Here is a 72089-nt window from a genome sequence, read left to right on the forward strand (position 1 = left end):
ACCCGCTTCCCTCCACGCATCAGACGTACCCTGCACACACTCCAAGCACTTATTCTCTGCCTCCAACAGCCGCCGGAGGAGGCAGAGGTTCAGAGGAGCCCCGAGCCTTCCACCCCCCCACATTACCGTCACAGCTGTTGCACCATGCTGCCCACCACCATGCCCATCATCATCAGCAACAACATCACGCAACACAACAGCATCAAGGCGCCATGGTCTTGGACTTGCATGATCGGGTTAGTTTGCATCAGTCAGTGTTTGATATTTTTGTTTTTCCGCTTGTGTGCTTTTTTATACAACTTTTTTTTCTTCTTCCCTCAGCTGCAGCAAGGCAACGTACCAGTCTCCTACACAGTGACCCCTGTGCCTCCCCATGGCCTGGCAGCACCATTGTGTAGCAGTCAGCACATCCCCCCTTCCTGCTCCTCTCAGCAGCAGGTCCCAGCCTGCAGTGTGGTCTTCAGCACTGGACAACACTACCATCCGGTGAGAGAGAAACCTCAGTCTGCAGCTTAGCTAGGAGCATGGGGCCATTGCTATAAAGTTACAGTTTCCAGTAGACAGGGGGAAGTTGATTTGCAAAGTCACAGCTGCCATCTTGTGGCAAATTTTCTCATTGCAATTTATCTAAAAAAATTACATTTCAACTTTGCCTGATTTCTTTTTTTCTCTTTGCATTATTTTTCCCCCCAGATGTTACAGGCATGTTCAATGCATCACTTGCCGGTTTCCTATGCTTTCCCCTCACTGCTGTCTAGTGACCATCAGTTCCTGATCTCTCCTCCACCTCATCTCCCCCATCACCCGCCCCACCTGCCCACACAGTTCTTGCCTTTCCAGACTCAACAGCCGCGGTCGGTATGTGAACACTTTTTGGTGCTGATGCCTACTCCTTACATTTAATTACTGTCGTTTTAGAGCTGTGCTAAAAAGCTTTTCAAAGATCTTGGCATTCATGAGGGGGAGGTAAATGAAACGGAGATGTTGTAACATGAATTAGATAAGGTAGGATTTAGAATGAAAATGAAGTAGATGTAGGGTTTATAAAACTGAAATAAAGACACTTAACTCTGCCAGGCTATTTCACATGGTAGAGGTTGAAGCAATTGTTTTTGTCATGTATTGTACTTAATTCCTTGCCGTATCTCCTGAATCATTAAGATTATAGTTCTAGTAAAGATAATACAGCATGAGATATGTCTGATATAAATCCAGAAGAATTATATATGTGGTTTGTGCCAAAAAAAATAGAAGTTATTTAGTTATAGTTGTATGGTCTCAAAAAACGACTTTGAAAATAGCTGTTTTCTTTACCTTTATGCCTTTTTTTCTTTTCTTTTTTCCTTATCAGCCCTTACAGAGAATCGAAAACGAGGTTGACATTGTGGGAGATCAGCTTCCCGTAGGAGGAAACTTCAGCTATGCCCACAATCACCACCACCAGCCTCCTTCCACTCTGCCTCCTTCTACGCCACTCCAGTTCCTTTCCCACCATGACCCCCTGTCACAAGAGCTTTTCACAGTGGTAGGACCTTCTTTTGTTTTAAATGCACATTTGTTTGAAACGGAGCAGGTGGTATAAACATTTTTTTCCTGTCTTTACAGCCATATCCCCATTTTATGCCTCGGCGATTTGCAAGTCGTCGTTACCGCTCACAGCAGGCTGTGCCGCCGTCTCCCTACCACCCAAGTTTCCTACCTTATTTCCTGTAAGTGCCTCCTCCAGTTTGTGAACGCTTCTTTGCAAAGAAGGAAGAAGGTAATTTTAATTTTAAATCTTGTTTTAACTTTCAGGTCAATGCTTCCTGTTCCGCCAAATGTGACTCCTGCCATCAGCCTAGAGTTGGATGTGGATGATGGAGAGGTGGAAAATTATGAGGTAGCACAACCTTCTGCAAAGGAGTTCAGCTCCTATTATTCTTAATGTAGATTACACTTTAGATAGGCATAGTCACATTATTACAAAAAAAATGATCAGGTAAAATGCACCAAATGTCCACCCTAATAATGATTGGATAGTCCTTTTGAGCCTAAATAAAGCTCTGACATAAAGCTCCAGAACCAGGGTCTGCCATCTGCTGGCCGTACAGCAGATTCACTCTTATCCCTCTTTAAATAAAAAATATTTTTGGATTTTTTCCCCGCACTAAATCTTGGAGTTTCTGTGATTATTTTACCAAGTCCACTGGGAGGTGCTAGCATACTTAGCATATTATTCACTTTTAACCCTCTCTGCACATGTGCATTTATTGTACCTCTATTGTTATTGTAAAAATCACAAAAGCATTTATTTACTAACAAATTAAGCAAAAACGGTAGCCTGACGTAGTCCGACTCAATTCTAGTCAGAATATGAGTCTGATACTGCTCCATAAAGCTGTGATTATGGGGCGTGTTTTGAACGAACCAGGAAAAAAAATGCCTCTGCACTCAATTGGATAGACCTACAACCAATAAGAGCAACGGAGTGCGTGACGTATGATAAGCGAGGCATAGTTGTTGTCCACAAAAATCAAAGCGTGCAGTTTCACGCCTAGAATAAGAAGATGAGACTTGATTGCGTTTCTCTGTTCCTCTTTTAAAATTAATTTGCTGTCGATATCTTCTAGAACAGACCTAATAGCAGAATCTACTCACCTCAACTCTCCGGCGGCAGCCATTATTGTTGTCACCCAAGCGCGCATTGGTCACGTGGTTGATAACGTTACTCTTGATCATCTGTCCATCATCGTATAAAGTCCGCCCTGACAATTTGATTGGATCGCCTGACAGTGGGCTTTAATACTCGCGCTACTATGGAGCAGAGCCAGACCGAACTTCCCCGAACTCAAACCTTGTGGGCGGGACTAAGTTCTGACTGGCACCCAGGCTACAAAAACGGTGCATAAAACAGAAAACTGGTATAACAGCCAGATGAGGAAATTATTAAGAAAAAGGTTGAATGTAACTGGGGTGAGCTACTGATACTGCAAATAAATAAACTACGAAAACTGTAAACGTTCTGAAACCCTCAGTTGATTTAAATGGAGATTAAAAATCTATGTTTACAGTGGTATCTCAATGTTAGGTTTGCAGTCCAACTCTACTTTCATTGTTCTATTAATCCTTTTATTGTATATCTTTATATTCATCTAATGATTTTAATTCATTTGTATTGTCTTTAATAGTTTTAATAACCTTTATGCCCGTACAACATAATCTTGGTATTTTTGTTTTTTGTTTTTTTCGGTGTTCAGCATTTTGAATTGCCTTGCTAGTGAAATATGGTATAAAAATACAATTGCCTTACAAGACAAATTCCCAATTTCTAAAAAACTTTCAGGCCCTGTTGAACCTGGCCGAGCGTCTGGGGGAGGCTAAACCCAGGGGTCTAACCAAAGCAGATATCGAGCAGCTTCCTTCATACAGGTTTAACCCCAACAACCATCAGTCTGAGCAAACACTGTGAGTAGCTTCACACTTTGTCTGAGAAAAGTGCGGCTATTAGAGAACATCCATTTATACTGTTTTTTTCTTCAAGGTTACATGTTGAAGGTTAATCTTTTCTGTTGTTGCTGTAGATGCGTCGTATGCATGTGTGACTTTGAGTCCCGTCAGCTCCTCCGAGTCCTCCCCTGTAATCATGAGTTCCACGCCAAGTGTGTTGACAAGTGGCTTAAGGTGAGTCCGATTGAACTTTGCATTATTGATAAGATGGCACATTGGCTTTTAATGAAACTTTCCTGATGCTATTGATTGAATGATCAGTGTAATTCCTCATTCTTTGAATATCCTTGTTTTGTTCCAGGCGAACCGTACCTGTCCTATCTGTCGAGCCGATGCTTCAGAGGTCCAGCGGGACTCAGAGTGACCGCTAGTCAACAATTCCCCATTCCGTTCAATATGTGAACTCATTCATTTTGGCACATGACTGGGATCACTGCACAGAAATAAATACCTATTTAAATTTCATCATGAATATTTCTTAATTGAAGTGACCATAAGAACAGAAGACCGGTGTGATTGTTTTAAGAGGTTTTGCTGAAAGTTGACTTTCTAAAGATTACGACATTTCTACCATCATAGTCCAGCAGTTGTAACTTGTTGTTTAGAAGCCATTTTTTCTGCTCTTTTTAATTGGTCTGAGTTAAAATCTAATTTTATTTCTCCCTATTCTTGATTTCTTGAGTCAAATCCACCTGTTTGGTGGTTAACATAGTTATTAGTTTTCCACCAGAACGAGTCAATGTGATTCTGTTGGTCAAAGTTTCTCATTGGATAATACTTAACCTACAGATTTTGAAATGGTTTCATCAGATTGATTTTTGACTCAGGGCATCAAGAATATCTACACAGCTTTTAGGACATTTCTAAAGTGATTATCTAACCTCAGAAAATTCAGATTCCCTTCATCTAAAATCACATCTTCAAGCTAGGGCTGGGGGATAAGCTGGATTTTAAACGTAACCGTCATTCACTACGATAACCGGTGACAATTTTCCGATTTTGGTAAAAGAAATAACCTAATTCTGCCGTTTTTTCCTGTGTGTGCTGGTGGCTGGTATTTCCTTCCCCTTTAAGACACTGCAGTATGTTTGTGGTCGCGTGACTCCGCCGATCCAGTCAGAAGCATAGACAAAGAGAATAGTGGATGAGACCAGTGAAGAAGCGTCTTAACACAGCTGTAAACAAAACCACATCAGTTAATCCTGTGTAGCCAAAGAGAGCATAGATTAAGCTGAGTGCAGAGAAAAGGTCGAGAGCGCGTTGTCAGAGTTGAGCGTGCAACAGACCGGTTTTGAGCGAGGGTATGCAAGTTTAAACGATGCACATTGTTCTCACTGCACGCTCAGTTCCGTGGCATCAAAATTACGCCATAGATGTTGAGCAAAAGAACACAAAATGCAAAGTTTGTCTGAAAGCTGTCTGGACTACACAGAGTAACACATCCAAACTCCACCACCTACAGCGCAGCCACGCTGTTCAGTTTAAAGGTGTGCAAAATGCTACATTACTTTTGCGCAAAAATAAATAAATAATAAGTAGATCAGTTGCATTTCCTGCACATGCCTTTATTTCTGATAGAGGAGCCTAGAGGATTATCGTGCATTTATCTTTATCGAGGTAAAACTGCCCAATTTGAGGTCATATCTCCCAGCCCTACTTGAAGCACACATCGACATGGCCGCCTTTCTCATTTGATGCTAAGCTATTGCTTCACTTTCCTCAATATTAGGAAGTTTTTGCACTTGGAGCAAGCCTGTGGAATACAACAGAATTTTAAATCAGGCGGAATCATCTATCTCTTCTAAATTCTTAATTTCTCAATGATCTTTATGATTGGAACAAATTTAAATACGTTATTGTCTGTCGATTGCCTTTTGTGTAGTTGGCAACCCAGTTAATTTTTGCACCTCTTACCAGCAACAACTTTCACACTTTTTACGTCTTAACTATCTACTGTATTTCAGCTTATGGGTTGCAGCCCTTTACAGAAATTTAAGGCTTTTATTACTTTCTTCACATTCTGGGAAAAAAGTTTTGTCTAGTCACCTATTCCAACACAGACTGATATTGCAAGATCAGTTTTTGTATTTCTTCTAATACACATCTTTCCGGTCAATGTTGTGTTTAAACATGGTCTGTCAGAGATGCACGAAATGGAACTTGAAGTTCCTAAATGAGGGACAGAGAGATCCTGCTCCACCCCTCGTTATCACTAACATCTTTATTAAGGCTTTCTTTGCTCATCGGCTTAACTGCTGATTTAAAATCATTTGGCTTGATTTAATTTTTAGGGTGAATATCCTTGTTTCCTGTTAGCCTTATGTTGGCTCATGATAATGACCCAAACAGACATCTCATTAAAGCTAACACTGTTTGGTTCTACCTAATGCTTGTTTTGTTTGCAAAACATTACAACAAAGTGGATGGAGTGCTCTGAAAAGTCCATTGAGACACTTTTTAGTGGCTTACATCAGAAATGCCTTTTACACATCAGCATCTTGTCCAGGTCCGACTCTTATAACAGGATGGTTATTTTTCCAACCAGATTTTTGCTTTGCACCAACAGCAGACTGTATTCATGTTTGAGAGGAGGTTGCCTAAATACTTTCTATGCATCTCTAGCATAGAAAGGTATGAAATTTTTTATGTCCTATTAGTTATTGGATGCATCTGTTTTCTGATGTATGGTTGCATCGTTTTGTTTTCTGGTACACTAGCAATTACCTCAATCTAACTATTTATATCTTCTGAGAATATTTTGCAAAACGGTATGAACAATTCTCTCTTCCTGTCTTTTTTTTTATTTTTTATGCAGATTTCTGTTTTTCAACATGTTTCCCTTCAAACTTTTATCAAACTGTATTATTCAAGTGGTGTCATAGTAGTTTCATTATGTATTATATTGTAACCAAAATCATTTGAAGGCTTGTGAAATTTTTAACAAACATTTGTACATTTTGTATGAGAGTTACTTATGGTAATACGTTGAGTAGTGCAATGATTTTTTTTTTATCCCCTACCCCATCTTTTGGGTCTCAAAAGCTGGTTCAATAATAAATGTATAACATTCTCTTATCAGTTTTGTCTTCAGATCCTGACACATTTTGGATTCAGCATCAGTAAAAGTTGTTAGATGTTTGATTTCAACACAGCTCTTCATGGCAACATATTTCAGTCTTAATTAAAGGTTACATCTAGGTATCTCTCAAAGGTAAAACATTGTGTAAAATCTAATTTATTTAGTAAATAATTTCAGTTAAAAAAAAAGACTTTTAAGCTTGAAGATATGGTGGAGGTTGTTGTTTTTCCAGGTGGATCATCAAAATAAGTGGCCCTCCTAATTGTCAATCATTCTGGTGATATGTTTACGTAAGGCCGTCCTACGTGCTCGTCGCCATTTTCACTTACCGGTGGCGAGTCTGACATACCGGAAAAATTGCAAATCTTCAGCTCCTGGCACCTGCAAAAGGATACTTTTACAAGAGTCTAAAGACAATAGAATAACCAAGATTGATACAGGATAAGATGAATTAGAATAGCTCCAACAGTAAGCTTGTATGAGCAATGCAAACAACTTTTAAACAGCGTGCACGAGGAGGAAAGGGCTTGTGCATGCTCTCACACGCGTTTAATAGGTGTTCCCTCTCAGGAGCTTGTACATGGTTGTTCATGTGCGTTTCTTTAAAAGTGGAGAGGGTGGGTCTTTTCAAAAATGCGCATAAATCCTCTACTATACCTTTAAAGTAGAACAGATATGCACAAAAGTAAAAATGCAGGAGTGTTATTTATGTTTAAGAAAAATGAATTGATGTAGCAGGAGCTCCTTTAATTCATTGACAAAAAACAAATGAACATGAAAACAATCTAGAATAATAAAACAAAACTGTTGTGCAGCAGTGATAATGTGAAATAGAGAGAGCATTAGTAAAAGTTGGCTATAAATATCCAGCAGCCTAAACTTGCATCAACAAGAGTGTTTAAGATAAATTGCACTTGCAATTGAACTTAGAACTTTATCAAAAAGCTTTGTCTTAAAAGTTGTTAGTCAGCCTCAGGCAGCTTGGAGCAGACTCTATAGATGGCTATCATCCTGGAGTGTAACTTGATTAAAAAAGCAGATTGCTCAGGATAACCTACCTTAGTCAAACTAAGCTTTGCCAAAAAGGAGAGCAGTCAGCCTATTACATAAGGTAAAGCAGATGAGGTGTTTGTCTCATAGGATAAACTGACAGCTGGCTAGAAGCCCCAAAAAGTTTCCCCCTACACACACCACTGTAATGTTGTGTGTTACAACAGTTGTATACAATATTGCTATTTTCATAATGTATTATAAGTGTGTTAATATTTTACAGGTTTACAGTGTTAAGTAGAAGATGAATTTAACTATGCTGAAAGCAGAAAATCAAAGAGCTTATCCGAGTAATTTTGATATGACCAATGCAAAAGGTATTGAATGTGTGTTAATATTGAATCAGATCCACTAGAGACATTAAACCAGTAGGTCTGAGCATAAAATGATGCTAAATGGCGCCATCTAGGGAACGGTTTGGGATACTGCTCGCACATGAAAGTTGAACATAAAGCATATTGCCAAACTTGACCTGTAACAGTATGTTTGTAGATGTAAATAATTCAAGTTATTTCTATGACCATGTTGTAAATTATCTTAAGATAAGTTTTTCAGTTTTTTTTCTCTCTAGGTAGAATTCAATGAACTTTAAAGCTTTACTGATACCATTAACATTTAAAAACTCTTAAAAACTTCTGTAGCAGAGAAGATCTGTCTCTCATTTGTATTTGTTTTCAAATATGGACACTAAGGGCCTGATCTCTGGAGATTTCAAATAAGGGGTGCAAAAGTGTATATCAATCTTTATATTTATTTATTTATTTTATAATAAAGTGAAAGTGTTACGGATTATCTGCAAGGATTGCTGTGCGAATGTTAAGACTTTCATACAAGTCTGGTTCTGCTCCATTAAAATGAGTGGATTATGTGAGATACTGGCAGTTTGAGATGATAATGAAATTCATTATTAATGAATGCCGCTCTTTGACGTGTCTGCAATTGCTTGATCAACTGGGTTGCAGCAACAACACTTTTAGTCTTTCTGAAAAGGTTTTGACACTTATCCAGGAGTTTTAGTCATTTCTGGTGGCTTACGCCCAGATCTCCTGCTTGGGTGACCACTTGGAATAGTGTTTATAATATTATGTCTGTGTTCATACTTGGTATAGTAATCGGGAATTAGTCTTTGACATAAAAGACCCAAGAGTGGCTCTGGTTTATCTAAAGTGAAACTAGATCTATGCAATTTCTTTTTCTGGCCTCAGTTTGAACCCAAGTGAAGCACACAAATTCACTGAAATTATTGTAAATATAGGCTAAGAAATCAGACAGGAGTGGAAATGAGATTATAGTGAAGTGTTTGGTTTATGTGCAAAAGCTATCCTGCAATAAGAAAACCTTGTTTCAAGAAGTATGTCTTGTGTCTAAAGCTGTTGGACATAAACATGTTACCAATGATGCTCCTCTGTCTTTGAAGACAGCGTTACTCTGGTTTGGGCAAACACTCGGGCTTTTATTAGCTTAAGTCTATATTGTCCAAAAATGATCTACCAAAATCCATCTAAAACAAAATGAGATAGCTTGCACATTCTAAAGATGTTTGTGTGTTTATTTTTAAAACATCTCCTGTTGCATTACATAAATGTCCTGTAAGACTGAGTTATTTTTATTAGCATTTAATATTTCAACTAATATTACATATAATTAAAATAGGGTCAAATTAACAATGAGGTGCGTTTAGTTTCTTCATTAAAATCAATCACCCATCATGGAAATATCAGAAAAATAAAACTCTGAGGCTTTATTTTAAATACCCTGTTTTCTTGGAATTGTTCAGTGTGAAGTCATTTTAAATAAATGAACTTAATTTAATTCTGTTGTTCATTAGATATATATATATAAAACATAGACATGCCCCGCCCAACGCTCTGCTAAATCCAAATTACGTAATAGTTGTCAAAATTATTTGAATAAAAAAAATATACATATTTGGCTACATGGGTTTATTTTTTACAACAACCTATTGCATACAGCGAATTTAATCATTCACATTTTCAACTGTTATATTGAACATTTTACAGGTGTCCCTTATGTTGCTGTGCACTATGTCATAACAAGGTCACTGACTCGATGTTTTTCTTACAGAGAGGAAGGCAGTTTTGCATTTCCTGCAAAAAGGGTGAAACAGTGGTGAAATAAAAAGTATTGAACAATTTTTTTTTAAATACTTGCAATTTAAAACTATATGTCATCAAAACTGAAACTAATATTTAACATTCCACCCTCAATAAGAATAGAAGTGTGCGTTGGGTACTTCACAGGGAAATGTTTTCTTTCTGTGTTCTATAATTTGTTGATTCTTTCCTCTAAAGATTCAGCAATAGATAAGTTAGACGCTTGGAGAGGAGATACTTTCGAAGATATTGATGAAGAAGACCGCAATGAGGAATGTTTAAAAGCACAACACAAACTATTTAAGCTTGTGCAATGATAATGGCTTATGAGAAGCTATATAACACCAGATAGGCTTCATCGAATGTCCAGTGATATTCCAGATATTTGTTTATTTGAAAAATAAACTCTTCTTTATCGTTTGTGGAAATGTCTTAAAGTCCAGAAGTTTTGGAAAGATGTTATTAGGTGTCTATCTGAATTATTTAAGGTAGAAGTCCCATTAGAGGTTAAAACCTGTGTTCTCAGAATATACCCAATAGAATTTAAACAATCACAGATGAAAACGAGATTGAACGACTACGGATTTCTTCAAGCCGGAGGATCTATTGCATTTTGCTCGAGGAGCTTGAAAGAAAGAAATAGCAAATTCACTCAAACTGGAAAAACTAACACACATTAACAAGGGTAAACAATGGAACTTTGAGAATCTAGGGGAGCCATATATGAGGATCATAGGGACTGAAGGTGGAGCTCATTAATGGATGTCTTGACTACAGTTTCTATTCATATATGTTGTTATTTTTCCCTGCCTTAATCTAAAGAGTTTTGTTCATTTTTGGGACTAAGCAAATGCAGGTTTGAATGGTGAGTGCATGAGTATATGTGTGTATAAGTACATGTTACAAGGTTAAGTTTGTTGTCTGTAAGTTTGTGTCAAAAAATTGAAAATTCAATAATATGCATTAAAAAAAGTATTTAGACTTATATCTCACAATATTCATAGTATCAAGTGTGTAGCATGATGTCAATTCAACTCAATTCAAGCTTAGCATGTTGGTCATAGTGAATCATCAATTTAAATAGATGTAATAGTTAAGTTTCAGTTTAGTTTATTTATATAGCGCCAATTCACAACACATGTAATCTCAAGGAAGGCACATTACAGTTCTCCAGATCATACAGTCTAATTGATTCAAAGTTTTCTATCTTATGAAAACCAGTGAAGCCAATAGGCATATATCTGTTAAAAAGCCCAGCGTCAGCTCAATAACTAAAGATCCACCATATTGTGCTAATATTAGCTGCAAATGTCCACCCTGTCATTAACCCCACTGTGACAGAGTGGATGTGACTCAAGATATCTACATAACTTAGTCTAGTTGCAGATAATGTTATCCATAATCTTAATGCATTTTAAATGCACATGCTACATGTAACAAAAGGACAATATGGAATAATTTATGTTACGGTTCACATCAAATGCGATTTTAGCAGCAAAGAAGCATCTGCTGCTTCTTTTTTTAATGTTTGTACACAAAGAAGCCATCTGCAACCTGCATCCAGAAAAACTAAACTTAGACACTGTGGGGAGGACTCTCTCCTAACCAAATGGACTCTGTTCTCTTTTTTATTTCATTGTATCCCCTTCCTGTTAGTTAACCATGTTTTTCTCTTCACTGCTTTTAAAACAGAATAGTTTGGTAGAGCAACAGTGGTTTTTAAGCCGGGCATACACGGTACGATTTTTTCCCCTTTCCGGGCCAAATTTCAAGTCATGCGAGAATTTTTCGATTGGGACAACTTTCAGCCTGATCGTGCGTTGTACATTGTGTAGTGTACAGGGGGTAACACAGGGCGATCAGCCTCCCTCTCACGACCACCTCCAGATCAGGAATCCTGAGGTCGGAACGCAATCAAACACTTTTGAAATTCAGTCGGCTGTTGTGGGAAAATCGCTCAGTAGGCATGCACGAGCAAGGATACTTCTTCCTCCTCTCAGACGAAAACACAAACGCATGGCAGGGGTGCGAGTGAAATGGACTGACCGTAGTTGCCACATTTGCTCAGCCATATCTTTGACCAAATACGTAGTCGCCTTTTCTTTTTAGCGCTTTCAGCACACAAAATTGTACAAATCGGCAAGCCATCGCGTTTCTCTATAGGGAGCTTCATATTACTCTTCCACTTTTTTTTAGACATACAGTGTGAGCAGTTAGATTGCATCAGAGTGGTGGGGCTGCAGAGTGTGAGAACATACATCTTGAGCTGTGAACTTTTAAACCCTGTGGTTTCGTCGTACAGTGTGAGCTGTAGCTGCGTGCAACGATTCAAAATATCGCACAGTGTATGCCTTACGAGGCAGGGGTTCATCCTATAAGCTTTATACAGTCCCCTGCTCCAACTGTCTCTCTTGTTTCCTTTGGCAGGACATTCATCCTCCTTTCTTGCTGTGTGTCAAAGAGCCTAGTAGCACCAATAAGGTGGGGGCCATGAATCTGTAAGTCTGCCCCAGGGCAGCTATGGCTACAATGCAGTGCACCAGCATCAGCATAGGAATTTGGGCATGAATAGATGAATAACTAAATGTAGAGTAAAGCACTTTGGAATTCACTGACTGACTGAATATAAGAACTGGCCATTAAAGTGTTTTTGGAAAAAAACAATTTATAAAAAATGTTTTTTTATTCCCTAATCCTCAAAGACTTATCTTTGAGTTTCAATTTCCTGACTAAGAATAAAAAAAAAATCAGAAGGACATTTAACGTAGATGTAAAACATAGTAAATATTCCCTTAGCTTTTAATTCAGTTTGTTGTGTGAGTTTTGTATTTTATTTTATTAGTTTTTTGTTGATGATTTTAAGGGAATTTATTTATCTTGTTGATGCATCGGTTTGCATTTCAAATTTTTGACTGTTTATTGGCATTACTTTAAAATAGATAAATAAATAAATAAATAGTCTCAGCTAATGTCTGCTTGGAACTATTGCACTATATTTGCCCTTTTAGCTATAGAAATAAATTCCTACTCAACCTGACACATGTCAAATGTTCTATTTTTCAAAGTTTTTTCCAACACCATAAATGTTTGCTATGTGAAACTCTGCAAGCTCACAGCAGAAATTGGCGAAGCTGCAGCCCCCCACGCAAATAATATATGTTGACAAACAACATAAAAGCAAGAATCTAATTTACTGATGATGGATGGCGCATATTTACCCGTACACTTATCAGGTAGGTGGGGAATTGCTTAATTCTTCTCAGTGATTAAATTTATCCGCTTCTCCGTTTCAGTTTATCACAACATCCCACATCTGTCAGCCTGTATGTGAAACTCAAATCCACATTCCTCCTTCAGCCTCCAGCCCACAAGCTATTTTTTATGTCTAAACAATCAGCAGGTTGACCAGAACCCAAACTTTGCATCATCGCATTTGAACTAACAGTCACCTTCCCCTGTTATGATAGACTGATTAGAAAGACACAGAAGAAGGAAATAAATGATGGGAAAAAAAGAAGCTTAATGTTAAGGAAACCCATGTTGCTTTAACTGCAGTCTTTAGCCAATCTGCTATATTAGTTCTAGCATTTCTAATCATTCTCCTGAGAATAATCCATCAATTCTCTGTAGGGTTTAGATCAGGTAGATATGCTGACCGATCAGCATTGGTATGAATTGCTCTCTGACTTCTTGTTTTACAGCTGCACTGACTTTGCAATTGATAAAACATTGAGGGACACCAGCAGTAGTTCTACACATATCACATTTCTCTCAAGCTCGCCATTTATCCTGCTTATTGAGCATGTCTGCTTCACCACACAGATTTTTTTTCACAAAATTTTCCTTTTGACCATGCTGTGGATTACCCTCCCTTTAGTTTCACCTATGATGGTTGTGAAATATAGTAACAGCCATGCTTTCCTATGTTAGTCTGATGTAATTATGCAATTTTCTGAGAAACTTGCATTTTATTATCTGTGAGCCATAATCATTAAAATGAAAATAAATGTGTACTTGAAAATGCTAAATTTTCAATGTTACTAAATCACATACATTCATATGAATTTAATACAATATAATATAATCATATAATATTCTAAGATTAGAAATGAAAAAAAAGGAAGACTTGGGAGAAGGCCCTTATAGTAAAGGTTCAGCAGCACCACCTAGTGGCAAAAGTATTAATGCCACCTAGACTTGCAAGGATGTGTTTAGACTAAAGTCTGGTTTATACATGGAAACCAAGTCGCAGTGAACGAAAATACAGGTGCTGGTCATAAAATTAGAATATCATGAAAAAGTAGATTGATTTCAGTAATTCCATTTAAAAAGTGAAACGTGTATATTATATTCATACATTACATACAAACTCATATATTTCAGGTGTTTATTTTGTTTAATTTTGATGATTACAAATGACAACAAATGAAAATCTCAAATTCATCATATCAGAAAATTAGAATATTACTGAAGACCAATAAAAACAAAGGATTTATAGAAATGTTGGCCAACTGAAAAGTATGAACATGAAAAGTATGAGCATGTACAGCACTCAGTATTTAGTTGGGCCTCCTTTGGCCTGTATTACTGCAGCAATGCGGCGTGGCATGGAGTCGATCAGTCTGTGGCACTGCTCAGGTGTTATGATAGCCCAGGTTGCTCTAATAGTGGCTTTTAGCTCTTCTGAATTGTTGGGTCTGGTGTATTGCATCTTCTTCTTCACAATACCCCATAGATTTTCTATGGGGTTAAGGTCAGGAGAGTTTGCTGGCCAATTAAGAACAGGGATACCATGGTCCTTCAACCAGGTACTGGTAGCTTTGGCACTGAGTGCAGGTGCCAAGTCCTGTTGGAAAATGAAATCTGCATCTCCAAAAAGTTGGTCAGCTGCAGGAAGCATGAAGTGCTCTAAAACTTCCTGGTATGTGGCTGCGTTGACCCTGGACCTCAGAAAACACAATGGACCAACACCAGCAGATGACATGGCACCCCAAACCATCACTGACTGTGGAAACTTTACACTGGACTTCAAGCAACGTGGATGAAGTGCCTCTCTTCTTTTCCTCCAGACTCTGGGACCTTGATTTCCAAAGGAAATGCAAAATTTACTTTCATCAGAGAACATGACTTTGGACCACTCACCAGCAGTCCAGTCCTGTTTCTCTTTAGCCCAGGCAAGACGCTTCTGACGCTGTCTGTGGTTCAAGAGTGGCTTGACACAAGGAATGCGGCAGCAGAAACCCATGTCTTTCATACGTCTGTGTGTGGTGGTTCTTGAAGCACTCACTCCAGCTGCAGTCCACTCTTTGTGAATCTCCCCCACATTTTTGAATGGGTTTTGTTTCACAATCCTCTCCAGGGTGCGGTTATCTCTCTTGCTTGTACACTTTTTTCGACCACATCTTTTCCTTCCCTTCGCCTCTCTATTAATGTGCTTGGACACTGAGCTCTGTGAACAGCCAGCCTCTTTAGCGATGACCTTTTGTGTCTTGCCCTCCTTGTGCAAGGTGTCGATGGTCGTCTTTTGGACAACTGTCAAGTCAGCAGTCTTCCCCATGATTGTGTAGCCTATAGAACTAGACTGAAAGACCATTTAAAGGCTTTTGCAGGTGGTTTGAGTTAATTAGCTGATTAGAGTGTGGCACCAGGGGCCATCAATTTTGAACCTTTTCACAATATTCTAATTTTCTGATATGATGAATTTGAGATTTTCATTTGTTGTCATTTGTAATCATCAAAATTAAACAAAATAAACATCTGAAATATATGAGTTTGTATGTAATGTATGAATATAATATACACGTTTCACTTTTTAAATGGAATTACTGAAATCAATCTACTTTTTCATGATATTCTAATTTTATGACCAGCACCTGTATGACCCCGCTCCCTCTGCAGACACTCTGGTGCACCTCTCCGAAATTGTAGGTGACTGCAGACAGTGCCGCGGACAGGAGGCATCTGATTGGTCAAATCTACATCTCCTCTACACTATGCGTCCGTGTCTAGATCCACAGTTAGTTAGTGATTGTCCCTCTTGCATTGTGGCGTGGAATAACATAGCGCAGACCATGCTTCAATATTGTGCATGAATCAAAAATATCTGCGACAAGCTCATAGCAACACACCACTGCAGGAGTATAGCAAGCCCTTTAGACTTTATATATTGAAAACTTTTATTGTCATTTTGTATACACAGTCTAAGTAAGTCACAGAGTGTATACAAAGTGTACAAGAATCTCGTTTTGTACAGCTTTTCTGGCAGTAAATGAAGCAGTGATCACTGATCACTACAGCAGTGATCAAATCTTCAGAGCAATAATATATATGGTGCAACTATGCAGTATTTTTGGTTTGGTGTTATCACTGTGATGCAGAGTCTGTGACATGATTTAGAGATTTTTTTTTCAACAGTTTTGCAGACTGATGGTAGTGGGGAAGAAACTGTTGCAGAATCCGCTGGAACCAGCATTGAATGCTGCTAAGCCTCTTCCTAGAGGGCAGCAGGAAGAACAGTCCATGATGGAGGGGTGAGGGGTCATTGATAATGTTACGGGCTCAGGACACACAGCGCTGGGATGAAACGTCTTTTATGGAGGGAAGAGGAGCCCCAATGATCCTCTCTGCTGTTCTCACCACCCTTCTAACCTTATCCCAGTCGCTGCAGCCTCCACACCACACAGTGAGACAGCTGGTCAGAACGCTCTCTATGGTGCTTCTGTAGGAAGTCATGAGGAAGGGTGGGGGCAGGTGGGCTCTCTTTAACCTCAGCAGGAACCGCATGTGCTTTTGTGGCCTTTTGAATAGGGATGCTATGTTTAGATTCCAGGTGAGGTTGTTTGTGAGTTGAACACCCAGGAATTTGGTGCTTCTGACCACCTCTACTGCTGAGCTGTTGATGAGCAGTGGAGACGATGATCTCCTTCTGCTCAGGATCAGGAACAATGGAAAGCAGCAGGTCAGAGAGCAAGCAGTTTTGGTGCTGCTGCACAGACTTTTTCATGGTTCCCTACCTATGTGTGCATTCTTGAGGAAATACCACCCACAGAGACTTCTGCATGCACATGTACCCACACACCTTGAACTGTAATGTAAAGCCCAGCTATTTCCATTTGTTCGTTCTCTGACCGGAATCACAGTCTATGATCTGCCGTCTCAACCTGCAATCGAATTTTTAAGAGAATTGCCTCTCTGACAGACAAAATATATTTCCCGATAATGTCTGAACAAATACCCACCTAGCGCAAACATTCTAGAAAACTAAATATAAATAGATGGTTATTATTCTAATCAATTACCTGTGTTGTGTATTGATTCTGAACAAATCCATAGCCTCCTAAATTACAAACATGGCTTGCCCTGCTCCTTTATTTCTCTCCCTGAAAATGTGCACAGATGAGTGAAAGGTGATGATGGAGAGGAAGAGTTGATGCGTGAGTGTTGTGAACTGCAGTGAAATGTAGTAACCTTGTGCCAGTTAACTTGACTGAAGCATACACGATATTCCATTAAAGCAGATTGAAATCTCCACTGGGTCGTGTAAACCCTGGTTATATGGCCTCAGCTGTGATGGATATATGCACAGGCAAACTATGTACATCAATAAAATCACTTAGGTAAATCATCTGTTTCCCAATCTCTGAATGTGAAAATTGTGTGTTTCCTTTAGAATAAGGAAAAAGGAAGAAATTTATCAAAAGTGTCTCAATCACACTATGGTTTTCAGTCAAATATAACAAAAATATAAAATGCTTTTCAACAATGCTTTACAATGAATTAATGGCACCCCTATCTTCATATTTTCTTCCATAACCTTTTGAGGCAATTGGTGCAATAACAGTCCTGTAAATTTCAATGAGACTTCTACTCCTCTCAGCAGATATTTAAGTCCACTCCTCATGACCAAACTGCTCCAGTCGTCTCAGGTTTGAAGGTGCCTTTTCTAGAAGCAATTTTTCAGATCCTTCCAAAGATGTTCAATAAGATTTCGTCCAATGTTTTCCTGTTGGAGACCCATGACCTATGAATTACATCAAGCTGTCTGACCATAAAGTACCATAAGTAGGTATGTGCCCCATGCACTGCATGAGTTGGTTACAAGAAAGTCTATGACTCGACTAAAGGTAATCAATACAGGGGTTTTTACTCCCAAAGGGGAGAATAGTAGTTTTAAGGAGGGCTAGAGCTGCCTTGGAATATGAAAGGCCATGAAGAGGCCATAAGGAAAGCACCAATAGCCAAATGCCCGTTACGAGTAAGGCAAGTTCTGAGAAGTCAGCTCCATGGTAAGAAAAAGGTCCAGGCAATCACCAGCTATGACTTACCAGTACTAAGATACCATAATACCCAATATTATGGCCCATGCAGTAGATTCAGGACACTGATGTTAAAACACGAATGCAACTTACCATGCATGGTGGATTCCACCGCAATCCAAGGAAGCAGAGGCCTAGTGAGCATCAGAGCCACCATTGAAGATGAAATATCAAAGCTCCAAGAATACAAAAGAAGGATTGGCCCAAAGGGATGAAGCACTTGGCTAATGTCTCAGGCATTGGACAAATGCTAAAGATGGCTAAAATGAAAAGATCTAAGACAATTTTCTCTCGGATCGGGTGTGAAATCGGATTTGTCGTGTTCTGGCCTCTTTAATCTGTCATCCGATTTTTTTCCATGTAAAGGCCAGAACACACCGAAAAAGATTTCACGTCCAATCCGACAGAAAAAAGTTTGAGACAAAGTGGTGGCATTTAGCAGTCATTGGAAGTCAATGTAGATGATCACAACTGACACAATTTTATGCAAGGGGGCTTGCGTAGGTCTGACTGAGACCCCAGGTCTATTTTAGTGGGAAATATGCAGCAATTCATTCATTGGATTTCTATTATAGGCACATGAACATTATCTGTTCTGGTTTGAGATGCTGCAGAGACTCGCTTTTCTTTGTAGAATGTGCTGGTGTTTTATTTGTTTTTTTATGACTGTTCATAATCTGTCCAAGTCAACTGTCGTAATTTTTAATTTGTGCATAGCACAGAGTAAGAAGTGAAAAAAATATGCGCACATCTGCCCACCCTGCCAAGTCGTAGCCTCACTATACGCAGTCAGTGTGACATGGGAAATTCAATGTAATTTAGTTTATTTATGAAGCTGCAATTCACAACACATTATCTCAAGGCACTTTACAGTTCACCGGATCATCCAGTGAAATTGATTCAAAGTTTTCTATCTAAGGAAAACCAGTTGATTGCATCGACTCATTGACTCGAATGCAATCCCTCACACTAAGCATGCTTCTAGCGACAGTGGAGAGGAAAAACTTCCTTTTAACAGGAAGAAACATCCAGCAGAACCAGGCTCAGTGTGAGCGGCCATCTGCAGAGGGCAGCTGGGGTTCAAGAAGACAGAAGCAGAGATACAAAAAGCAGCTGTAAAAGGCGGCCCCTCCAGGAAACACAGCCAGGCAGACGAGCTCCGAGCAAAATTCCACTCCAGCCAATCACAGTCAGAGAAACAGGACTACACTGGAAAAACAGGCACATCTCCAACATCTATAAACAAAGGTGTTGATGGCAGCAGCACAGCTGATATTTCTCTCCAGGATGGTGTGACGGCCAAACAGGAACAGACGAGACAAAGCTACTTTGAGGAATAAGCAGAGAGAGTATAACGTTAGAGATTGAACTAACAGATTCTGCAGAGAGGGAGAATAGAGATGGAATGAAGCAGAATGATGAAATAGCGGACACTATGTCCTCCAGAAGTCTAAGCCTATAGCAGCATAACTATAGAGATAGCTCAGGATAACCTGAGCCACTCTAACTATAAGCTTTATCAAAAAGGAAAGTTTTAAGCCTACCCTTAAAAGTAGACAGGGTGTCTGCCTCACGGACTAGAACTGTTAGTTGGTTCCACAGGAGAGGAGCCTGATAACTAAAAGATCTGTCTCCCATTCTACTTTTAGAAATTCTAGGAGCCACTAGTAAACCTGCAGATTGAGAGTGACGTGCTCTGTTATGAACATAAGGAACAATCAGATCTCTGATATAAGATGGAGCTTGGCCATTTAAGGCTTTATATGTGAGAAGGAGGATTGTTTTCATTCTATTGTTGATTTAGTAGGAAGACAATGAAGAGAAGCTAGGATAGGAGAGATATGATCTCTATTTTTAATTTTCATCAGAACTCTGGCTGCAGCATTTTGGATCAGCTGAAGTCCAGCCTTGAAGTAACACATGCATGGACTAGTTTCTCAGCATCACCCCTGGACAGGATATTTCAAATTGTTGCAATATGTGAAGTGACTAACTAATCAACTTCTTTTTCAAAGACTGTGGTCCAAAGACTATTACTTCTCTTTTATCTGCATTCAGAAGGAGAAAGTTGGGCGAGCTCCATGTACGGAGGCATTAGCCTTCGAAACGAGTGACTCTGGTTTGAATCTGGCCTGTGGTCCTTTCCCGCATTTCTCTCCCCCTCTCTCATACCCCCTTTCCTGTCACCCTACTGTCCATAAAAACAAGCCACCAGTGCCATAAAAAACTCAAAAAAAGAAGCAGAAAGTTAAGAGTCATCCAGGTTTTTATGTCTTAAACACATGCCTGTAATCTATGTATGTAATTGGCTAGCTTCATGTGGATTTATAGACAGATATAGCTGGGTATAACACTGATCCCTGTGGTACTCCACAAGTAACCTTGCTCAAAGGTAGGAAGATTCGTTATTAACGTGAACAAACTGAAATCGATCAGATAGATAAGATTTAAACCAGTCTAGTACTGTTACTTTAATTCCTACAAAATATTCATAAAATATATTATTGTATAAGAGATTAAAGTCATGCCCAACTGGTGTGTTCAGGCCTTTATGTTGCAAAGGTCTTGAGTGTCATGCTATTGGCACCATAGGCTGGGTCCTTCTGTTATTGATGCCACCGGATACCAGCCAATGGTGCCAGATTATTCGACCTTCGAGTCAGAAGCGCAGTAAAAATGGTCCCACCCGCCATGTCCGCCTCTCTGGCTTCAATGCGCGCAACGGACACAAGGGAAACAGAATTTCATACAACACCGGGACATAGAACGTCTCAGAGTCAGTCAGAGCTTCACATACTTGGGACATCAGTCTGTTTAGCAACAGCTAGTGGTGACAACTTCTTCTTCTGCACAGAAATGCTACAGGCTGCTTTCCTGTGCATGCTGCCACTACTGGTTAATTCCAGTACTGCACATTTTACTCAGATCAGCTTAGAAGCAAGATCCAGGGCTTGAGATCCCAATCGCGACATCCCAAGTAGCCGCCCCCTAAATCCGCCACTGTACATGACCTAATTTCAGAGCTTGTTTGTTTTGATTTCTGTATATGTATCGGATGCTTTGGTTGTTACCAACATGTGGTGGAAAATACATGTCGATAGAACCTTTAGAAATAAGTTTACTGTGAAAATGTTCATCACAGTACCCATTTTTCAAAATTTAGATAGACAATATGAAAAGGATTGCAAAGTAACTGATTATAAGTGGTTATTACAACTTTAATAGCTTTAGAACGTTTAATGTTTTTTCTTAGATTTGATTTTAAATTTGAAGGATTTTCTGGTTATGTGTTTCTGTTTTACCCCATTATAATCTCATGGTAGGATTTTGGGTATCATCTTGGTATTAACAGTGGGCACCATTTGCCTACGCCATTTGAGCCTTTCTTGAAACGCTACTGTACACTATTCTCTAAACCTTTTAAAAAAAGACTTTAAAACGTCTTTCTTAATTTGCAAAAAGGAAAATTAATTTGCATTGGACTTTACAAAGTTTTACAGCAGAAAAAAAGGTAAACACCTTTGGCACTGCAGCGTGTCATAACAAGGTGTCCGTGGCTTCAGTGAGTTTGGCTCCAAGAACAGATGAATCGCCAGTGGAGGCAGAAACGCTCTCATGCTGCGCGCCACAGATCCAGTAGAAGTGCGGTAAGCTTCATTAAGAGGTCTGCCAACTTCCGCTGAGGAAAGGTGCGTCAAGTCAAACAGATTTAAGTTTTCTTCTTTTATTTTGCGAAGAGAGCAGAAACACCAAGCTAAATCCTTTCTCTTTGTGACTCAGGCTGGATCTGCTGTGGAGACCGCGGCGGTCTGAGATAAACAACTATAACATGCTTCTCTACATTTTTTTTTTTTTTTTTTTTCAGAAATATTCCTGCATCTGAAACCGGAACAGTTGCCCTAATACACGAGGCGAGGCATTTCATCGCGACGGGATTCACAGATTGAATATTAGTCATAAAAAAGAACTCTTTGATGACCAAAACAGGAAGATAAGTTTGTGGAAGGAAGCGAGAAGGAAATGACACCTAACCCTCTATTTCTGTTTCTCATTCTGTCTCTTACAAGTGAGTAAGACTAATCAAGTTGTAGTTTGTTCTGACATACAGTATTTTAACGGGGGATTTACATTGTGTTGTGCTTTTATACTGTATTAGATTTATAAACTGGCGTTGTCCATGGTGCTGATATCAATTTGATAGCCCTCATCGATAGACCTCTCCGCACACGTTTATACAGCTAGTAAAACAAAAATAAATGATTGTTTTATGACTTCTGTTTGCAAAAAAATTGTAAACTGAACATGTGAGTTTGTGGCCTCTAAAGATCTTATCTTTAACATCCTCAATACATTTAGTTAATTTATATACCAAACATATAATTTAAAAGTTACAAAAATCACTACTGTTGCTTTAAAAATCCAAAGAGCAGAAAAAGAGAAATACTTAGTGTCTATCTTATAAAACGCCTAAACATGTTTTCATTGAATATTTAATAGTTAACGTTGATAAAAATATGCTTTCTAATAATTAACATGGTTTTAAAACTGACTCTTATCAAGCATCTGGTGACTATGTGTAAAAATCAATTGTAACAGCATAATTTCCTAATTTATATATATATATATATATATATATATATATATATATATATATATATATATATATATATATATATATATATATATATTTTTTTTTTTTTTTTTTTTCATTTATTTATTATCATCACAGTGGATAGGGATGTTTCATTAATAATCAAAGACTTTCTCATTCTGTGGACTATAAATATGAAATGACACTGCGGCCCATTTCTTCTAGTAACAAGGCTGGACAAGCACCTATGTATAAGATGCCACCATGCCAAGTGAGCACAATTATAAGAGAGGTAAAGTAAATGTCCAGAGCTCCATAACGAAAACTAATATTCTGGGATCCTGATGTTTCCATAACAACCATTAGTTGATATGTAGATATCAAGTGGTTGGTGAGAAAAAAAAAAGGGGCCTTCCTGCCATCAAAAGTGTAAACCGGTGAGGTTGCTATGCTTTTCTTTGATGTGATGTGAAACTAGTGATGAAAATACTAATAAACATCAATTAAGTATTGCAAAGGTGTCTGTACTGCTGTGGACACCTTTGTCTTCTGATGACACTGGGAAAGATTTTACTGGGAAAATCTCTTCTGGTGGAAATTGCCTATAAAGTTGAAACTGGGTTGTCATCCGAACGTTCAGCAGAACAAAGAAAAAATTAGAAAATTTTTCAAAGGCTATCAAGAGCTTAATTGAAAAAAGAAAAGTGTTTTTGAGAGGGTTGAAGACCTAGAACTTTAAACATTTACTGTAGAAAGAGATATTATTAAAGATTCTGATCTCATTAGGCTTGTTAAATGTAATTGTAATTGTTTTTTAGCCAAAATGATTTTACCTTTATCTTTTGAAATAAAAGGTTGTGTAAACTCTATATCTCACACTGATATAGAAAAGTTTTCACCAAGCTACCTAGAAGACGTGCGTTTGTTGTGGTCATATTCTAAAAATATTCAAAAGTAAAAGCAGATGGCCTGTGTGAATAATTTAAAGAACACTACTTTTGTTCCTGTATTCAAGAAAGCCCTGAGTCTTTTTTCTGAGAACACATTTGAATGCCTCTTGTTTTAAAAGCAGAGTCTCTTATTGTAAATCTGCACTTTAATCTTCTTTTATTTACTTTTTGTTTTACTTATTTTCCCTGTAAACTTGTTGCACATTTAGCTTTTGCTTCCAAGCCTACATTATAAAAATAATGACTTTTTAACAGCATAAATTAGTAGAATAGGCAAGCCACATCAGCTAGGCAAGGCAAGAGAATACAGGTTCATTTATATAGCACATTTCAGAAGCAGCACAATTCAAAGTAATGTACATAGTAGGAAAACAACCAGAGAAAAGTACACTGCAAGATGATCCAAAAAGGAGAATATAATAATTGATTAAAAAAAAAGACAGGAAGTCAGTCTACAAACTTAAACAAATGGTTTTTAGATAGAACAGTCAAAGCCAACTCTAAGAAAAAAGAATGTTAATCGGAATTTAAAGGAATTAGGGATTCAACTCTTTTAGATTTTCTGGGAATTTAGTCCATGTTTGTGGACCATAAGAAAGAAAGGCTGCTTCTTCATGTTTGTTTCTGGTTTTAGGTATGCAGAGTAGATTTGAGGCCAAAAGGCCTGATAAATCTGTTGTTGTTGTTGATTAAAATCTTTGCATTTAGATGGTGAATAAGACAGGCTCTAATGTTGAGCCTTGGGGAATACCGCATGGGATTTATGTTATCTATGATGCAAAGTTACCTACTGACCCAAAAAAAGGTGCTCTCTTTTGACTAGGATCTAAACCAGTGCAGTTCTATACTATATAGGCGACCCAGTTTTTCAGGCGCTCTAATAAAATAAAGTGATCGGTGTTGAATAATACACTAAGATCCAATAATACCAGCAGTGTGTTCCCTCTATGATCTGCATTTATGAAGCCAGTGTCAGTGCTGTGGTTGGTACTGATGCCTGACTAGAAGACATCGAAAGAGGCTGTTCATTGTTTGGAAGCTGTTGAACTGTTGAAACAACCTTTCAATAATCTTACTAATGAAGGGAAGGTTTGAGATGGTTCGGTAGTTCTACAGTAGCAACTTGACCAGGTTGCTCTTTTTCAACAGCGGTTCAATGATTGCCTGAGAGAAAACACTGAAAGAAAGAAACATATTTATTATTTGAGTTAATTTAGATGTTATGACAGGCACAACTTTCTTAAGATAACCTTTAAAACATCAAGACAGGTGAAAGAAGAGCCCAATTGGTGTATTATCTCCTCTAAGTTTTTGTACTTAATTATTTGAACTTGAGAAATGTTGTCAAAATCAGTAATATTTGGAGACAACTGCCATTCTTATCGTTTTTTCAGTAAAGACGTTCGGAAATTTGATGCAGACTTTGGTAAGGTGGAGTTCAAATAGCATAGTCACTGGAGGGTTTGCTAGTGTGTTGACTGTAGCAAATGTGGTGCAAGCAATATTCATGTTTTTGCTGACAATCTCAAAGAATAAAGATATATATTATTTTCCAGTTGTTAGATCTGTGAAGTTTCTTTATATAGATATCATCGCAAACCTGGTCTCTAGTCTTTCCTCACCTGTGTTTAGTTTTTAACACTCCGTTTTTCACCTTTATTACCATTCTTACAGCATGATCTGATTGAACTTGAAATTGTCTCTGTAAAATTCCTTAAGACATGAGTTGTAAACTGGAACTATAAAAATACCCTGAAATCAGTTGAATATGATAGATGAATGAATTGAACTTTTGTAACAATCTGTTCAACCGCCTGGTGCAAAATTATTTTTAATACATCCAAAACTCTGCTGAGGGACTTTAAATAAACACCAATAGGAAAATCCACAAATCTCATTTTAGAATCTTTACTTTCCCTTTTAGAATAGGTTTCAATGTTATTTCTGTCATTCAGATCCCTCCACTGACAGGCTATTTTTGACATTTTCTTTCATAGGAGCAATTGAAGCAGTGATTTCTAAAACTTTAGAATTAAAGTTTTCTACTAGCTCACAGGGTAACAGGGCAAAGTGGTGGTAGAAAAGTAAATCTGGTTGGAGGTTCTAGTAGCACCATCCTCAAAGATACAATGATGCCTCTTTGGCTTACTGAGCCATTGAAAATGGTGCTTTCAATATAACAGAAAAGTGGTCAGATAAAGAAATATCAGTAATAGAGATCAAGTATTTATCTCTATAGCCCCGGTCATTTTCCACTGTCTATGTCCAGAAGTCGAGGGGCTGAAGGTGGGTCTATTGTCGAGGTTGTATTTGCTTGCTGGATTGTTAAGAAGAGTGTGCTGGATTAGTGTTGTGAAATGACATTTGGCTCACCAATATTTTGAGGCTACAGATTGGTGTGAGCTTCCAGTACATTTTAGTGGATTGTTCAATGATAATAACAACTTCAATAAATCTAATGTACAGATAATATTTTATATTAATATATATTTTGATTGTACCTTGACAGGAAACCTCTAAATCTAGAATGGTTTTGGGGTCTCTTCACACTAATCTTTAGCCTGACGTAGTCCGACTCAATTCTAGTCAGAATATGAGTCTGATACTGCTCCATAGAGCTGTGATTATGGGGCGTGTTTTGAACGAACCAGGAAAAAAAATGCCTCTGCACTCAATTGGATAGACCTACAACCAATAAGAGCAACGGAGTGCGTGACGTATGTTAAGCGAGGCATAGTTGTTGTCAACAAAAATCAAAGCGTGCAGTTGCAGGCCTATAATAAGAAGATGAGACTTGATCACGTTTCTTTGTTCCTCTTTTAAAATTAATTTGCTGTCGATATCTTCTAGAACAGACCTAATAGCAGAATCTACTCCCCTAAACTCTCCAGCGGAAGCCATTATTGATGTCACCCAAGCGCGCTTTGGTCACGTGGTTGATTACGTTACTGTTGATCATCTGTCCATCATCGTATAAAGCCCGCCCTGACAATTTGATTGGATCGGCTGACAGTGGGCGATAATACTCGCGCTACTATGGAGCAGAGCCAGACCGAACTTCCCAACCTCAAACTTTGTGGGCGGGACTAAGTTCAGAATGGCACCCAGGCTAACTAATCTTACTTATTTCTATAGAACTTGAGCCATAGATAGAACATGGAATTCTAATTAAGAGACAGACTGGGACATATTTTCAGCTCTCATTAGCTTTTTCTTTGGGGTTACTTAAAAAAATCATTCTCCATTGATTCACTTTTAAATTGAGAATTTCCCTGTTAAAGTTGTCCTCCCTTTAACTTCAGAAGTTGGTCAGCTCTGTATGATAGAAGAAACAGAAAAACTAAATCATACATTTGCTGTCTAATCTCCAAATGTCACTCTTAGTAAAGTTCTTTTGGCTTATGTTAAGTTCTGCTCCTTTTTCCAAATAAGGGCTATGTGATGACATTTATAGAGCTCAATTCTAGTAATTTCTTATTAGAAAGAATATTTAAGTATTTAATTAGATTGTTTAGATGTTATTTAATATTTTTTAAACATGTTTTCTTTAGCAGTGATCTAATCATAATTATGTTTGATTCGCCAACCCTTAATCTTGGATGGAGCATTTGTACAATGATATTATGGTAGCATTCCATAGCAGCTTTATCCATTGAGGATTTTAAACACCCACAGGTCTAAAATGCTGTATGCAGAATAGTTCAGACACTGCCCACATTACATAGTAATAACCCAATAGTAAAATCAGAATGGAAAGGTAAATTAAGAATCAAGAATAAAGTATTTCTGTTCTTGGACAAAGAGTTTGTCTGCATTGCCTACTGATGGTGGTCAGAGAGAACTGGTGCCGCCCATGTATTGTGTTGTTATTGTCAGTGAGTTCTTTGGCAGCTGTGGCTAGAATGTAGCTTGCAACAATCAGTGTTTGAATGTGTCTGTAGGTGGCTGAATGTAGTGTAATGCAGGTGCTATACAGGCTATTTATCATTTTGATTTATATCAAGTTGCCATGTTTTTTTTTATACACGCAGTCTTAAATACATAAGAGAAGTTTTTCGCTTTTTATGACTAGATGTATAAAAGTCAGCTAAAAACTTGTTGGAATCACAGCCTTGTTGCCAAAGTGCTTCAATGTCATCTATTCAGACAAAGAACTGGGGACAAAAAATGTTGCAAAAGAAACATTGAAACATTTCAAGGAAGCGTCTTGTCCTGCAAGCAAAATGTAAAAGAATGGGGAGTAAGTCACCCCTTTTGCAGCAGTATTTTAGTTCACTAAGAAGATCTATTCAAGCCATACTTCTGCTTAACCCAATTCGTGCAAGCAGCCCCAATTACAACAAACTGTCCCTTTCGGTGGAAATAAATTGTCCCATTTGAAGTGAAAAAAATGACACCTACTCTTGCGTAAAAGTTAAAACAGCAGGGTGCATCTGTAACAAGAACATCTGTCCCTGCTGCATGCAATCTACTGAGAAAGGAGAGCAGTTCATACGGCAAAATGAAGCAAAGAAATTTAGATATTAAATGCTCATTTTTCTTTAGTAAGTGTGCTTGGCAATATGGGCACAATGACGCAAATGTCAAAAGAAAAAAAATAATGCCTCCAAGTTAGTCTCAGCTCTCCTTTTACATAACCAATGGCGTTTAGCTGTGGTGCAAACAAAAAGCTTCAAGGGGGTGTCTCACATGCATGACTGAATTTCTGTTTGCTTTTTTCTGGAGGTCTGAACAATGCTCATCCAATCACACTCACAAAGCAAAATAAAACATGTGCAGCTTTAATTACTCTATTGTCATAGACAACATATTTAAACATTTATATGTTTAGATGTAAGTGTTATTTCTGAATTTTGTTAACAATCACTTCTTATTTAATTATGATGGTTGTTGACTAACTTATGTATTGTTGTCACATTAGCATGTGTCTGTGTCTTCTAGAGACTGACTGACAGAAATACGAAGTTATAAACACTATGTTGACTATATTTACAGTTAATACTTTTCTGTTTGTAGACAGCAGAGCAGAGAATGCAGAGGAACGTCTAGTAAACTACCTGCTGGGACCAGAACGCTATAACAAGCTGATCAGACCAGCAGTAAATAAAACCCAACAGGTCACCATCTCCCTACAGGTCTCTCTGTCACAGCTAATCAGTGTGGTGAGTACAGAATATGATCTGCAATGATTACCAAAATCTTTTTTTGGTCTTCAATCGTCTCTACAGGTTTTAATGGTGATGTCCAGTCAGAACATTTCACTTAATTCAAAAATACTTTATTGGTCTCAAAGGGAAATTAGATCTTATAATAACTCATGGGCTTTTTCTCAATAAGTTGTAGGTGTTGATAGGTGTAGGCAGGAAGGATCTTCTGCACCGAATCTGAAGACACTCAAGAAAAAGACTAATGACAAGAGAGCTAAATTAGGAAAAAGTCAAACTTAATGGTGCGTTTAAGGTCATTCTATTGTTGTCAATTATTTCAGTAAAAACTTAATCAACAGCCCTAGAAGGAAAATGTGTTGAGGGGACAACTATTATTTTCACTCAACAAATCGTTGGTGTTTGTGAAAAAGTGACAGGCTTGAAAAACAGCTGAAAGAAAGCTCGCAAAAGTCCATTCGAAAACACAAAACACATGTAAAGTTACAGTTCTGTAGAGATAGATTTCTTAGATTTTTTTAAAGCCCATTGACTCTGAGCAGACCTCCAAGACATACACATTCCATTGATTTTCATTGTTTTTCAGTCATTTTCCACCCTTTCTATAGCATCGTGAGACCATCCTGATCTCGCGAGCTTTCAAGGTTTCACTCGCAGATCAGTCTGGCTACTCTCCGTCAAAGAAAATTTGGAGCCGTTTACCAAACGAACGTCTAATTCGCGTTGGCTTTGAGGCGGGTTGAGATGTGACACAGAGATGCGTGACAGTTCAGTCTAAAGAACATGGCAGCTTCAGCCGATGAAACTAGCGTTAGCGTGGCTATCAAGCAAGTTTTATCGGAATTACAGAGTATTTCTTCACTGAAAGAAGAGCAAAACACTGCTCTGGAGGCTTTTCTCAGAGGAAAATATGTTTTTGCTCTTCTCCCGACTGGTTTCGGCAAGAGTTTGATCTATCAATTGGCTTGTGCCTGGCTTGTGGTTGTGTTTTCGTCGCTCTGTTAGTACGTCATATGCTTTGTTGATCTAATTGGTTTATTTGGCCCGTCTATCACCAACATAGGCCAATCAGCTAACCAGTATTTTCGCCCCTTCCCAAAATTACTTCAACGGAAGGTTTCCAGATGGATATGCGGAGCAAATCCATCTGGCGAATCAGGTTACCCTTTCTATGCATTAACCCTGACAGTAACCTTGAACCAAACCATTACCAGTGCATACTTTACTCTAACCCCAACCCAATTCAGACTGTAGCTCTAAATTTAACAATTATAAAAATAGCTCATGAGGTCTAGGCAAACTTTTCTCACTTTGTAAAAATGTCCTCACTCCAAAGATGAGGATACAAACTGAAACTGGTCCTCACTCTTTATTTTAAAACAGGAGCACACACCCACACACACACACACACAGATGATGAAGGTCAAACTGGCACTACCACCTTCTTAAATAGCATGTAGGGTTACAGTTTTCAAAAAAACATCAAAACCATCATTTAAAAAAAGGTAAAGAGACCATTTATTAGTCATCAACAGTCGGTTTATTAATGTTTGATTAATTTACAAACTGCATCTAAGCCAGAAAAAAGTAAACAGATAATTTAATAAGGTATTAACTCCAGGGTAAGACAGACACTATAGACAATATAAATCAGTAAGATTAGAGTTAGACAAGGAGCTCACTGATATTAGGGTGAGGGATAAACTGTCAAAACAGTGCAATATGATCTATTTAACTTTTACAATTGGTTTAGATGCATTTTATACATGACAATGAAACATGATAAATTACCTGTTAATCATCAATAAATGGTCTCTTTACCATTTATTAATAATGGTTATGATGTTTATTGTAACGTCTTATCCTCCATGTGGTTGGTTTTGCTTATATGTCCTGTCATGCAAAGGTTTCTGGGATACTATGTAGCTCTAGTAGCGGCTAGGGAATTCAGGAGGTCCCTAAATGAACTGCTTCCTTGTCCTGGTGTAAACTTCTACTTTTGAAAACAGGCATAAAAACCTTTTCATCTTTCTATATTATAAACCCAGCAGATTTCAACAGCTCTGTTGCCTAAAGTCTATCCCACCAGAACCACCTATTGTATCATTGATGGTTATTTACCTATTTAGAACATGTAACTCTTGTTAGACAGAATGAACTAGGTTTTCTTGTAAAAGGGTATGTCTCCTTATTATCATTGTCAAAGCAAAAAAAGAAAAAAAAGAAAATGTGATGTGAATATGTGATTCTCCAAACTATGCATCATAATGTATCAGTAAAAACGCTTGAAAGTTAGATGAAGTGACAGCTTGGATTTGCCGCTGGGTGGGAACAAGTATGAGTCTGTTTGCTCGTCTGTTTGAGTTTTCCCAGTGATACATGACTGACTTGTCAAGGACAAAGTGCTACAGTCTGCTGCGTTTTTTTGATAGGCTGTAAACCTAATTCAAGAGTTTGCTGCCTAAAGAACTGTGAAAGACAGAAAGGTGGGTAGAATACCAAATAGTTTGAAAGAGTTCTTTGATAAAAAAAAAAATGCTTTATCAAAACTAATTAACTGATCTTAACATCTGGTTTGATATTTAAAAATGATGTAATTGGATTTTGTGATTTTACAGTTAGAAATAAAATACTAAATAAAACAGATGACATAATTACCGGTACAAGCTCACAAAATTCCAGAAGAGGAAACTATTTTCCTGTTCAATTGTTTTGAAATAACTACTTACAATGGGTAAGTACAGGGTAAAAAACCTTTAAAGAATTTTACTTCTTTCTTTATTTTTACTTGATCTCTGAAGTGATCTTGATTTGAAATGGGATTAAAGTGTGAGTAGTGTTACTTGACAATACTATGATTAAAAAGTACTGTACATCTACTCCTAAAAGTATTTTTTTTTGTTACAAAGTTACCCAAGTGAATGTAACTGAATAAATAGATCTAGTTATTACCCCTTCTGAGAAAAGATGATACGATAATTTTTTTATTTTAACAGATATTTGTGTATTTTCTTGGTAAAACTGAATAAAACATTCTATCTGGATATTCTATCTGGACAGTTACAAAAGGTTCTTGTTCCATAAAAAAAAAAAAATCTACTACCGTTAACTAGGCTCATTAGAGACTGAGTTTTGTTGTTTTTTTCTGCAGAGATCTCAGTAAGATTGGTTTGAGAGCTTCTCTAAGCCCCATGTTTCAACTCTTGCTATAGATTCTCAAATGGATTTGGATCCACCCACAGGGGCGTTTATTCATGAATATGCTTTAAACCAGGGGTCACCAACCTTTTTAAGGCTGAGGGCTACTTCATGGCTACCGAGTCATAGGAAGGGCTACCAATACTGACCTATGAACTGGAGGGATCAGTGTTCACCTACAGTAAATCTCATCCATAAAAACTCATTTTTATTCTTATTTTATTCTTTTATTCATTTCTAATTTTCTTTTTAATATTGTCATTTTTATACCACTGAAATATGATGAAATAGTTCACATAATGAAATAATACCTAAATGATTAAAAAGAAGAGCAACAGAACAAAAAAAAATTAAACTTAACCCACTGAGTGAGTTCTTCTGTTTTCAGAAGACGAAGAGGGCACCCCATGTGGTCCTTGAGGGCCCCTTGGTGCCCGCGGGCACCGCGTTGGTGACCCCTGCTTTAAACAAATGGATTCCATCATAGCTCCGTCTCCTGCTGGGATGTGAATAATGTGAATTTGATCCTGTATTTAGATCTTAATAGACAGAGGTGGGGGATGTGGATTTACCAATTAATCTCCATGCCATGTATTTTTTATGCCCAGCCACTGAATCAGGTACAGTTTACATAGTGAATTAAATTTTGCAGATTGGACTCACCTGGGTTTAAGTCCTTAAAACCTGAACAGTTTATCTGTCCCTGCTGAAGGAAAGATTACAAAAAGCATTATGCTGCCACCATATTTTACCTTTGGGATTACTTAAATTAATGAGTAGTGAAAGGTTCACAACAAAAACATGGTTTTCCATGCAGTGTAATTATCCAAAGAAGTATTTTAAAATATTTTAGCAAACTAGAGATGACTCTATTTTTAAATAGTGAGCATTTGTGTTTTATTTTTATGCTACTTTGGACAGAATCTATGATTTAGGGAAATCAACACACTAAAAACATTTAACACATCTTTTAACCGTAAAGAGTTAGTTGGATTTCAGCTTTGATGGTACAATAAGGCCTTAACAGAAGTCAAGCAGAGAACAGGACACAATATGTCAATATGCACTGTAGCAAACAGCATCGGTCTGTCCAACCTCCTGTTTTTAGCTTTCATCTCACAAAATGACGGAAGCAGAGGCTTGATTATAAGTGGCTGCAGTATATATAAATTATAGAGTCAACACAATGAGTGACAACTGGTATTATACTGCTTTATCATAATTTGAAAGGGTCATTATCAGAACTCTTAACTTGTATGATCATCTACTGTTCAATTCTGACCTAAACTTATAAAAATTATTAACCTTTCTTTAAAAAGCAAAACATTAAAACAATGTGTATTAATGTTGAACATAAATTACTATTTTCTTTGTCCAGAATGAGAGAGAGCAGATAATGACCACCAACGTATGGCTGTCTCAGGTACCCTGCTGTCATTCTCTAACATTCTTTGTTACTTCAGTTAATGTATTTTTGGTTTGCTGGTAACTAAGTAGGTCTTACTATAGGGATGGCATGACTACAGACTAAGATGGGACCCGGACAAATATGAAGGCATCAAAACACTGCGAATACCATCCAAACTGATCTGGCTTCCTGACATAGTACTCTATAATAAGTAAGTAGGCACAATGCATCCCATTTTAAAGCATAACAGGTGCAATTTTGTATATTTTTTGACTAATCTTTGAATGTATTGCAGTGCTGATGGAGTCTATGAAGTTTCCTTCTACTGCAACACTCTAGTGTCCAACACGGGTGATATAGCCTGGCTTCCTCCAGCTATTTACAAGTCTGCCTGCTCCATCGAGGTGCAGAATTTTCCTTTTGACCAACAGAACTGCACCCTCAAGTTTCGCTCCTGGACATACGACCACACAGAGGTGGACCTTATCCTCACCAGTGACTTTGCCAGCCGAGACGACTTTACCCCGAGTGGAGAGTGGGACATTGTCTCACTCCCAGCCCGCAAAAACGAGGACCCTAATGACATCACCTACCTTGACATCACTTATGATTTTGTGATCAAGCGAAAGCCTCTATTTTATACCATCAATCTAATCATCCCGTGTGTGCTGATAACTTCGTTGGCCATCCTGGTTTTCTATTTGCCTTCAGACTGCAGGGAGAAGATGACACTGTGTATCTCTGTGCTGCTGGCTCTCACTGTGTTCCTCCTGCTGATATCCAAGATTGTGCCACCCACATCTCTAGCAGTACCGCTCATAGGTTTGTGAACATTTTGTTTTCTTTACAGTATTTTAAAGGGTTTATAGAATGCTAATTCTATTAATCCCCTGTGGGAATGAATAAAAACCAAGCCACAACCTTGAAGCTAGAAAAGCTGTTGATATTTATGTTACTGTTAAAACAAACAAAAAGAATGATCTCATATTTGATTTAACTTTTCTGTTCAAACTTTAATATCTAAATATCACTTTTCTCATTTAAAGAAACATCTATATTAAGGGGCTCTTCACACCAGGCCTTCACCCACTACCCATACACCCTGGAATTGAGGCCACAACATTTAGAGATTTTATATCTTATATACATAAGATATGTGCCATGATAAGTGAGGAGAAAAAGCCTTGTTTTAAAAAAAACAACAACAAAAAAGCCACTATTATACTTTCAATTTCTAAAAGGGAATAAGTTGAGCTTGGTTAACTATCCTTTTCCTTTATCAGGTATGATCAGTCTTTAACAGTGATTATTAAACCTAGATGACAATTTATAGTGTAATAAATATGTAAAAAAATTGGATACAATAACAGAATGCCATGACATTTATTTTAATCATAATTAAAGACAGAGAGAATTATGTTGATAAAGGATGAAATGTGGAATGCTCTTTAGAGGCTTTTAAGTCATTATTTAAAAAAATCTGTTCAATTTTGTCAATAACGACTGTTTCATGACCCTGCCTCAAGCGCAGACACCCACTAGCTGAGGCCTGGAATTGGGACACTCTTACCCTTACTGAAACTTGTAAAATTTAGGGGTTGGGCTATAAAGTTGGTCAGGGAGTGTTTTCGAGATTGGGCCAAAAGCTGCGCCAAAAAGAACTGAACAAATGTTGAGGGCCTTTCCAAAGTCTTAAAGAGGTTCTCTGGGAAGCATTAAAAGTGTAGTATAATTCCAAACCATGATATTCATTTCTAAGCCACATGACATTTCCAAAATGCTTCTCCTTGGTTTGGTGTAGAGTACTTTATCCAAAATGTTTGACCAGTAAGCACCTGGATGTATTGGTTATTTGAGAACTTTAAGTGAGACTAAACAATTCATAATCATTTGCATCATTGGCTTAAACCATGCATATGGCTTAAACCATATGCATGGTTTAAGCCATGGGTGCTCAATTCCACTCCTCAAGACCTACTATCCAGTACCTTTTTTGATGCACCCTGTTTTTCCCACACCAGAATTAAATCAGTGGCTTGTTACCATGCCTCTGCTGAGCTAAATGAGGGGATTAAGCCTTTAGATTCAGGGGTGTTAGAGAAGTGATGTATTCAAAAGTTACAGGATGGTAACTCTTGAGGACTGGACTTAAACACCTCTGTTTTAAAGGAAAAGTCCGGTCATATTCATAATACAAACCTCTGTACTACTTTAAATATTAAATCATTACATACTATTCAATAAATTATGTGTACTTTTCATTTTAATGTGCTTTACTATAGACATCCATGTTTTTCAAAGAACACTATTACCACCTATGGGTTAGTGACGTCATAGTGCGGTATCAGCTGTTGAGCAAGTTCCAGTACTGTATCTGTTGTTTGTCACAATGCGCTATTATCCAAGTCCTCTTGAAAACATTCTTCTTCGCCATGTTGGCTACATATTACGTGTTTTTTCTCTGACCAGAAGTTTAATGGCAAATCCTAGCTCTTCAAGTTGGCTAATGGCATGTACTTATAGCACCTTTATTCAAGTCAGGAGACTGGACCAAAGCACTTTACACTACATTCATTCACCCATTCACACTCACGGTAGCAAGCTACATTGTAGCCACAGCTGCCCTGGGGCTCACTGACAGAAGCGGGGCTGCCGTACACTGGCGCCACCAGGCAAACTCATCCGTGGAGGATCATGAATCGGAAAGGTGAAATAACAATTTTTTGTTTTTCACTTTTACCTGATGCATTACAACATCCAACTGCCATGCACGTGGCTGTTGTCAGTTTAACTATAGCTCTTGTGAATTTCAGTGGTTCAGTCCTCTTGAAATCTTAAATAATTATTGATTGTAGTTGTCTCTAGTAGTTTCCATTGATTTTGCTTTTAAAGCGGAGAGAATGGCATTCGGCTTGCCGTACCGTGACATCACTGCTGGAAGATGTCAAGAGTGAGGTGATAGCGACAAAAATTATTTTACTTTTTTTTTTTTACTGATTAACGCTAAATTCATTAAATCACCACAAATGTATTAGTTTTAGGTATAAATAATGATCCATTGATTATTCCTTTCTGACCGGATTTTTCCTTTGAGGTGTGGAGAAATATTCACATTTCCAAACTGCAAGCACTGGTTTATCAAAAAAGCCTTTAGGTCGTAGAGGTTTGCCATTTACATGCACAGTATGAAAAGCAATACTAGCATTTTTTTTTTTTTTTTGTTACACGTAGAGTGAAGAAGAGGAGAATTAGAGGGAGATGAATAAGCACCAGCATTGGGTCTACATATATACATATACATATATATAAATATATACAATCATCATCTCAATGATAAAGCTTCAAACTTTGGACTCTCAGAGATAATAAGGCATAATAAGGACAATTTCTACGTGAAATTAAGAAAGCCTCTGAAGCTCTTTTTCATTATCTCAGGCTTTTAACAAGTTTATGAAAGTTCTGTCATTGTCTCTTTTTCAAGAATAACTTTAACACTTCTTGTGGAAGAACAGAACCAACAAATCTTAACATTGGAATACTTGGTATTACTCTGGTAATACCATGGTACTATGGTAATACTCTGGTATACTTAGACTTGAGTGTGAAGGAGATCCTTTTAGCTACCTTTCATGTTGGCTATAAAAAAGGACATTGATGGATAAAAGTCTTTATTGTACATTCAAGATTTACTGATATGCCTTTATTTTTTTTCTCTTTTTTTCTCCTAACATTTCAAAGGCAAATACTTGATGTTTACCATGGTGCTGGTTACATTTTCCACTGTCAGCACAGCCTGTGTTCTTAACGTTCACCACCGATCCCCATCTACTCACTACATGCCAGACTGGGTCAAACACCTCTTTCTGGTTCGCCTTGCAACTTTCCTCCTCATGAGACGCCCAGGCTCTTCAAATGTCCGAAATAAACTCCGCCAGAAGGTCACTAGCAGGAATCCCAGCAGTAAAAGCGGTTCCCACAGTGTCACAGGCAGGAGGCAGCACTCTGATGCCAGACTTGGTGGAATCCCAGCCGACCGCAACTCTTTCTATGTTAACGAGGACTTGGCATACAATTGTTGCTGGAATGTGGGCGATGCCCAGGATTCTCCAGATATTGGGAGGCCTACAGCAGGGCAGCTGGATGCAGAGCTGGAAGAGGCAGTGGATGGAGTGAAATACATTGCCGAACACATGAAGATGGAAGATGGCAATGAAGGGGTAAGGAGATAAATGAGGAAAAACGTCAATTTATAGACCACCTGAAATTAATATCATCACTGAAATCATAATTCCTTTGCAAAGCATACAAGTTTAGAACTCTTTAGGTTTTTTTTGTTAGGATGGCTTAAGCAAAGCAGAGAACTTAATGTAAATGGTTCATTGCATGATGAGAAGATAAATCTTCACTGATGCTCATCATCCAGTCAGACTGAGTTTGAGCTATTTTGAAAGATGAAAGGGAAAAACATGTAGGTATCTGTACATTTTAGTAGAGGCTGTAATTGTAGGGAAAATGGTTCTATGACAAAAAGTAAATGCATGCCTCATATTAATGGTTTGTTTTTCAGAAGGATTGCCAGCCATGTGGTCATCTCTTCCCACTTCCCACAAATATACGTTGTGATGTTTTAGTCCAGGAAATAAAGTTCTAGATAGACTTGTTTATTTTAAAATGCCATTTTGGTCTCTTGCACTATTCAAGTTACGAGTAAAAATAGACATCTGTTCACTAATACATCTAGGTTGACTTTACCAGGAGCACTGACACAAACACTGGCCAAGGGTTTTGAAATGTTCTTTTCATCTAACATGTTTTTCTTGTTTTTAATTGCTCAAGACAGATTATTTCTTTAATCCAGCCTCTTCCGCTCATTCGTATGAATTGGAGTTAAAAATATTTGCTAACAGACCTGAACTCTGGTCTCTTTTTCTGTACTGCCTTCCAGATACGTCCAGATATCTCAGAAGAAAAGAGTTGTTAAGGAGAAAGGTTTTTACAGTTGTGTTAAAAATAGATGAACTATTGATACAAAACTTAAGAGAACATGTGGTCAAAGGGGATTAGTTTAAACAACATAGTATGTTATCAACAATCCAACCTGTCACAATTTTTACCATTGGTTTTATTCCAGATCATTGAGGACTGGAAATACGTGGCCATGGTGATAGATCGCCTCTTTCTTTGGATCTTCATCCTGGTGTGTGTGGTGGGAACACTGGGACTCTTCATGCAGCCCCTTTTCCAGAGCTATAACACACCAACAGCTGATGACTCAGAGTGAGTTACACCAGCACATGATTTTTAGCTTGAAAAAGTGGGATTAATGGTGCATCATTATTATGCCCCTGCTGAAAAATAAATGTGCTAAGTGTACTAAAATTTAGCATACTTTTGTGTACTTGAAGGCACACTAATCATTACTATACTTTAAGTGTGTTTATGATTAGTTAACTTGAAGGATGCTATTTTGGAACAACTAATTTTGTACTAAATATATTTTAATTGTAATTAAATTGTGGACAAGCTCAACTTGAAGTGTATTTAGTGTACTTTGATGTGCTAAAGTGGAACAACTTAAAGTATATTTTGTATACTTTAAGTATATGAGTTTATATGTACTAATATATGCTTAATTAGTCAAATTAAAGTGCACTATGGTTGTATTATAACTACATTAAAAATGATTTGTTAGTGTCTTAAAAATATATAAGCTTTATACTTTTAATATACTCTTACTGTGGTAATAATATGCTTAATTATACTGTTGGCTTATTCCAATTACTAAAAAAGCATACTTTGCAGTTAATAGTAAATATACTTTATCATTACATTGCTATACTACTTTCTACCTTGCACATTCTTGCAAATGTATTAACAGTATACTAAATGCTGAAAGACTTGTGGATATACTTCCGTGCAGATGAAAAAATATACTTTAATGTATTTGAAACATGTCCAAATTATAGTACATTACAAATAATATAACTTGTACTATCTCAGAATGTATAAACATTTACATATCGACGTTAACCATTTTCATTATAAAACTTACAACACATTTTCAAATATTGGTACTTTAGTACACTTTGTAGAAATATGTCAATTTCAGGCAGCAGACCTAAACATTACAAATAAACTTTAAAGAACGCAGAGGAATACTGAACAATGAAAAACAACATTCCTTATTATTGCACCCCTAAACCCTCCCACCATACAAAAACACGCCCACCACACATTATTTTCCTTTTTTTGGCTGAACTGCTCATTGTTACATTTTCGTCTGATGGCCGTGCGCACATCAGAGACACTTGTCTACGGAAACTCCAGAAGAACAGCGTCTGTTAACCAAACAGAGAGATACTGTAAATTCATAGTATTTTTGAGCAGTACATCAGAAAAGTCTGACAAATTGTATCAGTATGATATACCAGGGTCCATAAGTGCACCAGAAAAAAAAATTGTCCATTTCAGTTGAATTTAAATAAATCTGATGCATCAAGTGGTTTTATCAGATCTGATCAAAAAAATTAAACAAAGTAACAACAAAAATTGTCAGAGATCTCAGAAAAGAAAAAAATTATGAATCCGCAGAAAGAAAGGGAAGAAAAATCCTTAAGTTTCCTTGTTTTTCCTACCACCCTCCAGGGAACCGGATGGCATTCAAATTGGGAACATCCTGCATCAACATCTCTGGTGGAGTCTAGTCCAGTCCATACAATGAACCGCTCAGCTGTAACAGCAGATTCTGCAACTATGTAAAAAAAAAAAAACAGCCTGCACACAAATGTGCAGAGCAATTACTTCAATTGGAAAATAAATCATGTAATCACCATAATATAAATTGGTTTTTACCACATTTATACAGACAAAAATATAAAGTAAAATTATCAATTTACATGTGGTTCACTGTCTAAGAAATCATTATGGTCAGTAGTCAATACTTGTATCTGGAAAAAACAATCCAGGACACCTATGAAGGGTTAATTTTACGTTAACCCCTTGTGGGGGTTTTACAGCAACATCACACAAGATGTAGCTAGCTTGAAAGTGCATTTTCTTTTTTAGAAGAGCACATGGGGGGTGTGTTAGCCTCCTTCTCACTGTGCTAATGCATTCAATAAATCAAAAGAGCTAGTAAAATTACATATATTACAAAACATTATATCCTGACTGGTTTTACATCTCAAAAAATATATATATTTCATTCACAGGTTCATGTGAACTCACCAGGATATTCTTCAACACAATAATACAGCAAATCTTCCTGCTCAACCGATTACATCTCCTGTTTCTACAATACAAATATAATAATCAAAATCGCGTTTTATACAGATATCTTAAGATTTCAAAACCAAATGGGAATGTTTTGAAAGTTACCTCTCTCCATGCAGACCAAGGCCTTAAAAGAAAAGCACGCTAGCTCTGAGCAGGGAGGAGCCGTGACTAACTGCTGTGCAGGTGTGGTGCATTCAAAGTCTATGGGAATTCTGATATCAGTACTGAACCAAAAACTCCCCAAGACTAAAATTCTTGGGGAGCTACTACTTTACAGACATCAAGGCCAAACAACCTCCACATATCACTCCTATATGCATGAAGTGCTGTCAGCGACTTTTAAATATGTGCACTCACCAATTGGTCTTGTTTGCAGTAGCCCTGCTTTGATCCATTAAACAATACTAATGAAATGTTCTTTTTTGAACACTTGAGACAATTGTAATGTGTTAAGTTTATTTCTTTTGCATTTGGCCAGTATTAACTTTTCTGTTGCAATGTGGGTTATGCTATTTGTTAGATCATAATGTAGCACTGCACCAGCTTTAAACCACTTGCTTTTCAGCAGAACACACATTTTTGTGCACCTGTACTTTTGAAGTGAACATTTAGTGTTTTGTTCAATGTGGTTTTGTGTGTAAGATGTATTGTATCATATTTCTTTTTCAAAACTTATTAAACATTACATAACAACTGCAATAATTGCTATCTGTGTACTTTACACACAGCACAAAATTGCATAATAGGGTTTAAGTGCATTTTTGTAGTTATACTATTGAACACTTTCCAAAAGAATTACCTGAAGTACAAGCGTATATAACTTCACTTCATAATTAGATTCAAATGTAACTTAAAATGCACTCAAACTTAATATTACAGTGTCGATATTAAAATGTGTACTTTTAAAATATGCTTTCAATGTACGTTACAATGACAACTTTGAGCATACAATTTAAAATATAGCAAAAATATATGTAAAAACAAATTTAAAATAAGTACACTTTAGAAATTACACATAACTTTCACTTAAAGTATACTTTTTTAATAATATATTTCTATAAAGTGTAACATAGTGTAATTATGTTAAAGTGTGTTAAAAGTATTAGCATGAAAGCGTAATGTTAGTATACTTTTTATATATTTACAAAAAGTACAATTTGTCTAAGTACATTTTCAGTAAACTATAGGAAATATGAATATACTTGAAATACAATAAAGCACATTTTTTTTTTACCAGGGGCAATATAAGACTTGTCAATTTTTTACATTTGGTTTCGGGTTTTTCCCGCTGAATCCCAAATCTTCAGATAATTTGTATGGTTCATCTGCAAAGCTGCATATGTATAGGCCTTTGATTTAACATGTGGTCTAAAGTTTTGCTAAATACTTCTTCTCAGCCATCTTTATTATCTGTACCTTTAAAAAACTATATAAATAAACTTGCCTTGTCCTGTCTTACTGTGCTTAGCAAAAATATTGACCCTGCTCTTCTTCTTTTTTTTTTCTTTTCATGTTTTGATGCAATCTAATTTATAATAATATTTTCTATCATGCTTATCCCTGCTGGGGTCGCGAGGGGTGCTGGTGCCTATCTCCAGCTGTCTACGGCGAGAGCGGGGTACACCCTGGATAGGTTGCCAGTCCATCGCAGGGCATAATTCCATTTATTTTAGTCTAATTTAATGTTATAGATCACACGAACATATCAGAAAAATGTATTGTAAAAACAATGATTTTCGAATGTTTATTTTTTTAATAAAACATCGGTTAATTTCGTATTGTTTTAAACATTGGAGGGGGAAAGCCATCATATGAAATTCAAATTTCATCTAATAATTGCCAAACCATTGAGCATGTGCAGCGAACATGAATAACTTACTGTGGTCACATGAGACAAAGTTTAAGTGTTTAGCCTACCTACCAAGCACTATATGTAGAAGAAATTTATCCAAAAGCTATAACTTGAATCATTTGGAATATATAAAGCTCAGGGTGAAATGTTATACGGTAGAATAATGCTGTGGGGATGTCTTTGTGTGGAGTGGTAATAAAAACTAGAAGTAGTGGATTAGAGATTTAGATATTGCAATAAAATAGAAAATAATGCAGATGTTTTAAAAGATTTCATATCGATAACATTTTTAATGAGATTTCTTCATATCAAATATTTGATCCTACAGCATTTACTTCTTGTATATTTCTGCTCTAGAATGATATTTTTAATACTGCATGTGTTATGTTATGTTATTCTTTTCTTTCCATAGATATGGAGATTTCTAGAGTCTTCTCGGGTCTTCGACACAGAGGAGAAAACTTCAAGCAAACATCTCTTTCTGAAAGCTTAAAAAATCCCCAGCAGCAATCAGTGGCTGTTGATTGGATCTGATGCCTAATCAGGGCAGCAAGCTACACATGTTGAATTTGCAACATTGCAATTTAAATGAGGACCGAATTGGACAAAGATTCAACTTTCTGCTTATCTAAATGGATTTTAAAGCTTTCAGTCAACATGATGAAGACAAGAGATGATGTCCTAAAATAAACTATGCAGGGACAGATTTTGATATTTTGGAAGCTCTGTCAGACTTTGGATTGGGTTGAATGCTTAGCAGATATAATGCAACAAAGACACGGCATTGACATCCCACTGTGAGTCTGATGACATCATATTTTGCTCACTGCACTGCCGCTATAAAACTAAGAACATTTAAAGCTGTTTTTCACTATGATATCACTCAATAAATAATTTCTACACAACATGCTCGATTCAAACCAAGATTTAATTTCACAAAACTGGGACATTTTGTCTTTTTCATGGTTCCTTCACCATAAAATTGTCATTGCACAATCTCTTGTCTCTATTTATGCTTCAGTGGTGAGCAGCTCATTTCCATCTAAAGCAACATTGTAAATCTGCATTGCCCTACTTTAGAGGTTACTTGAGCTTGTTTTGGGTCTTTTCTTTGTTTCTCCTCTTTTCTTAGTCAGTTTTGTTTGTGACATTTCACGTCACAAAATCTGTCTGAGAATCACAGAGTGCAGGAAAAAAATGTCCCCAAAAGACCAAATGACAAAACGTGATGTAAAGGCAGTGAAAGAGTGATTTTTTTTTCAGCAGGAGCTTGTCTACTTCTCCAAATCCCTGTTTTAATGGCAAATTCTCATGACGTGAAACACGAGACCATTTCAAAACTTTGAATCCCCTTTCACAAGCTATACAGGGAAAATAGACTGAACAATAAAGATACTTTAAATATTAAAGTCCAAAGATGCATAAGCATAATTGCTGTACACATATTTAAACTGCTACTTTGTTGAAGCACCTTTTGATTTAATTTTGCAACTAAGTATTCTCCAGTTTGGACTCAGACAGCCAGAAAATAACCAGAAATAAAGCTCAGCTGGTATTATTAAGGGTTCAAGGTGCAAAGTATCTTTAATATCAGCATGTGAGGTACATATATAATATGCATAGAAAGTTTTAAGTCAAGCTTAGGTGGTTAGATGTTTTTTCCTTGTAAAAATCCACTCTACTACTATTTACGTCTGTTTGAGGTTTGATTAAAGTGGTTTTGTTCAGAAAAAATATATAATTTTATAGAACAAAGCTGATGCTAATGTAAATTCAACCATCAGTGAAACCTGCTATAAACAGGGTCAGGATTTGGGGTTACTGTTTTTCAGAATTGAACTCGTTCTCTCTGGAGAACATTATAATCAGCTCCAGTCAGTTTTAACCAAACCAGTTAGGGATATAGAGGGTTTTCATCTTACAGAATAAAGGTAACTAAAAACATTTATGCTAATCAACAAAAGCTGCTTCAAGAAATCATTATTGGAGGTTGTGAATGTCTTAGCTGAAGCCAGAGTCCAGGACTAAATCTGACCAAAAATCTGTAGAGTCACATCCAGTAGATACATTTTCATAAAGTGAGGTGAGGAAAAATTGGCATATTTTCTATATGTTTGACTAACAGACTTTCTATACTGATAGCCCTCTAAAAAAGACTGAGTGCTGAAACTGCAGAAAATTATGGTTTAATAAAGTATTAGTCTATTGTGTACACATTGGAGCAACCTGTCATATTGTACAGAATATGGATCACATTAAAGGTAGTAAAACTTTTGGTGATGGTGATACAATTTGGTGATATATATATATATATATATATATATATATATATATATATATATATATATATATATATATATATATATATATATATATATATATATATATATAACTTTTTAGATCTACTGTATATGCAAATATAAACCTTTAAACAACTTGATGTTACATGTGAGATTTTACTGTTTTAAAAATAAAAAAGCTGTTTAAAATTCTGCAATGATGTGTCTCTAAAAGGTTTGTGCTTTACATTAATTTAGACATTCTCTTCAAAGTAGAAAAACTGACATGTTAGACAGGGTTAATTAATAATCACTGTTTGTGAAAGATGCTCCAACCAAACATCCTGTCATACATTCAGTCTTTTAATCTTGAGTGGGTTTTTATCTGCTCACACTTCAGAAGGGTTAAATATTGACGACAGGGTAAATGTAGCAGAGCTGCTGTCATATTATGTGCCTGGAGGTGAGAAATAGGGAGCACATTATGTACTTTGCAGAGCTCATAAAGGAATTTCTACAGCTTCTGAGAAGATGGGTTCTGACAAGGTGACATTAAACGATGGGCTCAGCACTCAGGTGGGCTGACAAGGTTGAAAAAAAGTGGCTAAAGTATGCTTTTAGACAAGAAAACTGAACATAGCGACAGAAATAGGGCATACAGTGGCCTTGATTTATGTTTATTTACTAAATTTGTTTTGTCCAGCTTTCAATTAAAGTGTCAGACAGCAGCACTATTGAGTCTTTCAGATGTATGTTTGTTAAAGCTTTTTAGTGTGTCTGTGCAGATATTCCTGGTGAAGTTAGTATATTAAATAGATTAGTCCTGCACAATATTTAGGGCTTAGTCAAATAATGTGTTATTGCATGAGCGGTGAAGTTGTTCTTGGTATTGAAAAAACAACAAATTGTCTTTGCTCTGCTGAGAGGATCTGCAAGCGAACATTGCACAATTCATGAACCCAATCTGCTAACCAGGAGAGCTACTATACATTGAAAATAATGACCCTCTCTATTTCAGAGCATTCCCTGAAGACAGACAGTTACTTTTAATTCACTATTGCATGAATGAGCACACACTCACTCACATAATGGACCATGATAAGATTTAAAGGGTCCAAATTCTTTATCTCAGCAAAAGAGGAGCACTGATTCCTGACCTGAAGTCAGCACATCAGCAAAAAACTATAAGTCTCCACTCTGGTAGATAGTTATCGACCCACCCCATATTTATAGTGCTCCCTTTAGGGTTCGGTGTACAGTTATACTGTGTGTGTGTTTGATATCAACATAAGGTTGGCAGGGTGAGGACACTGAAAGATCCCTACTGGTGTGTGTCTGGGTAAGATAGATTTGGACTAACTAAAATATAATAAAAAAAAATTTATACTAAAATATAACATGTTATTTTATCTAGATTATTATTTTGTTTTGAGTGAGTACATTTTTGCTTGTATTATTTGTCCATAAAAAAGAATACACCAAACATCTCTGATCTTTACTATGGCGTTCTAAGGCAGGGGGTTTAAATAAAATTTATTTCATGTTTAGCAGCATCTATTTTCTGCCACCCATACAACCACTCAAAGGTAATGGGAAAACAAAACAACAAAAACATTTCTTAATGATGGACTAATAAATAAGTGTCCCCAGTATGGACTAGAAAGAAAGTGTGTCTTTTGATATCAAGAACAAATAAATAAAAAGGGTCATGTAATCTGATTTTCTTTGAATGTGTTGTTATAAGTGTCTCTCCAAAAGCAGTAAATGAGAATATGAAAAATAAAGAATAAAATGATGATTGATGAAATAATGATTTCCAGGTTGGATGCTCAGTGGCACAGTGGGTAGCACTGCTGCCTTGCAACAAGAAGGTTCTGGATTCAATTACCGGCCTGGGGTCTTTCTGTTTACATGTTCTTCCTGTGCATGCTGGGTTCTCTCTTGGTACTCCAGCTTCCTCCAACAATCCAAAGACATGACTCTTAGGTTAATTGACTTCTCTAAGTTCTCCGTAGGTGTGAGTGTTTGCATGAATGGTTGTTTGTCCTGTTTGTCTCTGTGTTGCCCTGCGATGGACCGGCGACCTGTCCAGGGTGTACCCTGCCTCTTGCCCGTAGACAGCTGGAGATAGGCACCATCACCCCTCGCGACCCCACTCGGGATAAGCGTGTAAGAAAATGGATGGATGGATGGATGGATGGGTTGATATCCATGTTTTAACCAATTATATAATGGTGTGCAATGTTGCAAATTTGTTAATTTCTTTCTCCACATCAGTAAGAAGAATTAGACAATTGTGATGGTGGTCCTTCTGTAGCTGGATGGATGGATGGATGGATGGATGGATGGATGGATGGATGGATGGATGGATGGATGGATGGATGGATGGATGGATCGATGGATGGATGGATGGATGGATCGATGGATGGATGGATGGATGGATGGAAGGAAGGACGGATTGATTAGTAGATAGACAGATGGACGGATGGATGGATGGAGGGATGATGTATTGGTAGGTGGATGGATGGAATGATTGACGGATGGACAAATGGATGGATGGTTGGACAGTCGGACCGGTGGATAGACTGACGGACAGCGGATGGATGGGCAGATGGATGGATGATGGATTGGTGGATGGATGGAATGATTGATGGATGGACGAATGGGTGGATGGATGGATGGTTGGACAGACGGACAGACAGACGGACGGATGGTTGGATGGACGGATGGATGGATGTTTTTTTTTAGTTTCCTCTTTGCCCTCGTGTGGAAGCTGAAATCATCAACCAGAAGATATAGATCTCCATGCCTTCCACCTTAGTATCAGCAATGTCTGTGTCATGGTGGGTTATATAGCTGCCTGAGCTGTTAATGTTTCCTAAGAAGGCTCTCCTTAATGAGCATAATTTTGGAGCCACCTCCAGTACACACACAGCCTATGTTACCCCAGAGGGCCTGTTCTGCTCTGTCAACCCGCACAATGCCTGACGATGGGAACATCATCTTGTTCACATACTTGACAAAACCTATTTGGAGACTTTTTCTACCGTTAATGTGATCTGCATTCTGTACAATGCGCCTCATTCTATCTCTGAGATCCATTTTTCCTGATATCTCTTTTTACTCTGTTTAAGATCTTTTGTTTCTCTCTTTTTCTCTTTTCCACTTCTCTTTTATCATCTTCTTTCATTCTCTTTCTGCTCACTTACTTTCTTCCACAAATTTTGTGTGGAGAAATTGGAACCAAGATACGATAGTAATGTCCTTTTACACGCTACACACCCAAATCGCTGAAATCGCAAACTCTTGCTCACACATGTGAATGCAGATGTCCACGGTGCTGTTCTGTATACTTACTGCAAAGTTTCTGGCTGCAAACTATTGAAGGCAGAGAAAGGAGACAAAAATTTATAAAAAAGTGGTGGTAACCAAGAGCTATGTCAGACTAAATATGCTCCGTATGTACGTCCTAGTTTCAGGGAAGAGAAATCCTTTCTCTCTCCCAGATATGCTTGCAGAATTATTTGTTGATACATTTATTTGTCTTTATGGCTCCTGCAGATACTGCCAGTTTATCATGATGACTGAAGTCATTCTGGATAACCACCCCCTAGCACTGCATGGTATTTGATCTTTTTTGTGTATTTTCTTATGTGAAAGTGTATTAGATTACATTCAAATTTGCATGTATTTGACCAGGAAGTACAAAATGCAGCAGAGAGACATAAATCATTAAGAAAATCAAATAACTAATGTTGTTCCCACTGTTTATGAATTCCAATATTCCACATACCTCTAAATTTAGATATCAGATACACTTTTAATATGTTATCCTTGTTAGGCAACTGAAGATTTCACATTTTGGCTTGATTTTTAGATCAGCACAGTCATCAAACAATCAATATTTGTTCATGATAGTTTTTTTTATATTGTCTCATCCTGTAAGCCTCTGACGTTTTGAGTATTGCTGAGTAACTTCATGTCACCAAACCCCAAACAAAAATTATGTGTCTTCAGACATAAAAAATGCAGTGCGAAGGAGAACAGGTATCAACTCCTGTTTAGATGGACTTGTGGCTCTTGGTGCAGAAACTAGATGGAGAGACAAAGTCAACAGAACTACATAAGATGATGAACTGGAAAAACAAAATATTCCTAGTTTTATTTCTTCCACCTGTTATCTGATGGATGAAATGTGGCTAAAATCTATTCTTAAATGTATTCTCATCACCAAGATTTCCTCCTCTTTTCTTAAAACCTATGATAGACCTGCAAAAATTATAATCAGATTTGGTTGTATTTTGAAATGCCACCATGGGCAGTGTTGAGAGACATGGCCAAGAACAGAGATAAATATAAGGCTTTATCCAGGTTTTGGTTGCATGAGTATCCCAGTTAAAACACTCTACTGACTTCTGACTAGTTTATAAAAACTAACCTGAGAATCAGTGTTCACAATTTCAACGACCGACTCGTCACTATGCCGTGTCTTTGAGAGAGATGAATTAATAGTGTTTTTAGTTAGTACTTGGAAGTCATTATATCACATAGGACGGTGTTGCTGTCATTGTTATTGTTGTAACAGAGGCTATAGTGACCATTTATATACAATGGAGAACAGGAGCATCTACAAGAAGCAAATTGGAATGCAGTCACTGAGATTACTTTACTTTTACTTCCCAGATTCGATTTTTCGAGGTAAACAAAAGCACCACTATACCCCAATGCAGGGCTGTTACATAGACATGTACCACCCTGGACAGCATGTAGTAGCAACACTTCAACCCATAGAGGGCAACACTATGATGTTTTATACCAAAATGTTACAGCTTTAATAGTAATATGAAAATAGAATGTATAATGGCAACTGATGGAACATGTTACAAATTATTTGCAGAAAATATATATTTAGGTTTTAGTTCATCTTCAAGTAGAAGGTTTGCATTTTGGTTCTTCAGATACATTTAAGTGTTCCCCTAGCTTGGTAGAATTATGGCTAACTGGAACTTTGTGTAATTAAACTTAAATAAATTCTTAAACAGATGAATTACCAGTTCAAATTGCAGTGGCCTGTAATTATCTTTGGTTGATGCTAAATAAACCAAAATATTTAGAAAATATTATTATATTTCTAGGTGGTAAATCGCTGTGGAATAAAAATAATAAATCTAATAAAATAGCGCTAAACAAACCCATATGCGACTGCACTTACAAAGTACTATAGAGTTTGAGCTTATTGGAGTGGTGGAGTACCATGTGAGTAGTCTCTCAGCCAAAACCTATAGCCATCAAATAATCACCAAACTAAACAGCTTTATCTTATTTGCTCTCATCATTTCCAAATTGTAACACACGCAATTACTCAGAGCTCAGCATTTTTCTGTATGTTCATATGAAGATGAAAGGAAGGAAATAAAAGTTGGCGTCACCGGTTTGATTCATTTTCGACATGTTCAGAGAGCAAACCTACTTTTTGACAACATATTTCATGCCTTATGATATTTTAGTGTACTGATGGAAATTTATTTAGCAAAAAACAAAGAAGCATTAGCATCGATGGATGTTCAGTTTAGGCCCCAGTTCAAAATATGGATCCTGCTGCTGACATAAATCATTCATATATACGTTCCTTCTTGGGTCTGCACAAAGCAATGCAACAGCCATAAATTCTCCATGTGCCTGTGTGGGCAGAGACAAGCGAATTATTGCTTTACTCAATCAAACAAATGAACCTATGTATGTGTGTAGGTGTGAGCACTGAGATGATAGTACTTCATCTTCGTATTCCCCTTATATTTTCATCAAAAAGGAGGAAGTTCTTTAGATAAGCGTTTCAGTAAAATGAAAGGACAATCCTGAAATAATAAGATTCACGCATATAAAGATATGAGTCTGAGACACAACATAGGATTAAATATGATCTTTAGTAAGTAATTCATACTCATTTTTTTGTATAAGCATGTTTTAGTGCATTATGTTTTCGTGCAATATTACTTTTAGGATTATTCAATTGTCAGAATATTGTGTCTCTAATAGTCTCTCTAGTGTTTCAGTGTCAGGTTGTTCATATTTGGTACTGATTTTAAATGTCTAGAAAAAACTATTCAGATGCTGAGGCCATCTTCTGGTTTACACCACACCAACAAGCCTCACCTAAATGTTTCTTCCTTCTTGATAGTTTGCCCATGATCCATCTTATCTGGCCTGTTCAGCCTGATTTCATTCCTCTGCTTTTTTCCTCACTGACCTCCAAACGTCTGTCGTAAATCAATCACATACACATGGATTTGGTGCAAGATACCAGATTTTAAGGAACTAAATGTTATAGTCTTGGTTCTGTTATGTTTCCTTTTGTGTATTCTGTCTTACTTTGTACCATGTTTTCTGGTGTTTGTGTTTTTCTGGTTCTTTTCAGCTCTCAGGTTTTTATTTGTTGCCCTCTGCGGCCCTCTTGTGTTCGTTCTCCTTTTTCCCTAGCTCCTTTCCTTGTTTCTGCTCTGTTTACACCTGCTCCCAATCTGCTCGTTAGCCCTCACTTTATTTCAGTCTCCCATAAATACTCTCTCTGTGCAGTTCTTCAGTGCTGGTTCCTTGTCTAACTTCCTCCTACTCTGTCTCTCTTTGACTTTGTTTTCATGTTTTGATTTTTGGATTTTGGATTCCTTGTTTCCAGTTTGTTTGGACTTTGTTCTCATGTTTGGATTTTTGGATTTCCTGCTTCTATGTTCACTTAACCTTTCATTAAACCCACATGAAAATCACCTCTGCCTCCTTGCCTCTGCATTTGGGTCAACAAATAACAACCAAATCCTGACACTAAATGCTTTTTTTTTTTAAATATACATTATATATGTCTGTTTAACATCTCTAATCAGTTATTATACATTGTGTGTGTATATATATATATATATATATATATATATATATATATATATATATATATATATATATATATATATATATATATATATATATACTGTTATTACATCAGCTTGGGACTGTAGAGTCACAGTTAATAAAGCTAATTTTATTGCTAGCTTAAGAGCTATAAAGAGTGTTTGAACGCTCTTCCTGATATGTTATACATAAAAGAAACAGCATCATCGAGTGCAATTACAACCGTGATACTCTTCTTACCTCTCTGGCTCAAGTGATTTAACTATATAGCATACTTTCACACAAGTGATGCGTCTGTGTTTCTGTTTATTTGTGAACTCACGTGTCGGAGCCATAGATTTGTCTCCATTATTTGATTCAATTCATCCTGCACAAAAACAAAGAGAATAAAAAAAGTCCCCATTTAAAATAGTATAAAAAGGTTGCTTGTATGGGAAAACCGCTAAATTTGCTGGGAATAACAAAAACAATACAGTTCTTTCTCCTTTTTGTTTGAATTCATTCAAATTGTTCATATTCTTGTGTCAGCTTTTTAAACCAAACAAATTGCTTTTCTTTATTAGGTACACTGATCTCCAAACTCAAATCAAAACCTCAAACCTATTGTGGCCGCCTGTTGGTTTTCGTAAGAAACCGGAGTATCTGCTATTTCTCCACACATTGCATTAGTTTTTAGAACTCACACCTTTTGCTCTTACAATATCAGCCATGATGTTTCTTCACCACTCTAGTGCTTCAACCCCTCCTAAAAAAAAAAAAAAAAAAAAAAAATCAGAGCAAAGACTAGACATTTACATTTATGCCTTCTGGAAGCTTTTAGAAGCCCCTCACTCCTTTACTCCATTAAATTCACCTCAGTGCCACGATCATACCATGAAGAAAAAATGGCCCATCGGGATTTCATTGCTTAGGGTTGAAAATAAAAGCTCATCTCTGGGTCAAGGGGATGCGATGCAGATCTTTGGATGTGCATAATTCATCATGGGATAAAAGTTCCAGTGAAGTGGATGGATATTTTTATGTGTTGTGCTCCACTTCAGGAAGAAAAATGGCAGATGTTTGAATCGAATGAACAAGGGCAGGTTTAGGAGTGCAGCAGGTATGCGGACTGAAAGGAAATGGAATGAAGGAGGAATAAAATGCAAGGAAATCCAGCAAAAATAGGAGAGGATTTGGGACTCAGCTTTCACAACAGAAATGAATTAAACATTTCATGACAGGACAGCAGGGCAGGTTCACCAGCATCAAGGTAAAGAGTCCTGGCAGAAACACTGATTTGTGCTCAGTCCTCTCTTTCAAATGCCTCTCTAATATGACTGGCAAAGAGGAGCATGTCATTACAGCAGACTGTGAACACAGCATTTGTTGGGTGGATATACAGGAGACATCAAAGGCACATTACTTACATTGTACTTATTTTGGTTTTCTTCATCCTGTTCTTTTTGTACACCTGCTGCCTCACTGGATCAGACTGGGTAAACTGATTCCTAAACACATGAAAACTGGCGAAAGAAAACACTGTTTTAGTAAAGAAGGGACGTGCATCGTAGGAATCAGAAATTCTTTGTGTTTTTCTTATTTGCATCTTTTGTTCTTTCCATGTTTTGTTTGCTGTTTTAATAAAAAAAAAGAACAGAACAGAATAACCATCCACCACATGAAAAAAATGTTCTTCAGCTAAGCTTAAGTAAAAATAAAACAAGAATATACCTAATAAAAACAATAAACTAGAGCAATATAGAACAAGAATAAAATACAATTCCAATAGATTCCAGTACTTGTTCCTGTGGGCTGGTGAGTTTATTCAAATAAATACAGTAGTTCACATATTGATTACCTGGAATCCCCCTCATCAGTATGGATCTTTATTCTTTTCCCTTACTTATTTTCCTGGATTGTGTTTTTGCAGCCGAAGTCTGAGTATCTTCCTTACCAGTGGTATGTTATTGGTTTTTAGTGGGACTTGCAATAAAGCTAATAAACATTTTGTTTTCACCTCAACTTTCTCTTACGTTCCTTTCTCTGTTGTTCCATCTCACCGGGTCTATGGTTCACAGAACAATTATTTGAGATACAGATATAACTAAAATCCACACACTAAAAATAAGTAGAAGCTAAGGTCAGAGTGCTTCTCCAATTAGAGTTTGATGGGACTCTTCATCTGTCAAGTCATCCCCCAAAAATTCAAACCTCACTGCTTGTTTCCTATCAGCAACATTTTTTCGTTAAACTATGGTGTCTACTTAAAATATATATATATTTTTAATATATACACAGAAATAAAATCAAAGTTTCTTATCCAGCTATTTCTTTTCAAAAGACAGTGTTTCTTTCCCCCTCTCATCCTGGAGGATAAAGCCACAGGCTAAAAGAGTGATACTGTAATACCAACAGTGGCTGTTCAGCCATGATTCATGGTCTGAGTTAATATTTATGTCACATGTGCTTCAAGCTGGTCGACTTTTACTCGAGGAGATGAGCAGAGGCTGAATTATTTATTTACATATCAGGGAGTATAGCTGCTCACTGTTAACGCAGGTTTTTGTTCATTTTTAACATCTACATGTTGAATTAAAGTGTGTAGTTATCTTTTCTTCTCTCTTTATCTCTCATATCTTGTTAGAATACCTATAAAATACTGAAGGTAAATTCTAACAAAGTAAATTACAATGCCTTGAAAAAATATATATATATGTACCTTACAAGACAGTCTGTGTTTATTTTGGCTCTCCTCCTTAGTTAATGTTTTTAAAGCCAAGTTCAGAACTACTATATGTGTGTCTTTGCAGCTCAAGCTCAGTTTGGATTAATTATACCTCATCTTAATACTTTAAAACATTTAATTGTAGTTTGTGCAGGTTTGGGCTAGGTGAGCTTCTGTTTCCAGATGTGTGTGCATCATCAATTCAATCAGTGTCTAAAATAAAGCATCCTTACACTTAGGTTCCAGAGTGGTGGTCTTTAGAAGGTGCTAAGGTGATGAAAAGTCTTAGTTTCCCTGCAGGTTTCTTATAACAATGGCCTATTTTTTTTAAATCATTTGTTGATCAATATTTGTTGAGGAGAATAATGCTGATGAGGATTCTCAGTCATCCAGGTCATAGTCACTCTTTAAAAGTTAAAAAAAAACAATCCACTGGACTTGGTTTCCAAGGTTTGAAGATGTTTCGCTTCCCCTCCAGGAAGCTTTCTCAAGTCCAGTGGATTGTTTTTCTTAAACTTTTACAAAATTGTTGAGGAGAAGAAAAATTTTTGGGCTGCACAGTGGATAGCACTGTTGCCTTGCAGCAAGATGGTTCTGGGTTTGATTCCCGGCCCTGGGCTCCTTCTTCATGGAGTTTGCATTTTCTCCCTGTTCATGCGTGGGTTCTCTCCGTGTACTCCGGCTTCCTCCCACAGTCCAATCCAAAGACATGACTCCTCGGGTGTGGTTATGTGTGTGAATGGTTGTCTCTGTGTTGCCCTGCGATGGATTGGCGACCTGTCCAGGGTGTACCTCACCTCTCGCCCATTGACAGCTGGAGATAGACACCAGCTGGAATAAGCATGACAGAAAATGGTTGGATGGAAGAAAATATTTCAGATATCAATTGGTTACATCACTTAGATATATGGAGCCCCATTTCCCCCACTCTGATGGAAAAAAAAAACCTACCTATCTCATAATTATGAGACACTATCTCATAATAATGGGATATTATGAGATACCGAAGACATAATAGCTAAGTTTTTTTTTCAGATTGGCGGAAATTTGCTCCCATACATTTGCACACTGTTTTTTTTTAGGTCTCAAAAATGATTTAAAAGAGTGGCAAATACATCTTGTTTTTAAAAAGAAAAAGGACAAGCAATGGGAGCCCTGTCATCCGTCTTTTTTAACCTTACAGTAATACGTTAAGTCGGTCACATAAAATGCCAATAGCTTATATTGAAGTTCAATGCAATCAATCAATCTGCCATTTGTTGGGGTATACATAAGGTCCAGTTAGTCTTCCTATCAGGTGGGTTTAAGAGGAATATTTCGCACTATTACATTTGCATAGAGACGTCCTAGTCTACAATTGCGTAGGGGGCCACCCAGGTGTCAGTTACGGGCCCCTGAGAGGTCGGGGCCCCTAAGCAACTGCAGTCTCTGCTTACCGATAGTTACGCCATTGCATCAGTGGATAAATGGATGGTAAAAACATTATGTTTTAAAATTAGGTTCATGAAAGAAGTCGCTCTGAGACCAGAAATTCAGATTATTTTTCTAACTTGAAACTTTCAACTCTCCTTCTTGGTCTTTTACTCATGATCTTTCTTCGGCTCGGTTTGGGATCGCATCTTTGCTTCGTTTTGTCAGGTGGCGCTAAACCGAGCGTATAAAATCCAGGGCTAAAATTAACCCAATCAGGGTTACCTCGAGGCGGATAACAGACTAACAGGGAGCTCTCAGCGAGCATCCTAATGAGGCGGGCATGGGAACAGTCTTCTCTGCGTAAAGCGGCGCACTGCTGCTGTTTAGTGGCTGAGGATAGACACCGCAAGCCAGAAGCTCCTCAGAAAACCTCCCAGCTTCTCGTAAAAGTGAAGCTTTGTTCTACAGAGAAACGATTCTAACTTCAAGTGAAAAATAAGGCAGTCAATCAGGATCATAAACAGGAGTTTAAATTAAACAGGCGCTTAGTGATGCTGACATGCTTATTTTCTTACTATCTGCTTTTACAGTTCATCTCCCATCCCTTTTAGGTAGAAACTTTCATGAACTCGAGATCCTACATATATAATTCAAACATTTATAAAGTTTGCATGAACTAATCAATAATTTTCTTTGACCTTATTAAGTTTAAACACGCAGGGAGCATCTATATCTGTCCATTTGCTGATCTGTAAAGCAGTCCGTGGATGCGCCAAAGTGGAGCTGCGTCTCCATAGGGGAGGGATGAATCCAGTCAAGTTTGGATGGAAGAGCGCACGGTCACAGAAACACCGACTGCACCAGGAGAGACACCGAACATTTCCCTATGCACCTTATTTCTCTCAGTGGTCACGCTGACTGCTGCGCTGGGCTTTTGTTTTAGTAAATTGAGAGGAACACAGGAGGAAAAGATGCTTTCATTGAGGTGGTCTTTGCTGTTTCTTCTAATCGTTTTGCAAACTCAAGGTAAGTGGTTTAGCTTAAAGAAAAAAAAACTGCAAATGTGCAGCAATCTATGCTATTAAAGAAATAGTTTCGAATAAACTGAGCGCGTGAATGAGCGGTCGCTCTTAATAGATTATATTTTTCTTATTGAAAGGTAGAAAACCTCTGAGTTTGTTTGCATTTTTATTTATTTTTTTTGGCTGATCTAAGTTGAACTTTTCTCCTACTGAAACGTTGCAAACACTGATTTGGTTTCTTGTAAGTAAGGCTTTTCATAATTAGGAATCAAAAAAATCAATTTAGATATTAATGAGCATTAAAACTGTTCCCAATGACATTAACTGGGTCACTGAGAGAAAAGCAATAAATTGCAAATACATTTCGATGAAGGCAAATTTTGCTCAAGGCAAGATTTCATGAAACCAAAACAGATGAATAATCTCTTCAGAGGACGTGTTCTCCCGGCTTTATTCTTCCCCTTGGTGAGGTAGAATTATTCAGGGCATGTGCCTTCACTGTTTATTCTGGCAAAGGGGAGATATGTTGTCTTCAATCAGCAGACTGAGTCAGCTGAAGGCAAAAGATATAAAACCTTCTCACAGCATGGGATGTCACTGCATAAATCTAATGACCTTAGTTGCTTAAGATCATAGCTCAAATATAAAACAGCTCCCATACGTTTTCGCTCGTGTTAAAATGTGTGGTGTTAAACTTTGAAGTAATTTAAATATATATTCTCTTATTTTGTGATCTCTTTGACAACTATGGTTCAATTGTTTATTTCTAAGAAGTTCTATCAGGTTTGTCTTTAAGGAATTTAGAGAAACACAAACGGGTCAGTAAACATGAGTTTGACCTGAGGTAGACATAAAGAAAAGATCTGGGAAAAAGAACCCCTGAAAAAGTCAAAGGGTAATAAAGAACCAACAGTAAGGAGTAAAGGAAAAAGGGCAGATAGACTGACATTCTTTAGTTTGGCTAGAAGGACGGGGCATTAATGGGACAAGAGGAAAGGCAAGGCAAAACCAAAATTAAAGGGGTGGTGGTGTTGTGGAAGAAAAAGGATCTAAAGGTGTTAGAATTCATCCAAAATCCTAATCACTGACCATTGCTGAGCTGAGAGCTTGGTTCTGAGCTGCAGGAACACTTGGAACGCACAAACATTTCAATGCTGTGGCATATCAAAGCCTAATGGCTAATATTTGCTCCTGGGGCATAAACAGCAGCTATCTGATTCATGCATGGTGGCAGATTGTCTTTCTTCTGGTTTATCAGCCTTCATGCATAACCCTAAAAGATTATTCACTCTTTCTCTGTTTTTCTTCAAAGACTCGTAATTAATCAGACCTTCTCTAATAATAGTTGCTGGTGGTTTAGAACTATTTCTAAACCAGCAGCAATTATAAACTTGTCTTTCTGATTTTAGTTGCTGTTTAAGACAAGTCTGTAAATTCCAACCACTTGAAAAGCACATTTGTTAAAGGACAGCCGAGATAAATCCGTTGCCTTCCCTGGTATTACCTGTACACAGAAGAGACTCAAGAATCTTGTTTATTATACAAAATGTAATGTTTAGAGATATCTTTTTTTCTTTCTGCTGGTGAGATGGCGTATTTTTACCAACTTTGTTCATCCCATTCTTAGGGCTTTTTTTGTTGTTTCCTTTTATGTTGGACGTTTCCCACTGCTGCATCGTTTGTTAAGCAGTTTTTTTTCCCCAGTATTGCTATTCTTGCCTTTTACATACTTTTTGGTGTCTGTTTTGACATTGGTGTTGACTCTTAGCTTTTAAGTTTTGTGCTTGTGTTACATTTGGTAGTTGGTTTCTGTCCCTTTAGAGTCACTCTCATGTCCACTTGGGATACATTCTCATTTATGCAGTCATTTGTATTTCTTTATTAAGTACTGCTGTTTACTCCACTTTTTAAACTCCTCTATTGTTAAATGAGATTGCAAAGTACGGAAATCTAAAAGTACCTCTAATAAAAATATAAACTAAGCACTAGAAAATTCAACCAGACAAAAAAATAGCATTTGAATATTTATTAAAGATAATTCCTGTGGATAATAGCACCCTGTCAGTGACAGGAACGGAAACCCCTGCAAATGGGTAATCAGGGTGATGGCAAGAAAACTCAGATTCAGAAAACAGGTTCAGCAAGGTACTCACACTCAGGAACAAACAGGTCTGGGGATGAGGCTTGAATCGGTGGTCAGAGAATGGAAGCAGGGTCAGAACTGTGATGGCAGATTCAGGTAAAGATATCCAAGTGCTGAGGCTTGAGGCAGGTGGTCAATAGGCAGAAATGGGCTTGTGGTCCAAAACATAAGATAGCAGAAGAATACATAAACAGGCATGTTATCAAGGTAAGGAATGAATGCTGGATATCTACTCACACAGTGGCTTTCAAAAATCTGGCACTGAGAGAGCAATGGTAGAGGTTTATAAAGCCAGAAGACAAAGTGAACTGGGTCACACTTAATGGAAGTCGCGATTGTTATCACAGGGCCACTTATCACAGTGAAGAGCAATAGTGATCAGTTAGACCAGAATCATAAAAGAACGAGAAATAAATACAGAAAAAATAAAAACAAATAGATGTTATGTTATGAAATTTGCAGATAAACACTATAGATAAAAAAATGCATAAAGGTTCAGTTTATTTGAGAAAAAAATTAGATAATTTGTGCAGCACCATCTCAAAATTAATGCCATCTCGAAAGAGTATGGCATGTATGGCATCCAATATTGAGCAGTTTCAATCAAGATGACACATTTTCTAATGGTAAGGCTACTATGGTAAGGCTACTCTAACTGTATGGGTTCTCTTCCATCCTTTATGACATAAAATTGGCTTATAGCTCCACTGTTTATTTTTTTATTTCCTAGACAGAGCAAACTATGGACCTAGATTATATCCACCTTTTTTAAGACACAAAGTATTTTAAAATCAGTACTTGTATGTTCCTTCGTGTTTCTGCTTCTGTCATATTGAACCCTCAGTCAGCTATTGCAGAAGGCCACTAACAGAGCCTGGTTCTGCTGGAGGTTTCTTCCTTCAAAATGGGAGTTTTCCCTCTCTACTATCCCTCAGTGAAAGGGATGGCTCCAGTTCTACTGTGGCCACATGCTCATCCAGAAGGAGCAAATCCTGCAAGGTCTGCGCTATCAGTCGGGCTTCCTTAGATTAAAAACTTTTAACCAATCTGTATGAATGTTTTGATTGAATTGTCTATGTACAGTGTCTTGAGATAACATGTTTTCTGAATTGCTGCTATATAAGTTAGCTAAATTGAAGTTGAATGATTCACTTGACTCCTGTTCATACATGTAGTCATATATTTGAATTTTCTTTGCAATTTTATGCTTTTAGCTGTACAGAATAGAGAGCCCCTTGCACTCAACCAGTAAAATTTGTCCATTTGTGCACTCAACAATCTTTCTGAACCTAAGAAGTCCATCTAAGAGTATGGACATACATTTTATGCAACAACAGACCACAGCCTGTGAACTGCTATGTAAAGGTCAATATGATGGTCATTATTCCTCAAACAGAAATAGGAATTGCATCTTATTTCTCACAGTTAAGTGTAAGTATGTATCAAATGTCCGAGTGTAAATACAAGTGGTAAATTGAAGCAGAATATCCATTAAGGTTGGATAGTAGTGAGGCTTAAGGGGGTTTTAAGGTAAATAATTGGGGTGTTTGTTAAACCAGAGGCTATATGAATGCATGACTGATGATCCAGTGAATTGTGGTGTGTGTTTCTGCAGCTGTGTGGTGGAAAGGTTAAAATCACTGTAATATTTATAAAGCAGTGACACAGAACAAAAGGGTGTGTGGTATGTTTTGCAAACTGAGTCACAAAGACACATCCTGCTTCAGCCCTCGCAGTTCCGTCAGCATCCACAGTTTACCTGAAAACCAACAAGCCGTGGAAAATGTGGTTAATATGCAGTAGTTTAATTTAGATTTTGATCTAAAAACCAAATAGGGAGCTTAACCAAGCCTGTCTAAATTCTAAAAGGATAGGATGCCTACTTTTTTTTATACCAAAACATAAATCAGACTTATGGAGATCACTGAATATATGTTTTTGAGGTACAAATTACAACGGGAAAATACAAAAAGCACTAATATAAACAGCTGTTTACTTGGCAGGATAAAAAAAAAAAAGACTAACCTGCTGAGTTTATTTCCTGCTGTATTTATTTATATTCTTTTTCTCTTTGTAGTCTTCTTTTAGAATGGAAAAATTCCAACACATCATGTTTTTATATTTCAGCTGATGGTTTTCTTTTTTTCCTCTTTTTTGATTCAGTTTTCATTCTCATTTGCATTGCTTGCTATTGCTACATGACAGTTTTATCATAAAAAAACCTATGTGAGTGATGATAAAACTACTAATGTATCCCATATATATTTCTATTCAATTCAGTTTATCTATATACTGTAGCACTAATTCAAAACACCTGTAATCTCAAGGCACTTTACAGTTCAACAGATCATACAGTCAAATTGATTCAAAGTTTTCTATCTACGTAAAACCAGTTGATTGCATCGACTCATTGACTCGAAGGCAATCCCTCACACTAAGCATGCTTGTAGCGATAGTGCGTCGCTTCCAGGGGTCTTTCATTATCAGGATTGTTCTGCCCCTTAGTCAACCATTCCGGGTGGGTCCTGCTCTTCAAAAGCCAGGTCATTTGTGCTGCTAGGCGTTCATGGAGAGAAGTCAGTTTCTTCAGTCAGTAGGAGAAGATCATGTCTGGGCCTGGTGCTTTCCATTTTTTCATACCTGAGAGTCATCCAGGTCATGGATGAAAAGTTCAGTTTATGCAGCTGGGCGTGAAGTCTTTTGTAGAAGCCTTTTTGCCTCCCACCCAAGAGGCCTCTTCAGGTCTATCTGGTGGTCCAGAGCACTGGTGGTGTTAATCTCAGTGCTCCCCAGATGCCTAAACTGAAAATTTCAAGCCTGTTTCTGTGACGGTCGGAGTAGAGATCGTAGTTAGTGCTGTATTCACATCAGCCCGGAGATCATCTGGTAGCACCTTAAATTAGCTGGCCGTTGCCGGGGTACACAGGTTCTTATCTGAGCCATGATTTTATTTCTTAGGTCAGTAGTCCTCCTATTTAGTTGAGCTGGAATCATTGGGACCAATATCAGGAAGGTTGATGGTGGTCTTCTCATCTGACCTTGTATCTTCAAAAAAAACAATATCCACTATTGTCACATGTTAACATGTTAAACATCTATGTGATATGTGTGCACGAAAGGGCTTGATTTAATCCTCTTGGAATCAAAGGGTATGATTTAATGAGTGTATCTTCAGCAGATTGCTAGCTCTACCAGTGTGAGCATCATGACAGCAATATTTTAGGCAAAAGGCTTTTCTTTTTTATCTGACCAGTAATAGAAAATATACTGAATATTATTTATCTTTATGTAAATCCCTTTATTGTACCACAATGGGGAAATTCACTCTCTGCATTTGACCTATCCTCTTCACGAGCAGTGGGCTGTCATTGTGTGGCACCTGGAGAGCAGTGTGGGGTTATCTGTTTTGTTCAGGAACCCAGCGTGCAGGCTGTGGGGTAGGAACCAGGTCCTTGCAACCTTCTCAGAGCCCAGGCACACTGCTCTAACCACTTGGCCAACACTCCCCCAGTACACCTGTATTTCATATAATATATTTCTTGTCCTCCTCTCCTCTCGTACTCCTCTTAGCGCAGCGCTGGCACGGCACATACTAAGCAGCTATCAGACACTATGAACTCTGGATTCACATAATCTCCTGAGTGACATCTTAAGAAGGCTTTGCTTTCAGTTTCTCTCCTCTCACCTTTCACTCCTTCTTCTCATCTAGGTGTTTTTTCTGCTTTCATTTTATTTTGGTGTATCTCTTTTATTGTCTCTGGAGGGCTGTCATCAAGAGTTCATCAGCAACTGGCTTTATAGTGTCGTTGTTCTTCAGTACAGTGAAGAAGGGTTATATTCTGCCTTAGAAGAAGGAAACTTGAGAAAAAAAGGGTCAGTAGGATTTCATCAGTAAGATTTTAAGGAAGTCCGTTCCAATTAACAGGTTTTTACCTCTTATCTTCCTAGACTTAATTTAGGCAAATGATGATAGTATTTTAAAACTAATTTATTTTCTAAGAAAAATAATAAAAGCTACTCTGAAAAATTTCCATTTTTCTTTAGACAGAGGAAGCTCCTCAAACCTCATGAAATATTTATTTTAGTATTTTAGAACTCAAGAGCCTTTATTATCATTACAAACCTAGGGTGAAATTTTGTAAGGACACATGGTTTAGATTAAAAAAGAGATAAAAATATACACACAAAAATATATGGCACTCTGGGAGGAAAAATGGCTCACTTATAGCAGCTGAAAAAATACTTCTAGAAGTATCACATGGAATAATTATATAAATTCTCCTAGAAGTGTACATGGTGATGTAGCATGGTGAACTGAATTTATATAAAGTGCAACTTGTGCTATAGCAGCCTATGAATGGCCATTGGTCATGAAATGGACTGCTTCAACAATGCAGTCTTATTAACTTGGTGACACCCATAATAATGTGAATAGTCCAATATTTTTCACTTAGCAGTTCTTTGTCGTTTTAGCTTTGTTTTGTGGTTCTAATCTTGTTGAAGACCAATGACCTGTGATTGAGACAAAGCTTTCTGATGCTGGACAGCACACTTCTCTCTAGCCTCACATGATAATCTTGAGATTTTAATGCACCCTGCAGAGATTGAAGACATCCTGTGGCAGAAAATTTGAAGCAGTTCCACAACACAACAGATTCTCCTCAAAGTATGACTGTATAGGGAAAGTGTTATTTTCTTGACATGCTTCATTTTTTCCATCTGTGAACATAGAGCTGATGGCCTTTTTCAAAAAGTTCAATTTTTTTCCCTAATCTGTCCATAAGACTGCCTCCAACAAGCTTTGCAGCTGTCAACATGTGGTTTGGCAAATTCTGGTCTGGCTTTTTATGACTTTCAACAATGGTGTCCTCCTTGGTCGTCTCCCGTTAAGCCCACTTTGGCTCAAACAGCAACGAATGTTGCAACCTGACACTGATATTCCTTCAGCTTGAAGTTCACCTTTAATCTCCAGAAGTTTTCCTGGGCTCTATTTTTTGCATTCATGTTATCGTTCTATTTGTCATCAGTATTCCTCCTATAGCCACGTACATCGAGTTTGGCTACACTTCCATCTTAAATTTCTGAATAGTGACAACCATTTAGCTGGGCGACCCACACACAAATGGCAGAAAGCCTTTGCCAAAAAAAAAAAAAAGAAAGCCTCTGCACACTTTCCAATTTTATCTAAAAGACAGCCAGGAACTGTTGATCCAAAAGCTTCCAGTCAGCATCCAGTCCTTCTTATACAGCCCAAAGCATTACCATATAAGGTGATGCTAGAACCACACTTGTCACCATATGCAGGAAATAAGAATATCCATTTTGGCTGACCCACACAGAAGAGTGAACAGATATAGAAATGGACAAATGCAACAGTTATTTAAAATAAAAAAATAAATCAATCTTCAACAGTCTGCATAATTTAATAAAAAAAACAAACAAGGAAATTCACTTTGCATTTAACTCATCCCCTTAGTGGAGATTAGTTGCACACCAATCATTTGCTCTGGACCAAATCACCAATGTTGTGCTAATTCCAAACCTCTCCTCGTTTCAACATAACTCAATCACTTCCCCCCAAAGCTATTTAATCAAATAAAACTCCACAATAAGGGTTTAGGTGAGATTGATCAACCTTCAAAATCTCAACAATGGACAGCTTTAGTGTTATTTCTTGGCTTAACATGCGTCACAGACTACACAATTACAGAAACAGAGAACATCGCTTGGAGTTTTGGCGTTACATCCATAGTTATCTGATATGCTGATCCTGCCTTTGAAACCACCTCTACCGGATCTTTACCAGAGTGATACACTGTATATACCAAGCGGCCTCGGAAGATGGGCGCTCACACTGAGTCTGGTTCTGCTGGAGGTTCCTTCTTGTTAATAGGGAGTTTTCCTCTCCACTGTCACTACAAAAATGATTGGTGAGAGGGATTCCTTTGAGTCAGTGATTAAATACAGTCAGCTGGATTTCTTTAAATGGAAACCTTTGAACCAATCTGACTGTATGATTTGGCTGAATTGTGATCACATGTTGTGGCACTATATAAATAAACTGAATTGGATAAGTATGGCTGGCTAGGCTCTATCATATACGTTGAACAAAATATAAACTAATTAATCAAATGTCTATATTAGCTTGATTACTTCTGCTTTTGGCCAACGCCAACAAGTAATTACACATCTTAGACTTGTTTCAATAAAAGGTTTTACTCCAACGGTTTGAAGAAAAAGCCTTAAAGACTCCAATATCACAAAAATAGCCAAACTCCAAAAAGCTATTCAATGAAAATCTGCATTGAACATTAGGAAATCAAAAAGCCTGGCTTCCTCCAGTTCACTCAAAGTCATGACTAAATCTGATTAGACTAATTATAGAGAGAGTTGCAACCGATCACAGTTTTTCATTGAACTGTTTTTGCTTGTATCTGATTTTTTCTTTTTTCCACACTTTGTTAGTCTTATGGTCTCAATTTGCATTTTGTTTTTCTTTTCTTTTTTAACTTCAGACTGTTTTGCATCTAAAGCGGAGGACCGACTTTTCAGGAAGCTTTTCAGGCGGTACAACCAGTTCATCAGACCAGTGGAGAATGTTTCGGACCCTGTTACTGTGGAGTTTGAGGTCTCCATCTCGCAGCTTGTGAAAGTTGTAAGTTTTCCATTCCTTGAAACATACTCTTGACCTACATAAAAAGGCAATGAGAGCAGAACTTAGTCCAGTGTTTTGAATGTTTTTTAAATGCTATGTACTAACACAGTTGTTTTCTTTTTGTGTATGTGTGTGCGGGGAGGGGGATGAGAATTTAGCTGCTACAAATTCTCATGTGAAAGGGCCCTTTTGTTCAAATCAATCAAAAGAAAATCTTTAGATTAAGAGGAACATTTCCTAAAGGAAACTTTTTGTTATTGGACTGACTTGCACCTATATATGCATGCTTGGCAAGGTGGGATCAATCTAGAGGGAGTGCACTGACCTGACTGTGTGGGTGTGATCTGATGAAATTGTCTTGTCTGTCTGTGCATGCATTCTCATGTGGCCGGGGTTGGCTGATGGGCTCCTGTGGGTGGCTTAGGTACAATCGTGAGAATCCCTGGACCGTAAATCAAACCTGGATGAGTAATATAGAGAATAGAAAAGAGGGGGTGACACTTTTACCTCTATATATTATTAAGATGACCTTTTCAGCTGGACAACTAATACTAGAGAGGACACAGAAAGGAGAAAGAACAGTTTTATTTTTTGTTATTCCCAGCAAGTTTAGCGGTTTTCCCATTCAAGCAACCTTTTTATACAATTTCAAATGGGGACTTTTTTATTCTCTTTTTTTTTTGCAGGATGAGGTGAATCAAATAATGGAAACAAATCTATGGCTCCGACACGTGAGTTCACAAACAGACACACAGATGCATCACATGTGTGAAAGTATGCTATATAGTTAAATCACTGGAGCCAGAGAGGTCAGAACAGTATCACGGTTGTACTTGCAACCATGTATAACATATCAGGAAGAGCATTCAAATACTTAAAAAGCAACAAATAAAGAACCTGAAAGCTCTTAAGCTAGCGATAAAATTAGCTTTATTACTTGAGACACTCTGAGATCTACAGTCCCAAGCATATATTCACAGTATATATATATATATATATATATTTATATATATATATTTATATATATATACTGCATAAAAAAATTTAATTTTCATTGCAAATGAATTAATTAAATCAAGTAATTTCTAGATAAAGTAAAACACCATACGGTTTCAGTGACAGTAAATTTGCCTTTTGATTGAAACTCATGGCCAGGATAATCTACGCCACCTGAGCCTATCAGGAATCAGCCAGGCAATCAAAATATAAAGTTGGTGGATGGATAAATGGAAAAACCAGTGTAGCATGCACTGGTTAATTAAAAATCTTCTGGGTCATGACTGGGTTATTAATCCATCTCGCTAATGAATAAATTCATATTTAGCGGCATTCAAATAGCCAAGGCTGATGGATCCACAGCTCATAAAACGTCACCTGCAGGTGTGTGAAACAGTAAGAGTGTGCAATAATCCTTTAATTGTCAGCAAGGAATTTATTCATAGTTTCACTCTTCTCTTCGTATATATATATATATATATATATATATATATATATATATCTGTTGTAGGGATTTTTGACTCTGTATAAATTATAGTTGATAAATTTGTCCTGAAGAAGGAGCAAATGAAACTGCTCTGTGAAATTTGATCACACAGTAGTACACATACAAGGCTTTTAAGAAGCAGAAAACAGTTTCTTGTTTCTTAAAAGCCAAATACATTTTTCTTTTTATTTCTAAAGAGATTTTTTGCTCCCAGTCACCAGTTTACAAGTTAGATATTTCTGATATCTACCCAATTCCAACAAAAAAAAAATGTATGTGTAAAAACTTGCTTAATCGCTTCTTGAATGAGTTCCTTACATGTAAACAAGAAGTTGCTTCCCAAGATTGGTAATATAAATTTTACACTTTAATATGTGATATAAACATAATCGATCCTTAATCTTTCAGAAATTGGGAGGATGACCTGAAAAAATTGCCTCTGATTTCATAAACCAGCATATTTAGCTCTTTCATCTGCTCCATTTTTAATAGTTCTTTAAGACAAGACAAGAATGCAGCCAGGGAGGTAATATATTTTAATATGATTTTATCCAGTATTTAATTAATACTGAAAAAACGATGATGCTATTTTATGCATTTCTTTACTCCTCATTTATAAGAATCCCATGCAATATTAATGGAAGTATTTTTTTTCAGGAGTTCCTTACAAAATCCTGCAGTATCATTACACAGAGAAAATTAGACATAGAATGAGAAAAACTACAGTATAATATTTTCAAAATATTTTGATGTTTCTCTTTCAGATTTGGAATGACTACAAGTTAAAATGGAAGCCAGCAGAGTTTGATGGAATAGAATTCATCAGAGTTCCATCAAACAAGATTTGGAGACCTGACATAGTTCTCTACAACAAGTGAGGCTTTCACCTTTATCTGTCAAAATTCTTCTGTACTTGTCACGCCTTAGCTTTGAGTTGGACCAAAATGCAGAGACAGAGAAAGCAAATTGTTTTTTTTTTATTTTTAAGGAAAAGCAAGTAACAAAATAGGTGAAGAAGTTGTTGGTGAAGATTCTCAGTCATCCAGGTCATACTCATTCCAAAAAAAAAAGAAAAACAATCCAGTGGACTTTGTTTCTAACCAAGTCTTGTTGGGCTACTGTATAAAACCTCGAACACAACGCTATTCCTGACATTTTGAATTGAAAAAGCTTTTTGGATAGGAAGCGAAACATCTTCAAAGTTGGAAACGCGGTGTAGAAATTACAAAAACAACAGGAAACATAGGGAGTCAGAGAAGAACAAAAAAACAGGAATCCCGAGAGTAGCAGGAGCAGAGAAAATACCAGGTTGATAACCATAAGAACCACTGAGGAGAAAGAGCAATAGAACAGCTTCTAGATACTCGGTCTGAATCCCAATCTGGCCCCTAAAGACTTGCCCTAAGCACTAACCCTCTGTTTGCATGTTCCTTTGGAAGGTCTGCCACATTAAGGGCTTTCCCAAACCATGTAGTGGGTAAGGCTAGTGGACGATTCAGCCCTTAAATAGCATGTCTGCATCAGTGCAGGCTCACTGGAATTTGGAAGCAGGTGTAAGAGCAAACTAGTGGTGGCGGAAAGATGTGCATTCAAATGAAAGTTATGCTGGTTTCTGCATCTTCATCACACTGACAGAAAATCACAAGTTAGGAAATAGAAAAAATGATGTCATGAATCCCTAAATGGAAGGTCCTCTTTGAAATAGTTTTATTTGACTGGTTAGTGACTGGGGAGTGTTGGTCTAGTGGTTAGAGCAGTGGGCTTGTGCTCTGAAATGGTTGCAAGTAACCGGTATTGTCCCCACAACCTGTACCCTGGGTTCCTGAGTAAGACCCTAAACCCCACACTGCTCCCCGGGCCCCACACAATGGTAGCCCACTGCTCCCCAAAGGGATGGGTTAAATGCAGAGATAAATGTCTACAATGTGAGAACAATAAATGTAAATTACCAATAGATTTATTTTTAAGAAAATGCCAAATGTTTGCTGTTATGTTAACCTGTGCCAAAGAGATACAGCTATGAACACGCTTTATGAATGACTGCATTCCCTCCAGTGAAAGGGAATGCAGTCATTCATAAAGCGTGTTCATAGCTGTAGCTCTTGTGATTTTCTGTCAGTGTGATTTAACTGGGAGTGACATTTGATAGTTAGGGGGTAGTGTTTAGGGCAGTTTAGGATTGGGCTGCACTGGAATTTGGTTGTGGGTTTAACAGCGATTTTATAGTGGAGGACACATGTTCCAAAGGTTTGCTGCATCTTTGTCACATTGACAGCAAATTAGGAAAAGGAAAAACATGTAATTTATTACAAAAAGGTAGGTCCTCTTGAAATAGTTTTATTTGACTGTATCACTTTGTTTTCTAATGTTTGATTTCATGTCAACTTGCAACACAGAGCTACAGCCATGCACTGGATATCACTATGTAGCCATAGCAACAGTTGTTTTCATTTCGAGTGTATAAAGAGGACGTCTCATTCTCATTTATACCCCCCAGTCAAGATGCCTTCCACAGCTGCGAGTGTGACTTTATCGGGAATGACTCGATAGTGAAGGGATAGTGCATAGGGGCAGTCTGGGATTGGGCCAGAGCACAGAGAGAGTGGCAACAGGGAGCAAGGGAGAGTAAACAGGGAAACTAGGAAAATCTATCTAAAATTCACAAAGCACAAATTAAAGACAAGACTTACATAACCTAGAATAACTATGGAAATACCAAACTAATCAAGGAGGGAAGTCAGGAGAAAAAGGCAACAATAATCAAAACTAGAAAAAAACTCCAAAAATAACCCTAACAACCCTGATCCTGACAGAGCTGATATAATTTCTTTTAGGAACTGTTTTTTGACTACCTCAAAAATAAACAAAACTGAAAACTAAATTATTACTATCGAGAGCAAAAGCCAAGAAAGTTGTTCAGCTTCTGAAATATTTGAGTACTAATTTATAAAAAAAAAAAAAAAAGTTTAATATGATATGTTTAATATGATGATCCTCTTATTGGATGAAATATTTGCTTTTTCTTCATGTCCTACTAAACTCCACTTGTGTTATGTCCTTTCAATCCTTGGCTGCCTGGGAAATATATTGCTATCCCTACTGAACAGTGCTGTAGGTGACTTCCTTGTAGAGGACAAGACCAAAGCCTTGCTGAAGTTTGATGGCACGATCACCTGGGTTCCTCCTGCTATTTTCAAATCCTCCTGTCCAATGGATATCACCTACTTTCCTTTTGATTATCAAAACTGCTCCATGAAGTTTGGCTCCTGGACTTACGATAAAGCCAAGATTGACCTGGTACTCATCGGATCCAAGGTCAGTAGTTGCATCAAATTTCAAAAAAAAAAAAAAAAAAATTGAAATTGACTTCACAAAAAAAAAAAAAAAAAAATGCCTTTTTCCTCTTTTCAAATGACCTCTTTGAACACATTTAGGCATAAATATGTAAGAGCTTAGTAAAAGCTGGATGTAGGTGTGTCTCTCCCTCCAAACACCTGAATCCGATGTTTGAAGGACCTCCTCAGCATGCAGTCTAGTCCTGCTACTGACTTGATTATCTGTTTCAGCTTTGTTGAAGCAGAGACACAATAAAAAAGCTGCAGGATATCAGACCTTGAGGACCGAAATAGAGGAACCCTTGTCTAGACTTTGACTAAACCATTCTGATGTTCCTCACAATTCTATCAGTTTCTATGTAATTGCCCTGTTGGAAAGTGAAGGAGTTTAAAATAGCTTCTAATAGGTTTTCAACCTGGATCATCCTATATGTTTAGCCTAATCTTTTCTATCAAGTGATGGAAGCAATAGTTTCCACTCACCAATATTTTCTATCCCATTTCTAATTGCTTTATGGCAAAGTTGAAATCATGTTAAAATTAAACTGGAAAACTAATAACTTCTGAAACTAATTGGGTAAACTTTATAGGTAGTTTCCAGGGGCTCAGTTAAACAACCCCCTGTTTTTTTCTTTCATATATCAATCTAATCACACTGTTTGTAAAACTGCTTTGGAATTTACAATAAAGTGCACCAATTTAATTGATCCACCATGAGCAAATGTAACTTGTATGCAAGCACTACACTAACTTTCAAGAATTAATTAAAACATGGATCCTAATGGAATTTGTTAGATCAAGCTTTAGGACAGCAATGAAACACACACACAGCATGCAACTTTAGTAGACACTGCTCAGAGATGACTTGCCGGTGAAGAAATCAGGCATTAGAGAATAAAAACAAATTAATATGCATCTCAGTAAAACAAAGCAAAATAACAAAACATGATTTTGAAATTCACTTCAATATAACAAAAAGTGAAATTCCTTTGAAAATAAATCTGAACACACACAAACAACAGTGGAAATTATTGTTACTAAATGTAAAGCAGTCAATAATATTACTACTTTTTCGAGGTACAACCTATAATTTCTATAAATATGAATTACTATGTGAATAAGAAGATAATAAAAAATGGATTCCATGATTTATCTCTGCATATGAAACCCAGCTATTTCCTTGTCTTTTTTGAATACTCTGGCTGTTTCGTAACGGCTTTGGTTGTATTTAATTTGCCTTTAATCTTTTATCAACTGTAGATAAACATCCTTGCAAAGATGGTACTCTAGTGGCTTCACATTTATGATTTTATTACTATGCTTTTAACGTCCCTCTGAGTTAGTTTTATATAATAAACCTGATTTAAAATGAACGATCTCTTAAGCCTTTGTCTGTTGCTGTTCTTGTAGTTGATTATTCAGTTTTTAAAATTTGACCCGTTTCCTAGGTAAACCTGAAGGACTTCTGGGAAAGCGGGGAATGGGAAGTCATTGATGCTCCAGGCTACAAACATGACATCAAATATAACTGCTGTGAGGAAATCTACACGGACATCACATACTCCTTCTACATCCGGCGCCTGCCTCTGTTCTACACCATCAACCTCATCATCCCCTGCCTCCTCATCTCTTTCCTCACAGTGCTGGTTTTCTACCTCCCATCTGACTGTGGAGA

The 72089-nt window shown here is 37.2% G+C and overlaps 3 protein-coding genes and 1 long non-coding RNA gene across 9 annotated transcripts in view; 3 read left to right on the top strand and 1 right to left on the bottom strand.

The window, feature by feature from the left end:
- rnf38 (ring finger protein 38) overlaps positions 1 to 3951 on the top strand; it is a 26608-nt gene extending 22657 nt beyond the window's left edge. For both annotated transcript variants that reach the window (XM_038273478.1, XM_038273479.1), the window contains exons 5-13: positions 1 to 236; positions 322 to 486; positions 694 to 858; positions 1352 to 1525; positions 1606 to 1709; positions 1795 to 1879; positions 3323 to 3444; positions 3561 to 3660; positions 3788 to 3951. The exon at positions 1 to 236 is cut by the window's left edge and continues 131 nt beyond it. In XM_038273478.1, coding sequence (XP_038129406.1) covers positions 1 to 236; positions 322 to 486; positions 694 to 858; positions 1352 to 1525; positions 1606 to 1709; positions 1795 to 1879; positions 3323 to 3444; positions 3561 to 3660; positions 3788 to 3850 — 1214 coding nt within the window. In that variant the 3' untranslated portion in view covers positions 3851 to 3951. The remainder of the gene's footprint in view (positions 237 to 321; positions 487 to 693; positions 859 to 1351; positions 1526 to 1605; positions 1710 to 1794; positions 1880 to 3322; positions 3445 to 3560; positions 3661 to 3787) is intronic.
- Positions 3952 to 21621: 17670 nt separating this feature from the next.
- LOC119775478 (neuronal acetylcholine receptor subunit beta-2-like) lies at positions 21622 to 43885 on the top strand. The gene is made up of 9 exons (XM_038273473.1): positions 21622 to 21733; positions 21910 to 22110; positions 28602 to 28747; positions 33327 to 33371; positions 33458 to 33567; positions 33652 to 34178; positions 37095 to 37573; positions 38488 to 38633; positions 42896 to 43885. Exons 2-9 carry the CDS (start codon positions 22065 to 22067, stop codon positions 42909 to 42911), a joined length of 1515 nt encoding a protein of 504 aa, XP_038129401.1. The 5' UTR covers positions 21622 to 21733; positions 21910 to 22064; the 3' UTR covers positions 42912 to 43885.
- On the bottom strand, positions 39601 to 41542 carry LOC119775479. Of its 4 annotated transcripts, none has more exons than XR_005279657.1 (4): positions 40734 to 41542; positions 40584 to 40647; positions 39992 to 40107; positions 39601 to 39694 (listed from the first exon to the last, which is right to left on the bottom strand). It is a non-coding gene; the product is annotated as an uncharacterized LOC119775479 (long non-coding RNA). The 4 variants fall into 4 exon arrangements; XR_005279655.1 differs by having other exon boundaries at positions 39992 to 40130; positions 40734 to 41540; XR_005279654.1 differs by having other exon boundaries at positions 39992 to 40130; positions 40584 to 41519.
- A 12650-nt stretch (positions 43886 to 56535) lies between the features above and the next one.
- Positions 56536 to 72089, top strand: part of LOC119775481 (neuronal acetylcholine receptor subunit alpha-3-like) — a 21931-nt gene continuing 6377 nt past the window's right edge. The window contains exons 1-6 of one of the 2 annotated variants that reach the window (XM_038273477.1): positions 56536 to 56802; positions 65457 to 65596; positions 66283 to 66327; positions 67844 to 67953; positions 70187 to 70394; positions 71863 to 72089. The exon at positions 71863 to 72089 is cut by the window's right edge and continues 385 nt beyond it. In XM_038273477.1, the coding sequence (XP_038129405.1) occupies positions 56601 to 56802; positions 65457 to 65596; positions 66283 to 66327; positions 67844 to 67953; positions 70187 to 70394; positions 71863 to 72089 (932 nt within the window). In that variant the 5' untranslated portion in view covers positions 56536 to 56600. The remainder of the gene's footprint in view (positions 56803 to 65456; positions 65597 to 66282; positions 66328 to 67843; positions 67954 to 70186; positions 70395 to 71862) is intronic. The other variant, XM_038273476.1, reaches the window with a different exon arrangement.

The sequence above is a fragment of the Cyprinodon tularosa genome, unplaced genomic scaffold (assembly GCF_016077235.1).
Source record: "Cyprinodon tularosa strain WSP-4 unplaced genomic scaffold, ASM1607723v1 ctg873, whole genome shotgun sequence".
Classification (NCBI taxonomy): Eukaryota; Metazoa; Chordata; class Actinopteri; order Cyprinodontiformes; family Cyprinodontidae; genus Cyprinodon; species Cyprinodon tularosa.

Bases quoted from the DNA above. Each gene is read 5' to 3' on its own strand.
- LOC119775478 (XM_038273473.1), top strand. From the start codon at position 22,065: ATGACACCTAACCCTCTATTTCTGTTTCTCATTCTGTCTCTTACAA. The intron at 22,111-28,601 runs GTGAGTAAGACT...TTCTGTTTGTAG, and splicing joins TCTCATTCTGTCTCTTACAA to ACAGCAGAGCAGAGAATGCA. The intron at 28,748-33,326 runs GTGAGTACAGAA...TTCTTTGTCCAG, and splicing joins TGTCACAGCTAATCAGTGTG to AATGAGAGAGAGCAGATAAT.